Source organism: Perca flavescens, chromosome 3 (assembly GCF_004354835.1).
Source record: "Perca flavescens isolate YP-PL-M2 chromosome 3, PFLA_1.0, whole genome shotgun sequence".
NCBI lineage: Eukaryota > Metazoa > Chordata > Actinopteri > Perciformes > Percidae > Perca > Perca flavescens.
The window spans coordinates 28129377-28193738 of record NC_041333.1 but is presented as its reverse complement, the minus strand read 5'-3'; the positions used below and the strand labels follow the sequence as shown (position 1 = coordinate 28193738).

Here is a 64362-nt window from a genome sequence, read left to right as displayed (position 1 = left end):
CACGCCTCTTCAACATTGCGTGGAAGTCTGGGGACGGTGCCAAAGGAGTGGCAGACTGGGGTGGTGGTTCCCCTTTTAAAAAGGGGGACCAGAGGGTGTGTGCCAATTATAGAGGTATCACACTTCTCAGCCTCCCTGGTAAAGTCTACTCCAAGGTGCTGGAAAGGAGGGTTCGGCCGATAGTCGAACCTCGGGTTGAGGAGGAACAATGCGGATTCCGTCCTGGTCGTGGAACAACGGACCAGCTCTTTACTCTCGCAAGGATCCTGGAGGGAGCCTGGGAGTATGCCCAACCGGTCTACATGTGTTTTGTGGATTTGGAGAAGGCGTATGACCGGGTCCCCCGGGAGATACTGTGGGAGGTGCTGCGGGAGTATGGGGTGAGGGGGTCTCTACTCAGGGCCATCCAATCTCTGTATGACCAAAGTGAGAGCTGTGTCCGGGTTCTCGGTAATAAGTCGGACTCGTTTCAGGTGAGGGTTGGCCTCCGCCAGGGCTGCGCTTTGTCACCAATCCTGTTTGTAATATTTATGGACAGGATATTGAGGCGTAGTCGGGGTGGGGAGGGGTTGCAGTTTGGTGGGCTGGGGATCTCATCGCTGCTCTTTGCAGATGATGTGGTCCTGATGGCATCATCGGCCTGCGACCTTCAGCACTCACTGGATCGGTTCGCAACCGAGTGTGAAGCGGTTGGGATGAGGATCAGCCCCTCTAAATCGGAGGCCATGGTTCTCAGCAGGAAACCGATGGAATGCCTTCTCCAGGTAGGGAATGAGTCCTTACCCCAAGTGAAGGAGTTCAAGTACCTTGTTCGCGAGTGAGGGGACAATGGAGCGGGAGATTGGTCGGAGAATCGGCGCAGCGGGTGCGGTATTGCATTAAATCTATTGCACCGTTGTGACGAAAAGAGAGCTGAGCCAGAAGGCAAAGCTCTTGATCTACCGGTCAGTTTTCGTTCCTACCCTCACCTATGGTCATGAAGGCTGGGTCATGACCGAAAGAACGAGATCCAGGGTACAAGCGGCTGAAATGGGTTTCCTCAGGAGGGTGGCTGGCGTCTCCCTTAGAGATAGGGTGAGAAGCTCAGTCATCCGTGAGGAGCTCGGAGTAGAGCCGCTGCTCCTTTGCGTCGAAAGGAGCCAGTTGAGGTGGTTCGGGCATCTGGTAAGGATGCCCCCTGGGCGCCTCCCTAGGGAGGTGTTCCAGGCACGTCCAGCTGGGAGGAGGCCTCGGGGAAGACCCAGGACTAGATGGAGGGATTATATCTCCAACCTGGCCTGGGAACGCCTCGGGATCCCCCAGTCGGAGCTGGTTAATGTTGCTCGGGAAAGGGAAGTTTGGGGTCCCCTGCTGGAGCTGCTCCCCCCACGACCCGACACCGGATAAGCGGACGAAGATGGATGGATGGATGGATGGTACAGTCTTTTTCAAAACACTACACACAATTAGCACAACCACACACCCAATTAGCAGAACACCTTTGCACCTTTGCAAAATGAAACCCAAAAACTATACACTAATTTATAAAAAACATATTTTGTTACCATATGAAACACACACTTTTCATTTGAAGTTTTCATCAAGTTTTAACCAGATACACACTGCTGTTGCTAACCTAAAACACTTTTAGCAATTCTACTTCTCAATGATTAGAGTACTGTAAATGAATTACACAGAGAAATTTACAATAAGTTCACCAAACACTACACAAGACCAATGCTGCAGACTGAGGAAAATATAATTTATTTCTCTCCATATACCCAAATCAGTCAACATGTCGACATGGAGAATGACAAGTTTTCATGCTACTACAGTAGTGTGCATAACATTGTTAGCTCAGTAAACAACAGACAAACATAAAATACGGTATCCAGTACAGGTTACAATCACAAAAAACAACAACAAACTAAAAAATGATATGACAAAGTACAGAAAATACTAGACATCTCTCTTCGCCTAGCTGGATCTGGCCAGAGAATTTCATCATCATCACAGGCAATATCCTCATTGGCAAGACAACTGTCTTGAATGTTGAATCCATCCTTGCAAAGCTGTGGTGTCGACTTGGTCACATGGCCTCAATGAGGCGTACCTGAGCCTGGGGCCGGAGATTGTAAACCCTCGCGTGAATAAGGGCCCCCTTCCTCCTTGTCGTTCTCGACCCTCAATCCTCAAATGTCACAGGGAGGGGTATCAAAGGTGCTGATATGGTGCATACAATGAGCAGCTGATTACTGTAACGGTAGACAGATTTTCTTTGACCTGTTTCCTTGTCGAAATGTCCTTATGACAGATACCACTGTATATCTGCTAAGATTTGGCTGAACTCTTAGTCCAGCCTCCCTCAGCATCAATCCGTGGTTCACAACATGGTCCACTAGTGTTGCGCAACTTTCATTTGATAAATTTGGTCCTCTTCTTCTTTGAGAATATTCTCCGGCTTCAGGTCTTCCTCTCCCTCTCTCTCTCCCTCTCCCTCTTCCTCTACCTCCACCTCAGCCTCTACCTCTGGCTGGGCCTCTTCCTCTTCCTCTACCTCCTTTTCCTCCTCTGTGGATTCCCCCTCTCACTCACAGTCTTCTTCTTCTGACTCCTTCCATTTTGGTTGAAGGCAGGTGAATTTACCTGCTGCATTTTATATAGTGCTTAAACCTGATTGGTGTGTCTACAATTAAGCAATCATGTGTTTGCATACCTGGTGGCTGTGTTTAACCAATTGGTTCATGTGTGTGTTGATTTGAAAGCCTTTGCTTTGAAATTGCAAGGAAATGACATCTTGATAAATGTCTGTGTCAAATGCATACAAGTGTGTTTAGTGTTTTGAAATCACTGTGTGTAATGTTTTGCAAAAAGTGGGAAGCTGACAATGTGCTTAAAGTTGTGCAAATCTAGGCCAGTGTTTTGCTCCTTGAGTGTAAGGTTTTGCTAATTGTGGGAAAGTTTTAATTTTAGTGTGTAAGGAATTGTAAAAAACTGTAATTCCAACAACTCACTTAAATAGCCAGCTACACATACTATAATTCAGCATTTTCTTAAATGTCTTTTTACCCAAATTATAAAATGTTAATGTACATCTAATAGTTTCGAACCATGCAGTTGGTTTTGGTGAAATTCTTCAAAATTTTGAGAAAGACAAAGAAACGTTTCCACTGTGTCCATTTTTTGGCCATTACAACAGATTATCTAACCACGAATGAAGCGTTTAGCTGAATTTTCACAGCTTGTTCTCATATCCATACAAGCGTCTCTCTCTCTCTCTCTCTCTCTCTCTCTGATTACTCCATTTGTTTGCTCGTTCTGATGTTGATTATAGCTTTTATTGTCGTGCTGTGAAATGGTTTTCTGTAGTCTACAGGATTGCATCACGTAGCTAATTTGTACTTGTTTTCTAATGTCATCATCCTTATCTAGCTCTTGCATCACACCCATCCGTCTGTTGCACAATGGAAGTGAGATTGATATCTGCGTGGTTGGATTTAAACCAGAAATGCAGTTAATGTTCCATCAGTGGCCTCATTTATAGTGTGTAAAATTAGGTGAATTAATATAAACCAAGTCATAGATGATACCCATTATTGACTACTTTGCCAATCCTCAATGGCTAATTGCATTTGCAAGGGTTACTTTTGGAACATTTCAAATCTGCCCATGTGGTAATCACGATCCTTACAGTCTGCTGTCGGTTTATAACAATGCCCTTCCATCTGGCGAGGTTCAGGATTCGAGAACTGCTGGCTCTGTGACTGAGACGCTCTCAAACAAGACAAAAGCCTGAGTCACATCAAATGATTTAAACATACAGAACACATCTTACATAAAAGAATTAAAAGATACAATAAGAAAAAAATGATGCTAAAATGAGATTATATGTTGTGATGGAAATTTCTTGCAGCAGCAGAGTTTAGTAAATATCAATGATAAAAATGAATACGAATAAAGACTGTTTGTGAATCAAACCAAAATCTGGTCTTTGAGCATTTATTATATTTTGCAAAATATGAGAATACAGATTCACAGGTACACGCAGTACAACTGAATGAGCATTTCTAAACTAAAATCTAAACATCACATCATCATATAGTCAAAACCTCTCTTTAGCCCAAAACCTTATACAGTACGCTTTCTTTCTCACCAGCTTTGCTGTTAAACATGCAAGTCTTCAGGCTTTTGAGTTTAGTTCTGATGACTGATGGAGAAGGTATAACACAAGATGATTTCAGTCAGCTGCAAAATAATAGAACATTTGCTTGCCAAGAAATAGTTACATCTTTTAGAAAAATACACTTATTCGCTTTCTGCCCAAAGTTAGATGAGATCAAAATCACTCTCATGGTAAAACTATAGTGCCTGGAAGCACTTGGCTTAGCATAGCATAGCATAGCATAGCATAGCATAGCATAGCATAGCATAGCATAAAAACTAGAAGCAGGGGGGACACAGTTGGTATGGCTCTGTTCAGCCAGACTAGCTGTTTCCCTGTTTTCAGTCTTGGTGCTAAACTAACTAACCATCCCCTGGCTGTATAGCTTCAAATGTATAAAAATGGCATCCATCTTCCCATTTAATTTTTGGCAAGAAAGCATAATTTCCTCTAAAACGACTTGGAATCTTTCAATGCATGTGATGTTACAACTGATAAGCATGAATTAATAATAGCAACTTACATTTACAAGCCTAGTTTTTCCACTTCTTTTACAAGATTTGCACAAACATTTTAATAAAGAGACAATCAAAGTTGTTTTTGTTGTTGTTTTTTTGTTTAAAAAAAAAGAAAATCTATCACACTGTCGAACTTGAAGCCAAACGAGTATCCCTCCCACACCCAAATAAAAAAAAGAAATCAGAATCCGAAAATCTGACGCCATCTCATGAAAATTAAAGATTAAAATTGAGAATGAGGACATACGTCATGGTTGCTTGCTCCACAACATTCCACTTCCAGGATTGCTCCGGTGCAGGCAATAATTCCAAAGGTTGTCCCTTTTGGCCGGATGTCCGTTACCTTCCGCTTTCTTTGTGTTGAAATGTTAAACCTCGGTGGATTTATGAGGACTATGGTTAACTGCTCCTCAGATCTCTGCAGGGTAAATCCAGACAGCTAGCTAGACTATCTGTCAAATCTGAGTTTTCTGTTGCACGACTAAAACAACTTTTGAACGTACACGTGTTCCACCAAAACAAGTTTCTTCCTGAGGCTATTTTGCTAAGCGCCAGACAGTGCCACGGTTTGTGATTCACAATTGGTTTAAAGAAATGTCTATGAACCAGAGCACGTTTTTCTCCCATCCCGGAATGCTGTGTGGACTAGCTAGACCCTCGCCCGCAGCGCTGTATAGGAAGGTCTGGCAAAGCGAGACTACATGGAAATAGTATGTCGGTGGTCTGGTTCTCTTGCAAGTTCTATATCCTCTTTGTTCTTCCAGAAGGCATCCAGAGAAAAGTAATACAAAAGTGGATCCAGACAACAGTTAAAACTAGCAAGACATACTAAAGGTGTACTCACAGGTAGCCCAAGAAATAATAAATGAACCATCATAGGCAAGAAACATATGATGAACATAACCAAGTTCATGACAAAAATTAGCATGACATTCACCTTGTTGTTGACCCTTGCTGAGTCACTGCGTAGAGTCCGAGACACCGACGTGGTGCACACAACGTTGACTGCCAGTAGGATGAATGCTAACACAGACGGTAAATAAGTACTAAATGTTGATTTATGATAGATGCGTTGGGAACCGTTATCATTGGTGACATTAGGCCCACGTTGAAATTCAAAACAGGTATTGTCATTCTTACGCTTTATGAATTTTGAAAATTCCAATGTCTCTGGGGTGTTCAACGCCAACACAAACAGCCAAGCGAGCACAACAGCTTTCAAGGCGTTGGAAGTGGTTCGGAGATGGCGTGACCTCAGAGGGTAGACGACAGCCAGCAGTCGGTCCACACTAATGAAGGTGATGAAGATGGAGCTGGAGCGGATGTTGCTGCGAAAGAGCATTGTGGTCCAGATACATGCCTCAGGGCTCAGTGGCCAGGTACCTGTGGCGTAAAAGTAGACCCTCATGGGCAAGGAGATGGCGAGCAGCAGGTCAGAGATGGCCAGGTTGACCATGAAGACGACACTGGGAGATTTGAGGCTGTGGCGTCTAAGTAGAATCCACAGCGACACAGCATTAAGAGGCAGACCCAGTGCTAAGATGCAGCCATAGACCAGAGCATAAACCAGATTTGACTCACGTATGAGTCCATCTTCCATGGTGTTGTTCATGTCTAGCCTGCCTGATGAGAAAAGCAATGTTTCGGTGTATCTTATTAAATATTGCAGTCAAGCACAGGACACGTCAGTTCCTCCCTCTGCTCTGTATTTGTATGAAGTGAGGTTAGATGTACAAAATGGAAGATTGCGAGAGAGGATTAAAAAATGAATAGGAAGTTTACGTGACACTGTGACACTGTGGTCACTGTGACGTTATTGAAATAACCAACTTGTTGCAATCTAAATTAGATATTTTAACCGAATGGAAAATGCACTTAGCATTCATGACTTGAATGCTGATAAGATCTACGTTCTGAAGAGACAGAAGGTACACATGCTACCCTTTATCAAGTGTCAGGATGGGGGTTAGTTCTTCACAGCTCATTTTGGAGAAACTGCATGATGATATTTAATGTGATAATACATCCTTAAATTGGAGGATTTACATTGATGTTTATTATTTAAAAAACTCAACAGTGACCTTTAAGACAAGTGTCTGTGATTCCAGGCTTGAGTGAACTCAAGATAGGCCTTCATTACATTTTCAAGCATTTAGTAGATTTAGAGCAACAAACTCTGAGAAGAGAGACATTTTGCAAAAATACATGACCCCAAAGAGATACAGTGTGTTACTGGAATTAAGCCTCTGTGTGTGTGTGTGTGTGTGTGTGTGTGTGTGTGTGTGTGTGTGTGTGTGTGTGTGAGTGTGTGCGCGCTTTGACATCCTGGTGCAGCACATTAAGGGGAAAAGAGGAAGTCAAGAAAATGCTGCTCTAACTCAACCACTCAAAAAAAAAAAAGCCATTACAAGGCAGAGAGATCTTGTTACTATACCAAGCCAAGCCCAAGCCAACGCTCTATTTTGCTGAGCAGTTTATATGGCAGATAGACACACACACACACACACACACACACACACACACACACACACACACACACACACACACACACACACACACACACACACAGTCTCACTCTGGTCTCATAATAATGCATAGGTCATATGACAGTTTCCGCAGCCATTTATCAAGGGATCACCTCATCACTGCAGTCACTTTCGAGGACTATATAAGGAGCTGGTGAGTGGTGGAGATCCTCCCAAGTCCTGCAGATTGTATACACATTTCTTTTAGCTAGTATTCTGATTTGATGGTAAAGATGTTTTTCTCACCGGCCAACTGTCTCATCCTTCTACTCGTCTTGAACTTCACTGATGCTGGTGAGTTGATGAATGCTCCTCTGAATGTGATAATTTACTCACAGATTTGAAATTGGTAACTTGACAGCTTGATGAATATACAAAATAAATCAAAGCAATTCACACGTATCAGGATTTGCAAAGGTTTTTGAAAAGTTGAAATCATACTTTTATAGCACAAATATGACAATGCTGAGGCAATTGAGTAATATTTCATTCTTTGCTCATTATTTCAGGTAGAGTTTATTTATGTTTGCAGTTGTCAAGTTTGAGCTGGAAGACAAAAGAAAACAGATGCTACTGGTGACAGTGAATCCCTTGGGTATCTGATGTTAGATGTTGACTGTTCCTGAAATAGATCAGAGATTTTTTAGGTAGAGTTTTAAGTATTTTTGCCAACCATCACTTCACTGACATGAACATAACCTGTTTTAATCAATCAAACGGCTGGTGGAGCCACATAGGAGCCTTATTAGAAGAAGTTATCAGCTCTGGTACCACCACCATTGTATTTTTTCCATGACTGTGCACAATTGTCCTCTCTTTTCCTTGATGCTTGGTTCCTCTTTAAATGCCAGGACGGATTCTGAGGAAGATCAAGGAGCGTGTGCGTAATCTCCAGCTGCAGGAAGCCAAGCAGCATCTCCAGAAGCAGACGGTCAGTGGTCGTCAGCCTCTCCAACATGTTAAGGAGGGCAGGATTCACCAACAGCTGGACCACTTCAACCGACAAGACGTTAGCACCTTCCCTCAGGTAGAGAAATATCAATGATCAATGGCCTGTCCATTGTGAGTGCATGGAGCAGATGATTACACGATACAGGCCTGATATTTGAGACATAAAAAGCAATTGTACACTTGACTTAAAGTGATGACAAAAGAACACTGACACAAGGTTCTGTGATTTCATAACTATGGAAGCCCTGAGAGGAAAGTGAAAGAAAACAATTCTTGTGATCCATTTTCTAAGTCTGATCTAAATTGTTTTTTTTTCTCTCCTGTGTTTATGACTTGTAAGAAAAGGTGACTTTCTTTCATCTGTAAAAACAGGTGAAAACAAAAGTTTAGGCAGGTACTTATCTTCCAGGTGAATTTTCATTTGTACCTTGTGTTTAGAGTGCTTGGAGAAATTAAAACTCAACCTGGAAGAAAACATGAACGCTTTCTGTCCCATTTAGAACGAGGGGTAGTGGTGCACTTCAGCCTCTTGTGGCCCATATGAGAATTATAACAACAAACACATTACAGTAGGAAAATGATCCTGACAAAAAAAAAAAATCACCTTTTTTCTCCACCTGTCACAGATGAAACAACGTAACTTTAAAAAAAAAAATCACCTATTTTACCAGATCAGAGTTATAATAATTCTATAGAATAGAATAAATAATCACTTCTTTTTTTTAAATCACTTGCCTCTCAGGGCCTCCGTAGACAACCTAGACAAAGACAATATTTATTTTCAAACATGTTATTTCTGAGCATCATTCATTGTTTTCAGACATGTCTTCAGACATGTCTAAGTTGGCCAATGTTACTTATTGTTCATTGCATGTTTTGCTTATTTAACTTATTAGTATATTTCTTTGATACTTTGGTTTATTTTTGATATGTCTGAAATAAATTTCTTCATTCATTCATTCATTCATTGTTTTTCCAATGCAGAAAATCTATTGAAACAACTGCCTTGTCACCTTAAATCAGTCTCCTGCTGCTTTCATTTTGTTCTACAGACAAGAGCTAAACTGCTACCAACGTTAGCTCAGCAGTGAGTGAGCTCTCTATCTTAACCTTTTTACCTCCCCAACTCCACTAGGCACCGACAAGACGACGTCTCCTAACAGCATGTATTGAGCTTCTTTTGGCTCTCAAATGTGTCCACCGCAGATTTAAATAAAGGATTACTTACACTAAGACATTGAATGTGCTGCTGGTTTGGGTGAACCTGAATAAAGCCTTTCTTTCTCTGCATCTCTCTGCCTGTCTTTTTCCAGAGGTTCTTTGTGAATGAGGCGTACTGGCAACGTCCTCATGGTCCAGTGTTCCTCTTCATCGGAGGAGAAGGGCCCATCTTTGAGTTTGATGTTCTGGCCGGTACAGTAAAATGCAACACGTCCTCGCCGGTCTGTCACACAATTTCAGACAGCAGATTGGTCAAACAGATAAAATACAGAAAATGGCTGACACCCGCTGGCAGATTTAGAAATAAAAATGGAAACAAAGAGTGAAGCATCACATTAGTTAGTTAGTTTTAGTAAAATGAAACTTGTTTGCGAGTGTATTCTTTGCATTATCTGTCCTGCCCTTTGATGCGCTCTGTCAGTACCCATCAAATCCTCACATCTTTTTCCTCCCATGTTTCCATCAGTTAAATTTGGAATTTCAATATTGCTGTCTTCACACTCTTTCTGCTGAACAGTGCTTCATGCTTCTTCATGCTATTGTTGTGCTCTGCAGAACTTCTAGCCTGCAGTACAATGTTTATGTAAAAGGAAATCAAGTCATACATAAACACAGATTAAATATATACTCAGAAATCACCTTATGTAACACATCTACAGTCAGACTTTATATGAAAATATGCACAAAAAAAATTCTTACCATTCTTAATGGGGAAAAATTACTTTAACATACCTATAGGCCCTACAGTGTAGTGGGTTGATAGTGCATCATCACCCCATCACACATTTTAGCATCTTCAAAACATTTAATCAGTGTGTCAGTGTGTTTCTTGCTTAAAAAAGTATTACAGTAAACCTTGCTACACACTGAATCTAATCTGCTTTGACCATGTTTTCCCAGGTCACCATGTTGACATGGCTGAAGAGAACGGGGCTTTGCTATTGGCTCTGGAGCACCGTTTCTATGGTGACAGCATCAACCCTGACGGACTCAAAACGGAGAACCTGGCACACCTGAGCAGCCAGCAGGCGTTAGTGTTGGCTCCCTACCAGAGTGTGTGTGTGTGTGTGTGTGTGTGTGTGTGTGTGTGTGTGTGTGTGTGTGTGTGTGTGTGTGTGTGTGTGCTGTGTTTGAGCCAATCAAATTTTAAGTATCCGTCCGGGCCTTGCCTTGGTACAATTCATAGCAATAGGCATACTGACACTATAAACTACTGAATAGATCAAATAAAAACTGAACATTTCCATCCCAGTGACCCCAAGTACATGTTCCGGGACAGGTGAGGTGTGAATGTCTCTTTCTTTACCTCACTCATTATTCCTTTTTATACATTACAGTCAAGTGAGAGAAACCTAGTGTGTTTCCCCATGTGTGCCTGTTTCTTTCCATTACATTTGTATGTCATGTATCTATAATGGCCTGGGAATGCCTCGGGATCCCTGTCTGAGCTGGTTAATCTGGCTCGGGAAAAAGGAGTTTGGGGTCCCCTGCTGGAGCTGCTGCCCCGCAATTCGACCCTAGATAAGCGGATGGTATCTATAATGTGTGTCAGGTGAAAGACTGAAAGGGTTAAACATTCTTTCTGTGTGTTTTTTTTTGTCCAGGCTTGCTGACTTGGCTGTATTCCAACATTACATCAGCCAAAACTTCAATCTGAGCCACAAGAACACCTGGATTAGCTTCGGAGGCTCGTACTCTGGAGCTCTGTCTGCCTGGTTCAGAAAAAATGTGCATAATACAAGATTTTCTAGCACAAGACAGACAGTTAATTCAGTGGCACACTCAGGTCCTAGATAACTAATAATCTACTGATTGGATTGGACACTACATTAGCAAGCATTTACAGCAGCAGGATGGTATACGTGGGATTGACTCAAAATAAAGTTACGGTGGCTGTGCTCATCATATCAAACATGTCAGCCACTGCAGCATTGTGGCTTATTGATGTGTTTTTAATAGTTTTTGGACAACTCAGAAAAATAACATATATCAGGCTTTGGCTACACAGACATTATTTGTTTGAAGAATAAATTCATTGGTGGTACCTTCTAATGAGATTTGTTGACAATAATAATGTTAAACAATAATAATATATACAGTACATTGAATATCACCAGATTTTTCCAATAATACTATCTCATGTGTGGTCACTTTAAAAATGGCCTTAGAACCCAACCTTATATTGAATTTCCATGTTTGTAAAAGGCACTAAATGCTTTTTCTATTCTGCATATGCCACGCAGGTCAGAAAATAAACAACACATTATGTATTAATTGTATTAACTATTCATTTTGTAGCTCTTGTCACTCCTTTGTCTCTGTTCCTTTTACATCCTACCGCAGTTTCCCCACCTGGTGTACGGAGCTGTGGCCTCCTCTGCTCCTGTCAAGGCGAAGTTGGACTTCTCTGCCTACAGCAATGTAAACTGCCACAAACCATGGTCACAATATTAGCATACTAGCAGGGCCAGGATCTTTAAAATACTGAGGTCATGAGTCAAAATTCCCCCTGTGCAACTAAACCTTGCACATTGACAAGCTTCAGGAGAAATAAATGTGAGCATATTACCAAAACAAATCACAATTTTTACCGTTGAATTTCTCATTAATTAATTTTACCTCCCAACATTATCTAAATGCTACTTGAAAGCATTATCCACATAAGAAATTTTGGTGGAGAATTCTAAATCCACTTTTTGTCGACATACTATACTCTGATTGTTTTCAAAATATTGAGTTTGGTAACACAGTGAGTGGTCTGGTGGTTTGCACTGCTCCAACAGCTACCAGCAGGTAGGTACTGCAGACTATGATATTTTTTTAATGATTTCTTTAGACATACTTACTATAGTATGACTTTTTTCGAAATACTATATAATGACTTTTTTATCACTTTGTCGACATACTATAATATGACTGTTTCAAACATTCTGAAGTTGGTAGCACAGTGGCCCAGTGGTTTGCACTGCACCAACAATAACCAGCAGGTAGACACTGCAGTCTTTGACCTCTGGGCAATTCCCAGTCTTGGCTGGCTGTTTTTTTTTGTAAATGTTGCACGTTTGTTTGACTTACTATACTATGACTTTTTTTGACATACCATGACTATTTGTGACATACTATACAATTACTTTTTTTTGAGATACGATACTATGACTTTTTTCAACTTTCTCAATTCAGTAGCACAGTGGCCCAGAGGTTTGCACTGCTCTATTAACCACTATCAGGTAGGCAGTGTGCTCTCTGACAAAGGTTTGATTACCAGTCTTGGTTGGCTATTTTTTTTTTTTTTTGACATACTATACTATGACTTTTTTTATCACTTCTTTTGACATAACTATACTATGACTTTTTTGGACACTTTTTCGACATACTGTTTTATCACTTTTTTCAACATACTATACTATGACTTTTTTTGACATACTATAAAATGACTTTTTCATAATTTTTTCCACATATTATACTATGACTTTTTTTTCACTTTTTTCGACATACTACACTATGACTTTTTGGTCACTTTATTTCGCCATACTATACCATGACTTTTTCATCACCTTTTTGAAATACTATACTATGTCTTTTTTTTATCATTTCTTTCAACATACTATACTCTGACTTTTTAATCACTTTTTCGACATACTATATTATGATTATTTTCAACACCTTGGCAGTGCAGTGGCCCAGTGGTTTGTAGTGCTCAAAGGAACCCAAGTAAATGGGCACTGCAGACTCTCACCCAGGTTTGATTCACAGTCCAGGTTGGCCTTTTTTTTTGTTACATTTGCATGCTCTTCCAAACTTTCTTTGACTTACTATACTATCACATTTATCGACATACCATGACTATTTTTGACATACTATACAATTACTTACTTTTTTTTTTTTTACATACCATACTATGACTGTTTTCAAACCATTCAATTCTGTAGCACAGTGGCCCAGTGGTTTGCACAGCTTCAATGAATACCAGCAGGTAGGCCCTGTATTCTCTGACCCAGTTTTGATTCCCAGTCTGTGCTACCTCTTTACTTGTCAAATTAGCATGTTTTTTCAGACTTTCTTTGACTTATACTATCACTTTTTTTCAACTTACTGAATTTGGTAGCACAGTGTCCCAGTTGTTTGCACTGCTCCAACAAGCAACAGCAGGTAGTCACTTTAGTCTCTGACCCAAGTTTGATTCATGGTCCAGGCTGGCCCTTTTTTTTGTTAAATTTGCATGTTTTTCCAGACTTTCTTTGACTTACTATATTATCACTTTTTTGACATACCATGACTACTTTTGACATACTATACAATGACATTTTTATCACTTTTTTTTCAAAATTTGGTGGGATGGTGTCTCAGTGGTTAGCACTGCTGCAACTAGCACCAGTAAATAGGCACTGCAGACTCACACCCAGGTTTGAGTCCCAGTTCGGGCTGGCACCTTTTTTTTGTGGAGTTTGCATATTCTTCCAGACTTTCTCTGACAAACTATTTCACTTTTTCATCACTTTTTCGACGTTTTTTTTCACTTTTTTCAATATACTATACTATCACTTTTTACGACTTACCATGATTATTTTTGACGTACTATTCAATGACTTTTTTCATCACTTTTTTCAACATACTTTGCTATGACTTTTTTATCACTTTTTTCAACATACTATACTATGACTTTTTTCGACATACTACACTATGACTTTTTGGTCACATTTTTTTCGCCATACTATACCATGACTTTTTCCTCACCTTTTTGAAATTCTATATATTCTCTTTTTTAATCACTTTTTAGACATACTATACTATGACTTTTTTTTACAATTTTTTTCGACATTCTATACTATGACTGTTTTCAACTTGATAGAGCATTGGACAAGTGGTTTGTACTACTCCAGCAAACCTCAGCATCGGGCACTGCAGTCTCTCACCCAGGTATACTATAAGTGTTTTCAACATGTTACATTTGGTAGCATAGTGGCACAGTGGTTTGCACTGTTTCAACAATCCCTAGTAGATTCTGACCCAGGTTCTATTCCCAGTCTGCACTGGCTCTTTATTTGTGAAATTTGCATGTTTTTTTCCAGAATTTCTTTGACTTACTATGCTCTCACTATTTTTCGACATACTATGCTATGACTGTTTTCAACATGTTTTATTTGGTGGAGGAGTGGCTCAGTGGTTAGCACTGCTGAAGTAAGTAGACACTGTAGACTTTCACCCAGGTTTGATTCCCAGTCTGGGCTGGTCCTGTTTTTGTGGAGTTTGCTTGTTGTTTCAGACTTTCTCTGGCATAATATTTGACTTCTTTATGATTTTTATACTATGACTTTTTTTTTTTTTTTTTTTTTTTCGACATACTATACTGTGACCTTTTTATCAGTTTTTTCGACATACTATATAGACTATGACTTTTTTCGACATACTATGACTTTTTTATCACTTTTTTTCAACATTTCATCACTTTTTCAACATACTATACTATGACCATTTTTATCACTTCTTTTAACATACTGCTTTTTGTTGATGCACTGTACTATCACTAATTTCAACATACTGAATTTGTTAGCACAGTGGCCCAGTGGTTTTCACTGCTCCAACAAAGCAGTGCATCCTTTGACCCAGGTTTGATTCCCTGGCTGGCCCTTTTTTGGTGAAATTTGCATGTTGTTCCTGACTTTTTTCGACATACCATGACTATTTTTGACATACTATTCTATTACTTTTTTAACACTTTTTTTGAAATTGATATACCATGATTTTTTCATCACGCTTCTGACATACTATACAATGACTATTTTTATCACTTCTTTACTATGCCTTTTTAATGGCTTTTTTCAACATACTATACTATGACTAATTTCAACATACTCAATTTTGTAGCACAGTGGCCCAGTGGTTTACACTGCTCCAACAAGCACCAACAGGTAGGCAATGCAGTCTCTGACTGAGGTCTGTGCTGGCCCCCTTTATTTGTGGAGTTTGCATGTTCTTTCAGACTTTCTAACATTCTATATACTATGACATTTTTCGACAAACAAGACTATTTTTTACTTACTACACTTTTTTACTTTATAATTCCCGTCCTTTCTTTGTAATCTAATCTGGGGAAGAACAGTCTCTTTAATATTAATCCTCTCTCTTTGTGTGTTGAAGGTCACATGACACAAAGCGCAGTTACCTGTCATGTTGTTTTGTTAATGTTAAGGGGTTTTACACTTTAGATACCTTAATACTTCAATACGTTTAGCTGAACAGCCTGCAGACAAAAAAAAATGTAAAGTGCTAACATCTCGTAGATGTCTCATAGAGACACAGCATATAAGAGATGAGATGACTGACAAAATCAGGAGTACAACAAAAAAACACTGGTGAATGCGCACCATAACACATGAAAAAACATACAAGGGCAGTCCTTCCAGGATTTTGCAGCCTTTTTTTGAGATTGTTGCGGCCCAAAATGCCTGATTTCACGGGAGCTTTTGTAAAAAATTGCGATAAAAGTTGCAATGTCTTTTGTATGTTTGTTGCAATGAAGTTGAAGACAGTGGAAGTTGCAAAAAAAGTTGCAATTTTTTTGTATAGTTCTTTAAAAATAAAAAGGAAACTTGTTTTGGGGAGAATAATAATTATTACTATTAATTAATTACTCTGGGCTGAGATTTCCTAGGAACTTTACCAAAAAGGCTCAGGATGCTGCAAATGTTGGTATAATATGAAAATGGCTGGAGGATTCAAGACAAAAAAATAATAATTTATTGAATTAATCAAATATGAACATATCTGTCACTGTCAGTGGCTTGTTGATCTTTACATTGTTAGTTAATTTCCTATCCTGCCCCCCCCACACACACACACACACACATTCAAACGGTTTGATAAAGTACTTATTGGACTTCAACTTATCATTGCACTTACAATAACGAGCGTAGCTGTCCTCAATTTAGGTCATCGTGTCTTCTCATCTGCGTTTTTTTCCTGCATCCACCGTGTGTGATTGTGTGTGTGTGTGTGTGTGTGTGTGTGTGTTTGTGTGCGTCAGTCGCGGTGAAAATGGAGCAGCAGCCCCGCCCGCTGCAAACGTTACAGCGTAGCCTACATGTTAAAATGTATGCAGTTTGGCAGGACCGTCTGAAATGTTTTGCACGGTCTTTCGCTGTACGTTTTGTTGGTAAATGTGAGATGTTCGAGTCACACACGTCTCGTCTTCATAACAGAAACAAGGAAATTAATTTGACCCATTCTCACTCCGATAGATATATATCTATGCTTACTCCCGCTTGCAAATTACGAATCCCACTATAGCCACGCCAAGATCCGCCCTACGAAGCAGCTCGTTTGTTCCGCTCGTTTGTTCTCGTTTGTTGTTTATTAGGCATTTCACCGCGATTTCACCTCTGATTCCCACAGGACGTTACGTGAATGGTGACGTTTTCACTCGGAAAAACGTTTTTCCGATGTCCATGAACGCACGGATTGTCTATGCGCTTACCCTGCTTACCGATAGTTACGCGTCGGAACCTTGTCTCTTTCTTTTGTTGCCCCTTAAAAACTCTTAAACATGCAGATAATCCATTTGGACATCTTAAATGTATTGGTAATCCTTGAAAAAACCCTTAACACTTTCCAAGACATAAATGATTAGCAATCAAACCATTTAATATAGTGTAATGCATTTATCTATCCACGAAATAACCTAAAACCTGCTTCATAGAAATGAAGCGACTCTGTGAAGTTGAACCTTAGTTTAAATATTGAGATTACTTTTCAGAGTTCTGAGAGCTCAACTGGAAAAGAAACTGTTCACAGTCTATAGGTTAAGAGTTAAAATCCCACCTTGGCCATTTATGTTTTTCTGTTTCATAAAGGAGTCTCTTATGGATAAACGCCTCAGAGGAAGAAGTCAGTCCCAACATATTTCTGTCTTCTTTAAGGACGAAGAGTAAAAACATTTTAAAAACTCTCCAAACAGGAAGTGACTCATCAGCTGAACCGTCTCAGAGGAGTTTGAACCTGCTGATGGAGGCCACGCTGATGTTTTATACTGTCTATAAAGGTATACGTAGCCTACCTCTGGCCACTTTTTTTGCAGTGGTTAGCAATGCTCCAACAGGCAACCTGCAAGTAGTAACTGCAGACTCTGACACAGGTTCGATTCCCAGTCTGGGCTGGCCCTTTTCTTCAACATCCAATACTATTTATTTTGGCCATTTAAGGCATTTTTTATTTGAAAAAATATTTATGAAAGGGGAGATGACATGCATCAAAGGGCCACAGGTCAGAGTCAAACCCACAGCCAATGAGGCAAGGAGTAAACTTCTATAAATGGGTGTGCGCTCTACCAGGTGAGCTACTCCGGCACCCATAAGCTTAGACTTTTTAATGGCTTTTTGCCCACATACTACACTATGACTTTGTTATCACTTTTTTTCGACATACTATACTATCACTTTATTTGACATTCTACAATATAACCTTTTTCGATATAGTATAGCCTACTATGATTTAATTTTCAACATTCTATAATGGGACTTTTATTGACTACTATTATGACTTTTTTATCACTTTTTGACATACCTATACTGTGACTTTTTGACATGCTATACTATACTAAAAGAAAAGAAATATCATGATATTTCTTTTCTTTTTTTAAACTTAAAATATTCCCCTGTTGTTTAATACATTTTTGGTATTATTCAACATTTCAATTTCAACTACTTCATCTTCTTCTTATGCAATTATGACTTCAATCCAGTTTACCTTAAGCAATTTAGCCTTTCAGCATTCACAAGCATTTTCTACAGGAAATGCATTTTCTAGTTAGCCTAGTGATACATGCCTCCTTTAAATAACAACATTGTTACTCTCACATCTGTGATTTCCTCTGTTACAGATCGTTGGCTTGAGTCTTACAAACAAAGCAGTTGGTGGCTCAGAAAAGGTGTGAGGACAGCTGCTTGTCTGTGCATTGTACGGCAGGTATTACATTTCCGCCTCTCACATGTGTTAAATTCACCCTCATCCCCTTCCTGCAGTGTCTGGCTGGTGTGCGGGAAGCCTTTGCTGCTGTGGAAGCACTGATGAGCGGGAATGCTAGCCAAGTGGCCATGGATTTTGGCTGCTGTACGATCCCTAAGAATCTTGATGATCAGGTGACAATGAGATGCTTTAAGGGAAACACTTAGTGGTTCTTAGGCTTAACAATGAGAACTCTTTGTGACATCTCGCATGTCCTTTTTTTTGAGGATTTAATATATTTTTTTCAGTGCATGCTGGTGTAGTGAACATACTCGATTTTTTAACATGTGCCCACTAAACTAAAATTAATTAATCATTTATTTGTGATATTTTGTGAGTAAAATCTGAATATCTAACATTAACAGTAACATTTCACTGTCATGAAATGTAATCGTAGACCTACAATGTTTTCCTCTGAAGTAGAAGTTGAGTTGCATTCAGGTGTACGGGACTGTAAAAAGTTTGGGAAACTTTTTTTGTTTTGAAACATATTTGTTTGATTCATTATTTTTCCATTCTGATGCAGAACAAATGCTTCTGAGTGGAAAATAACTATTTTATTATACACCTGCTTCAGATTGAGCTAATGCAAAACCTGGCCGACATCGTCATGGGAACAGTGCAGTACAACGAAGAAGGAGTGCTCATGTCTATTAATGAGCTCTGTGGTGTTATGACCAATACGAGCAAGGCATATGAGAAGGAGATGGAGGCTTACAACCGCCTTGTTAAACTTGCTAAGGTATGGAAATCTCAAACAGTACACTGCAGCTTGTAGTTTTTTCTTTTCATGCACAGTATAACCACCAGATGTCCCTGTTGAGCCATTTTCATGAATTCCTTATTAGAGATAGGCTTGCCCCCTAGAGTTAAAATGAAAAGGTGCAACCATTTAGGATATCTGTTGCCAGTAGAATTATGCAGCTAGGGACCCAAAGGCAGGTGTTTTCTCTATTATTGTATGTGTGTTTTTTCCTGTGTGTGTTTGCTTGTGCAGATCTACCATTCCACCAGTGATGAACCGTGTCTGGACATCTCCCATGAGAAAACAGTGAAGGATATGATGGACACGTCCCTCCCCTTAGGCAGGAGAGCGGAGAGACAGTGGACTTACCAGACCTGCACCGAGTTTGGCTTCTGTACTACACACACACACACACACACACACACACACACACACACACACACACACACACTAGAATCTGGATCAACACATAGTCAACCATTTTCTTGCTATGTCCTGACACTCCTTCGTTGTGTGTATGTGTGTGTGTGTGTGTGTGTGTGTGTGTAGACCAGACTTGTGAGGATGCCACTTGTCCGTTCTCTGGGATGATGACCCTTCAAGCCCACACTCAATTCTGTCCCATGCTGTTTGGCATTTCCCAGCATTCCCTGCCTGGACGCATTGCCTTCACAAACACTTACTATGGAGAAAATGTCAAACCACACACACACAGGGTCCTCTATGTCAATGGTAAGACTGGGTTTACTATAGACAAAATCACAACAAATGACTGGTGAGGGTATAGCAAAATGGTGGTTCAGGATTTTATTGACTCATTTAAAAAATATATCATTATTACCACAGGTGGAGTTGACCCATGGAAGGAGCTGTCGGTGGTCCAGGACAGGACAGAGGACGGAGAGGAAGCCCAGACCATTTTCATTAGGGACACTGCTCACTGTGCTGATATGATGAGTAGAAAAGTCACAGACCGCTGCTCGCTCAAGAAAGCCAGAGAGGTATATATGCCAAAGTGATATGTTACTGTGTAATATGCATAACAAACATATAAATGATAAAGTCCTCATAAACCTTCCCTCCACCTCTTAGGAGATTGAGAAACATGTGGTCAGTTGGCTGAAGATGGCTGCTGCAGGAGAAGATTGAGAAAAAGACGGTGTGATCAGATCACATTCTGTAAAATCTGATCAACTCTTATCACTGACCCCTGCAACAGACAAGGAGCAACTAGTGTGCTTGGCTGCTCTGCTTCATCATCATCTTCCTCTTTTTCTCTCTAAGCCTGTTCTCCACCTCCTAACCATCCATCCACAACTATCTCTGTGCTGTGCTTGATCTGTGTGATTTGGTTTTATTCCCAAAGGATTTTTTTTTCATGTCTTTACAGATGTTTTTAAAGTTGAAATCAATTTTGGGATTGCAGAACGAGTTTCATTTATGCTCCTCTCCCCTATGTATCTTGGTTGTCTTAGATTTTATATTTATGGATAACATTAAGGTTTACACCTGCTGTGTTTATGAGACTTTATGCTTATAATAACACATATTTAATGGTTGTTTTCTACATATTAGCTTATGCTTTGTTTTTTCACAATATTCATCAGTTGCCATAACCCTGTATTATCACTAGGGTGCGATATTGCTACATGTGTGTAAAACCCATTTCTTGATCCTCATTCTCTGTAAAACACCAGGAAACAGAACTCAGAATAGTTTGCCACGCTGGTATTTATCTGTTGTTCTTAATTAAAGGCAGTAATATTGTTATAAGTCGCTGTGTAGGCTATCCGTGGAAGTGATACAGTTGTGTTGTTGTGTTTGTAACAGTTTTGGAGAGTGTTTGTGTGAGAAAGATGAGGAAGCAGCAGTTGTCCCCAAGGCCATCTGTTTGCTCTGAGCTGCTGTGTGTGTGTGTGTGTGTGTGTGTATGTGTGTGTGTGTGTGTGTGTGTGTGTGTGTGTGTGTGTGTGTGTGTGTGTGTGTGTGTGTGTGAGACCCTCTCAGTAGGGGGTCAAAAGTGGGAGGTCATGACCCCGCTGACCCCATGGGAGTTGAGATCATCAATCAACTAGGGGCTGGCCAGAGCAGCAGGAGGGGACACACACATATGTAGATACTGTAACACATACACTCTGCAGACGTACCTGGGACACTTAGTATAAATACTTGTTTATACTATACTCGTCTATACTCGTATACTCGTACACTTAGTAAAAAATAGACCAAAAGCACATTTGACCTAAACAAGTATGATGAATACAACAGCATTCATTAGAAAGGCCTCTTTTGGATAGCTAATGGCGTCCTCATGTTAAACACGTATTTTATGTTTCAGCCTGCAATCACACACACACACACACACACACACACACACACACACACACCAAATACACACCACACACACTCTGTCAGACATTAGCTGCCAGCCAAATAGCTAGTGTGTGAGTGTTGTTTGATAACCTGCGTGCTTTCTTTTTAATGGAAAACTCACAGATGCTATCAGACACCTCAGAGACAAAGCTTTAAACATGCGAAGAAAGTGAATAAACCTGAAGCACTTTTCACTACAGTGCTTCCATTTCATCCTGTTTCTAACATCCGCTCATCTCTTTGCTCTTATAAACAAACAAGCACACACACACACACACACACACACACACACACACACACACACACACACACACACACACACCCACACACACACACACACACACACAAACTCCAAGAGCCACTATCAGGGTTATCAGCAAGCACTTCGACAGCAGATCGACAGGGCATGCTTTTTCTCTCTCCTCCTCCTCTTTCAGCCTGTCCTGTTGATCAATGAGGAAGTTCTTGGGCCTCAACTATTAATCAGAGCCTATCGGCTATCTGTCTGCAGAGCCAACCAATCACAGCCCTCCGACAGCTAGGCCATGAAAAATGTGGCCCGGGTGGATGGGGGGGGGAGGTTGGGGAGTTTGGGGTGGAGGGTGGTGGTGGGGTCGAGGAGGAGAGGAGGGAGGTGAAGGAGCACTCTATCTGATCCGAGTCAGGTCACTGCTGCAAAACTGCAACTTAACTTACTTTACTACAGTTGATTCGTCACATAATGACGACACACAGGAATGAGCGCACAGGTTTCATAAACAATACAAACAGGATGATTACCTTCAATAGACACATTTTGTTCCTGATTCACATTTACATCAAAATGAGGCATTTTGCAGACATTGTGTGCTTTCACTTTGGGAGCGGTTGGAGTGACAGAATCGGGCTAACTTATAATGAACACAGTGTTTTTATAGGTTTGCAGCAGAAAGCTCCCCAGTGAAGACTATAACCGACCTGATCTGTTGTCCAATAACGCAGCCTGTCCTCGCGCCCCAAAGCTTCATCAACACACTACCATCCTTCTTCTGCATAATCACCATACACACTCATCCATTCACATCTTATTGTCATGATTAGATTAGGCCTACATCTAATGTTATTACACTGCTTCCATCTCTCTCTGCACCTCTGTCTCCCTCCTTCCCTCCCTCTCTCTCTCTCCCCCCTCATCATGAATTTCTTGCAGATCTTATTAGTGTGTGATGCGGACCAGGTCTCCCACTTTGGATTTATGAACCCTCAAGACTTCTCTCCTTTAATCTCCCTCTCCTCCCTTCCTGCATCTGTCCATCTATCATTCCCAGGGTTGGCTTGGGCGGAAGAGTATTAATCCCTCCATCCCATCTCTCACTCCTCTGGACAGATGAGGAGGTGGAGGAGGGAGATGGGGATGGGAGGAGGCGAAAGGGGTAGAGGGTAGGAGACCTTAGATTACTTTTCATAATATTTCTGTAGCATTGTGGGAAAAATGGAGAGGCATTACAGGTAATGTATGCAGACTTACTAGATGATAGGCCACTGCTTTGATACCTTCAACAGGTATGAGGATGAGCTGAGATGCTGCAGAGGCGAGTGTGATAAACAACTTAGTGTGGGAGTATGTGTGTGTGCTATCAAGATGTTTGCATGTTTATGCTGTGCTTGGTTGTGTGTATATGTATATATGCCATAATGGGGTATATGCAAAGAATGTGTCTTCATGCAAAGTGAGCATCTTTGCAAAAGAGCAAAATATACTGCAGCATATTACCTGTTGATGCCCATGGGCAAGAGAATGTATTTTCAGTATGTATTTTAGTTTTAGCTGAGGTAAAGGCAAGCAGTCACTAAACTTAGGTAGAAAACTATATACCGGTATATGTTTATCCTTCACATTTAACACATTGTTCATACTTGAACTACAAAAGAAAAATGCATCCACAAGCACTTGAAAGGAAACACTATTACTAGAAAAATTATTTCTCTCACAGCACAGCACTTCCTGCGCTAATGTTGATGCCTGTCAAACACACACACACACACACACACACACACACACACACACACACACACACATATGTGCGCACACAGTATTTTCAACAGAATCCAATAAACTCCGGGAAATCAATTGGAGTGATCAGGACATTTAATGAGTCCAGTCATTGCAGGCCTAATTCTACATAAAGCAAAGAAACTAATTCAGAGTAAAGAAAAGAATTGAACCTTTGACCAGCAGTCAGGGTAAAGCTGACTCTCCTCCTCCCCTCACACACTCTCTCCCCTCCACCCAAGCCCTAGCAGTGACAGGTAGATTAAGGGGCGTGATAGATGCCCCTCTCTGTATCTCCCTCTCTCAACCCCCTCCCCCCCACCCTTTCCCTCCCCTCCATCCATCATGGCGGCTGGTGTAATTGCGGCTGCGTTGGGCTGGCAGAGGGAGCCTCCATCCATCTCCTTAACAACAAACAGTCAGGAGGACGGATGGCGCTGCGCTCCCCAGTTAATCTCCATCTATAAGAGTGGGGAGGGGGTGGAGAAGGAGAGGAAGAAAATAACAGAAGGGAGAAAGGCAGTGTTGGCTTACTATAAACAAAAAGCGATAGAAGGAGGAAGGCAGAAATGTGGAGGGAAGGATGGAGCGATGGTCAAAGTCCTTGCCCAAACAGGTAAGTAGAGAAAAAGGAATGACCTGGGAGGGTCAAGAAGAAAATAAACCGGAGGAAAGTTTGCAAACAGGCTGCAAGAGCAGATAAGGCTGGATTTGCTTGGCAAGTTTACCAGAAGAAAGCAGGCGAGGTGGAGGGAGGAAGGGATGGAGGGGGCGAGAATTTATGTCTATGCAGCCAGACGACCCAGAAACTGGAGAGGCACAGGCTCATAAAAATGCACTCTGCACCCCTAGACTGCCCCCCACTTTTACCCCTCTGTGTTTCCTTCCCTCATCCTCTTTTTCTCCCTTTACTTCCCTCCATCACTTGGCTCCCTCTCTCATGCAGGCAGTGGAGGGTCACAGCTCAGCTCTCTGATGTTTTGAGCGGTTGTGCAAAAGGTCACGGCAGCCATATTTTTTTAATGGTGGAGTCACTGAAGTCAACAAGGCTGGGTGGCCTTCTACCTCCCTCCATGTCATTCTGGTAGAGGCAAGTAAACTAGACTTTTTGGCAAGGTGAGGGTAGCAGCAGTTTGTAGAGGTTGTTGTTTTTCACCTTGCAGATGAAGCATTTCCATTTGAACGAGGTCAACAGCTGGCAATGTCATATTTCTGTTTGCACCAACAGCATCATGTTGGAGGAAAACTACAGGGGACAAGTTTGCAAAAGAGTAGTCTGCCATATTTTGTTTGCAATCTAGTTAGAACTTTATGAGATTACAGTGGTCAATTACATTTCTAATCTCAAAGACACATGCAGTCTTGCAGGTAAACATCCATAATTATGCAGTTTTCCTCTCTGCTTGTTGTTCCCTGTTTTCTAGCCCAGGGCATTGCCTGCAGTGAGGCCCGACTTAGAATAGGAGCACCTTGACACTGGCCCTCCAGCACGCAAGCAAACAAGTAAGCAAGCACACAAAGCCACGGACACACAAACACATACCGCTGTCATGAACACACTTGCATGCTAGTCCGAGCACACAAACTCAGAAGGCCTTGGTGGATGCAGAGAAGCAAGCACTTGAGCATTGACAGGGAGTGACAAATAACTGCAGCAGCCTTGACATGCAGAATGGTCCCACAGTGAACCTGCCTGACTGATATTTAACTGTGTGGTGCAGGAGAGGAGCCTGTTTCTTACAGGAGGGCGAAAAAAGAGAGAGAGAAGTGGAAATCTTGTAAACCTGAATGAACCCATCACACAACAAAACACACAAAAGTGTACAGTAAAAAAAGCATGCAAGTGATATGCTGCTGAAAACATGCAACATGATGATCAAACTTGCAGATTTCAGATAATTAGGTTGGAAATCATTCAGTGTTTGGAAAACGATAAGAACATTTTCTGAAGACATCGAAATCTATTTCATGCTTGTGCAGATTATGAAACTTTACTGGCTATACTTGTTCATTACTTCCTTTAAAGGTTTCTTTTCCTTTCTTCTGACTTTATTGAAAGTCAATGTACAGAAAAGTATTGAATGGAAATGAGCATAATGTATTGTTGAATAAGGAAATAGTTGATGCTTTGTTATAATGGCTATGCGTGAACAAATACATATGTTCCTTATGTTCATGCATGTATGTGTCACTCACACACAAACAAATGTACAGTATGTTATCCTACATATGATGTTACTTGTCTGGCCTCTTCTGAACAAATTGTTATACAACTCCAGTAAGAAAAATCCAAATAGACTTATTTGGGATTTGGGAGGGCAGTGCTGTGTAAAAAGTACTGTCAACGTCAATAACAGATAGAGCAGATGAAAATCCATTGTATGTTATCATGTTTTACATCTAGGGTCTTTGGAGACCCCAAACAGAAGCAATGCATCATTTTATGTAGAGAGGACTTCAGAAACATGTTATCAGTACAAAACCAAGCTTATGAGCTATATTCATATGCAAAGTATCTAACTGATGAAACAATGCTAAGTTTGAGTTGTTAAAGAGGACTCCAAACGGAACATTAAAGTTTAAAACAATACAGTAAAATTATTTGGGAGAGAGAGAGTAAGAGAGAGAGAGAGACAGACAGAGAGAGAGAGAGAGAGAGAGAGAGAGAGAGAGAGAGACACAACATACTGCAGTTGTTTTACCTTTCAGCACAGGTTTAACAACATATGTTGTGTTAAAATGGGCTGTCATTAACATATGCAGGGCAGAAAAGTAGGTGTTGTCCCAGGGACACAAGGAGAAGTGATAAAAATGACAGATCCTTTAGTGTTTGTGATGTAAATGAGTGTAATCTACATGTTGAGATAATAATCTCTTAGATAAATGTTACAGAGATTTAAGATTTATGGTCCAAGTTGAAAAGTGTCCCGAAGAAAAACAGTGAAACCAGCTCACACTCTCTATAGGCTACCTAACATTTCATCAAGTAGCCTGTTACGCCTTTTCATTTGTGAATTGCAAAGCTTTTGCATGATGAGAAATTAAGAGAAATGAGGAAATCTAAAAACCCTGTAAACATGAACTCTTCAGATGATGCACACTTCAGTGATAATCCTTATTATTCAACCTGTTAACAAAGTGAAAACAAGCCTTGGAGGATCGTCTTTTCCAGCCCATTGACACTGCTTCATGGCTGTATTACCGGCTCAGTGTAGGAGGGGGTTGAGCGCTGTGATCACCCCTGCAGGAAACCAGCACCCTGCAGAGTTAAAAGACCCCTGGCTGTACGGACAGTGCTGGGCCCTCACAGGCCGCCCCACGGTCAAACTCTATCCCGCCCACGGAGACGCCTACCCCGGCCGCTGTTCCCCACCAAGCCGCTGCTGATTGAAGTGCAGCCGCCTGTTGGCCCCTCACAGCGGGACCGGGGAAAGAGGAGCGTTTTGAATAATTATTATGTTACTTAGGAGACATTTACAACACAAGACTGGGAGTTTAGCTATTCCGCAACATGTGAAAGGGTTTCTTTTCTCTCTCTGGTTAAAATTAAACTTTCTCACGAGCTTTGTTTTCTCACTTCCAATCAACAAAAGTGGGCCAAAGGGTGACATTTGGGCTGTGTCAAAAGGCTGACTACGATTGATTGACAAAACAATAAAACACTTTGAAAGCTATTAGGCTATCAGCCAGTAAACTGCTGTCATCGAGCACGCTTCAACCTTATTTAGGCTATTACCGGTATGAGGAGCAACTTCATTAGGCTACAACTCTCGTTTTTGTTTTTTTTGTTTTTACTGCAGTTAGCCTTAAAATGAACTCTCCTGCAGGTAAAACAACATGTAGAATGATTTTGATTGCGCCATTTCCTCTTGGTTTAAAAGTGCACATTTCTATTTATTATTTCCATATCCATGTTCATTTGTAATCAGACCAAGATTTCAATTTTTTTTTAAAGAAATATCTCTTTCGCATGATGTGTGTAAGGGATAACTTAGGCTAACCTAAAATTGCTTATTGTTATCACACACATTATTGGGATAATAGCCTCTGTTGAACGTTCCACCCCGCTAGAGTTAGCGCGATTCTTCTCCCGAGTTATCCTGAGATGATAGCCTACTAGCGCAGCTGCAGCAGGGAGGGAGAAAGTGGCAAAGGATGGAGGAATGATTGAGGAGCGAAATCAGCTCGGAGAGCCGAGATAAAACGATCGAGGGGGTCTTCTTCTTCTTCTCTTGCGTGTGATAAGGAGGAGGAGGAGTAGGCTAAAGGAGGAAGAGGAGGAGGAGGGATGGAGGGAGGGGGGCAAAGAGACCCCGTCGCGTTTTGACCCTCCGAAACCTCCCCGCACACCGCTACCATCACCACTCGTCCTCCTCTCCTCTCCTCCTCCTCCTTCTTCTTTTTCTTCTCTCCTCTTGAGACGGAAAACACCATCGCTCACTCCCAGCCGTGACATTTTCCAGCCTGTCGCCGTATGCTGCGTGGACAGCGAGCACAAGGAGCCAAACAGGAAGGGACGCTTTCTGTCTGCCCTCCACAGCACCGAGCATCCCCGACCGCAGCGAGCCGGAGCGAGAGGCGCACCAGGCGGAGGCGAGGCGCTGCAGGAAACCGCTGCTCCCTTTCACCGGGCTTCTGGACTACACCGGACACGGCCCGAACAGGACTGGATATTTACGTCTCGGTGGGACATTTTACACCATTTACTGGAGCCGTGTATAGGCTATTAGGCTACCCAACACCATCAGCCAATAGTAGGCTATTTAATGGGATGCGAGCTTTATTAGGCTATAGCGTTTATTGCCACTAAGTGTATCATAAACCATTAACATCACACCTCTAATAGCGTATACAAGGATATCAACCTCCATAAAATCTCCAGTCCAGTAACATGTAATATAAAACGCGATGGGCTCGGAGTAAACACACACACACACACACACACACACACACACACACACACACACACACACACACACACACAAACAGGGAGCAGGTCTTTACTGTTGTCTACCCCACAGCCTCATGTTTTTGTTGAATCATTGCTTTTCGTGGTGTTAATCATGTTCACAACCTCAGTGTTAATTCGTATACAAACATTTTTACTTTTTGTTTGCAGGACCACAGGGACAGAGGAAGGGAGCAAAGCTCGCTGGACTAACCGAGCAGCGCATCATCATCTCCGGTGTAGGACTGGCTGTCGGGTCGCATGGATAAGAGGGTGGGTCTGTTGATTTTTTAAATTTTTTTTTATGAGAATGGTTTAGACCAGAGCCTGATGGGATAACAGATTCTATATCATCAGGGAGAATATGTCCTTAAAAAAGCATCATAATGGGAGCATACGGTTGGTGAATCCTCTTTGCACTGCTTGGTCTGGGTGTAGCAGCCATACAAAACACAAGGCCCACTGGAAACACACTATGGACTGTACTCGCATGCACTTCATGTTTAGGTGAAAACAACAGAAACGCGTGCGTTTTTTTACTATAAAGACTATTTCGAAATGTTCTTCATATGCAACTAAATGCCGTTTTGTAAGCGCTTTTATGGTGCCGCAAAGGAACAATAAGAAACAACTTTAACCAGGTATTATCCCTAAATAATACTGTGAAATGCAGTTCAATGGAGTTACATATATATAACTTATATGTATAACTTGTAGATGTAGAAAGCAGCAATGTCTCAAAATGCTTCAGGCTACGAGGAAATGTTGATTTTGATCTAATATCTCATCCTCTCCTGAGAATAATATGGATTTACTCAGTGTCAGTCAGGCGTTATAATGGCACATAAGGGTTAGAGTGGTTTAGGTCATTCAGAGGAGAAGAGATGCAGCTCTTCAGCTTGGTAAGTAGGTGAGTTTTTTTGCCACAGTGATTCAGAGGCATGGTGGTGGTGGAGAAACAGACAGTGGCTGACAGAGCAATTACTGTACAACACACACACACACACACACACACACACACACACACACACACACACACACACACACACACACACACACACACACACACACACACACAGAGAGAGAGAGAGAGAACCAACTCTACCAAAACAAAGCAAAGCAAAATAAAGAATTAACTAGATTTCTGCTGTTTGTAATGATAAAATACTTTCTGGATATTAGCCACAGGTTAAGTAATATGATTACTGGATGTTAAAAAGAAAAACATTAATGTTATAATTCACTGAGTCAATTTAACTTTATATTTTGTACAGTCATAACGCTGATAAACAAAAGTCTTTCTTGTGAAATTTGAAGAAATCAAATGGAGATTGGGCTAATGCGTGTTTGCTGGAAACATGTTGGGAGAGAGTTAAAAAGTTTTATTTTTGATGGCACTGTGGAGGCAGGTCCAGTTTGATTTGTGCTGTCTGCTTTAAATGCAGCAGGCATTCCTTTTCCAAGCGTCTGTAGTCACACTATTTTGTATAAAACTATAGGCAGCTTCAACAAATGTTTGATTAGCTTTTAAATGCCTTGTATTTATATCAGCTTTCGCTCGTGTCGTTACAGTTTGTTTCAGCTTCATGTTGTTCTCAGGCTTGTTTATTAACGTGCCGAAAAAACTATGAAACTTTAACAAATTCACATTTAATAGACGCAGAAATTGAATGAGTTCGAGTTTGTTTGCTTGTTTTCTTCAGAATTATTTAAAAAATGTAGAAAAGAGGCATTGGTAATATCCATTATAATCAAATTAAATGTAGATGTTTACAAAGTAGACACGTCTTTCTTTATTAACGGAAAAGGTGTATTAATTAATTGAGACTTGTAAGCGCTTCTGAAATGTCATCCAATTTCGTCTATATTTTATTTTTAACCTTTTTATTTTACAGAATTTAGTCAATATGAATTTAGTTCTACAAAGCTAAAGGACGTTGTTTCTGCTATATGTCTTTCCAGCTAAAGCAGCCTAACCAAGGCTTGCAATAACTTTTCTACGTCGGTTGAAATACCACAATTAAAACTTGTTGTCCTGCTGAAGCCTGTTTACCAGCTCCGTGACTTTAAAAAAGAGGGAAAATTTGCGGAATTTGTCATCTCGACTTGAGCGCTTTGATCTGCTTGACGCACAGAAACCTGATAGGAGCCGTGCGTAAAGAGAGACGCGCAATCCGATAGCGGTGATTGTGTTAATAGCCAGCCTCCATAAAAACTAGAAGGTGTCTCGGGCCAGGGCCTCAGAGCAGGTGCTTTCTGTGATCCCGGTGGCCATATGGGACTCTGGAATACAACAATTTGATAAGCCATTTAGGACAGTGGTTCCCAAACTGGGGTCTGGAGACCTCAAGGGGTCCTGCAGAGGGGTTTACAGGAGGGTAGTGCATGCACATGAAGAGGACTAATTCAATTTCTCTTTTATTTAATCCCCAGAGGTCAACATAGAGAGACTAAGAATAATTGCTATTAAGTTAGTTTCACTGCTGCTGCCTCACCACTTACAATTTAGATATGCCTGCACTCCACACATAACAACAATACAAACATCTGAAATTGGACACTTTTGCACAAAAATCCTGTCTGTCAGTCACTTGCAGTTCTGACAGTAGTAAAAACGAAATAGAAAATTATTTTTAAATTTTAATTACTGCAAATCTGAAAGAACAAATATAAAACATTCACTGTCCCTGCTGTTATTTGCAGCCACACACCTCTTTAGTAAATCACAACCTTTTGTGACAGCCTGCTTGGGCAATAGTGTCCACAGAAAAAGTAGGCTATAAGCAGATAATAACTTTTATAACTTGGTTAAAATAACACAGAAGTGAAAGATGTCCGGGCCAGGCCACCTAGCAGGTGATGTCTTTTATCCCAGTGGCCCTGTGGGACTGTGGCGGGAGTCCCTTTAATCCAGCAGAAAGAGAACAGAAGCAGATCTGCTGACCTGAGCAAAGTCGCCTCAGAGACAGAAGCTGCAGTGAAGCACAAATTAGCTCCGTAACCAGGGAGCCAGACATGTATATTCATGATGCTATGTGTACAAGATGTCTCTGTGCTGTCGCTGTGCGTGTTTGTGATTGTTTCTGTGAGTGTGCCCTATGTGTGTCTGACTCACTGTGTTAGAGTGTGTGTGAGCGGGGCCCCAGTGAGGCTGTCACAGCGCGTTGTGAGGGACGTCTCAGCACGGCTCCTGCCTAGTCTAAGTCGAGGAGGGAGGAGACGGTATTAGCAGTTACAGACTAATCATCTTTCTCCAAAGATCTCTTCTCCCATCCCCCGCTCTTCTTCTAAGCACCAAACATTAGACTTTCCAAGAATTAAGACAATCAGCATTTTTTCCAATTTTTTTTAAACTTGACTTGCTTTGCATTTTAAGGTTATCAAAGTGCATTTAAAAGTTTTTTTTTTTTTTTTATAATTTTGAGAGTGGCAGGATTTTTGGAAACCTGAAACATGAAAAGAAAGAGTTTTCCTTCTGAGGTAATGGGGACAAGCACACACACAACTGGATTTAACAGTACACAAAACTGCAGTGACCTTGTTCTATCGGTTGGCACAAACACACACACACACACACACACACACACACACACACACACACACACACACACACACACACACACACACACACACACATACTGTCACTACAATACAACAACAAAACAAACAATTAGTCGATTAACTAATAAGTCCATCGACAGAAAATTTATCTTCAACAATGTTGATAATCGTTTCAGTCATTCTTTAAAGCAAAAATGCCAAAAATGTACTGGTTCCACCTTCTCAAATGTGAATATTTGCTTGTTTTTTTATTTTTCGAACTTATTTTAGTAAATTGAGTATCTTTGGGTTTTGGAATGTTGGTCGGACAAAAGAAGCAAATTGAATGTGTCAACATGGGTTTTGGAGCTAGACCAAAGTTGCAGGCCTTATATATATACACACACACACACACACACACACACACACACACACACACACACACACACACACACACACACACACACACACACACACACACACACACACACACACACACACACACACACACACTGAGTTCTAATATTAAACAGCGGCACAAAATATGTTCAGCAGTTGGGACACAAACCCTATACTATAAAAGCACAGCAGCTAAGTGTTAGTCCAGTAAACTGTGTCACTGAAGCCCCCTGAAAGCTCAGCTACATAATATAATCACAATAGATTTGATGTCAGACAGGCACAGATGTTGAATGTGTCTCATGTTTTCTGTCTTTCCATCTAATTGTGTTTCAGTATGAAGAGCTGGTGCACTACTCAGGGTCGGAGGGCATGTCGTTGGGGGGGTACGGGGACGATGTCCGACCGCTTCCTCCCCCAAACTACGGACCCACCATCCACGACTCCCTCAAACACCACAAAGACCAGATCTACGGGTAAGTGTGTGTGTTTGCACTCTTCGCAGATTAACATACATGTACAGTATATATTTGTATACTGAATATAAAAATACATGTGAATACATGTTTACAACTGTCTGCTTCATAAATAATGTGCTATAAAGTTTCTTGTAACACCTTCTGTGAATGTATTGTGTGTACACTATGTCAACTGTTACTGTGTTTATGTATAGTATGTTAACTGTGTGTGTGTGTGTGTGTGTGTGTGTGTGTGTGTGTGTGTGTGTGCAGTCACCCACTGTTTCCACTGCTGGCCTTAGTGTTTGAAAAGTGCGAGCTCGCCACCTGCTCCCCTCGAGACTCCACCTCCCTCTCAACCACTTCCCACCTCCCTGGCATGACCAATCACAGCGATGTCTGCTCCTCTGAATCCTTCAATGACGACATTGCCGCATTTGCTAAGCAGGTGAGTGACAGCCGTGAGAAAAGAACACATGTAAATGAAAGGATTTTTGTCAGATTAGTAATTATTTGTTTATTTTGTGTCGCAGATCCGATCAGAGAAGCCCATATTTTCTTCAAATCCTGAGCTCGACAACTTGGTATGATCCGCACTGAAATTACACATATTATATATAAAATATATATTTTTCACACATGCATTGTGGGATATGTGTTGATACAGTAACTATTTCACATTCTCCTCTCCACAGATGATCCAGGCCATACAGGTTCTTCGCTTTCATTTACTGGAGTTAGAGAAGGTGGGTGGCAGAGAAGCATGCTCTTATTTTAACACTTTAATTTTACCTCTGTTTTTTGTATGGACACCAGGTGTTCATGTGCTTGTGGGGAAGGTCTGACATTCAAAACTTGTATGTTAATTGCTAAACAGCACTATAGTCATGTGCCGTTTATCATAAAATTATTGAACAACGGTCTTTTTGAATCTTAACAAAGTTAATTTAATCAGATGTGAATTAATATAACTGTTTGTTTAAAACTTTTAATGGGCAGCTTCAACAGAAGGAATGATTACAGCAAGCAAAAACTGCTTTAATGTACATATGGGCATGTGTATGTTGTTTTAAGAGAGACTTGAAAAAATGTGAACCTATCCTTTAATGTTCACAGCACTCCTATGACCTTTTTAGGCACTGATTAGGAAATGGTGATCACAGTATGCAATGATGAATTTAAATCTGTTTCCGAAGGTGCATGACCTGTGCGATAACTTCTGCCATCGCTACATCACCTGTCTGAAGGGCAAAATGCCTACAGACCTCATCCTGGATGACCGGGAGGGCGGCTCCAAGTCTGACATGGAGGACTTCACTGGGTCGTGCACCAGTCTGTCGGAGCAGGTGAGACAAACTTCCGGAGTACAGAATGTCAAACAGCATGCAGTAACACTGCAGTAATCATTCACCTGTCCAGCAGCATCCACTGAATGTCTGAATAATGACCATGTGTGGCATGATGAATCTGTGTTCTTTCCCCTATACTGTTAATTCTCCATTTTCCCATTACTCCACCTCCAACCTGTCTTCTCTCCGTGCAGAATGCATCATGGTTACGGGAGCCAGATGAATGTGCCACTACTCCTCTGGGAACACCAGGCACCTGTGGCTTACCTTCACACAGCACAGCAGACAACTGTAGCGACACAGGTACACACACGCACGCACCCACGCATGCACACACACACACACACACACACACACACACACACACACACACACGCAATGCAAAACAAAGGCCAAAATTAGATGTAGAGTAAGACCTCTTCCTGCAGCTCTCTCCTCTCTGTCGCATGGGCATATGCATGCACAGAACAACCAATAGGAATGCTCTCTCTCTCTCTCTCTGAAAGACCTGTGATTGACCAAAGTCTCCCGTTAAGGCTGGATTATCTAAAGCCTGAAAACAGAGCCAAGAGGAGGCGCAGAAGTCTATTTTTCTCTCGGACCACTCAAAATACAATATGATGAAAGATTATTATGGAAAATTACGCCAAAAACAAAGTGCCTAGCACAGCTTTAAGTGTAACAGTGTATCTCATTAGCTAATCAATATTGTTAATGTTGGATACTGTGGGTATAACACAGTTTGGTTAATAACATATTTGTAGCATGATTGATCATTATTGCGGTAAATGTTGTAAAAAAAAAAATAGTAATACAACATATCACAAAACTGTGAACTTGCATCAGTTGTATCATGACAGACACTCAAACAGTCCCTGAGCTATGATATGTGCATCCCTGCAGGCGATGGTCTGGATGGAGGAGGGGCCTCCCCCAGTACAGGAGACGACGACGACTCCGACAGAGACAGGAGGAACAACAAGAAAAGGGGGATCTTCCCCAAAGTGGCCACAAATATCATGAGAGCTTGGCTCTTTCAGCACCTGTCGGTGAGAGAGCTTTTTGTCCAGCGCTGCATGAGAGACTAATTACTGAAAGAGAGGATTTAGTGTGAGGAAAAACATCCCTGACAAGAGACAGAGGGGAACAGAGTGTGTAACGGAGGTCAATTAAATGAAATGAAAAATGGGGGGATTAAGTGATTATGTGAATATGCTCGCTATTGAATTACTGTGAAAGTGATAGAAATTGAGTGAGTAATTGTTGGTGAAGTAATTAGCTACTAAATGAGGCAGATCCAATGTTGCATCACTCCAATTATTACAGTATGTGTGTGTGAAAGAGAATTACAGAGAGAGATCAAGGGCTAGCTGCGATATTGAAAATTGGAGTGCAGATGTGAATTCAGAAGGAAGGTCATTCACACTGAGCTTTATCTCACATAATTTCATCGTAGATTTAAGGGAATATATATATATATATATATATATATAAAAAGGCTTCACTTGTAAATCTGGTGTGTTTGGATTTCTTTAACCCTTGCGCTGTGTCTTCTCCCAGCACCCGTACCCATCTGAAGAGCAGAAGAAGCAGCTGTCCCTTGACACAGGACTGACCATCTTACAGGTCAACAACTGGTCAGTGCACTCTCAATCAATACACTAATTCTAGCCCTGTGGCTTATCAATAATCAGTTAAACTGTCATGTTTAAATGTAAAGCATCAACTTTCAATTTAACAGCAAGGCTGTTGCCACATCAATAACATATTGGTGTGATAGTGTGGTGCAGAAATGAACAGTATCTATATTTTACAAGTCATATATTTAGCTTATTGTGCAAATTAATGTAAAATGAAAGTTCACACTTTTACAAGACTTTCAGAGAAGACTATAATCTACTTTATTAGTGAGGGGCTCGTAACAGGAAGAAATGTCCTACTAAGCATTTTTTTCTGAAGCTGCAGCACAGTAAAATCCAAATGCTCTATGTTCATAAAACAGAACAGTAAATCAATACCCAATAATCAGATGGTTTACTGCTCCTAGTCACTCCCCAGGTACACATGTATCTGCAAAATGGTGTCTGCACAGGCAAAACACACACACACACACACACACACACACACACACACACACACACACACACACACACACACACACACACACACACACACACACACACACACACACACACACACACACACAAACAGCACATGTCCATGTTGTTGATCAATTACTTCTTTCAAATTGTTCAATTTCTGGGATTCAGATATTGATACAAAAACACATACAAACCAAATTATGAGGTCTGTGTTACATGTTAAACAATAGATTTTTTTATCTGATAACTTACATGTTTTTATTTGTACCCCTGCTGCAGAACACACACACACACACACACACACACACACACACACACACACACACACGCACACACGCACACACAGTGACCGATTGATGCCGATCAATCAATTATCACAGGGCGATCAATACCTGCTCTGCCCTAATGTTGATTTACTTTGCCCTCTGAAAGGGTTAAGTGGTTGTAAAATGGAAAAGGTTAATAGTCTCCCGGTCAGCCTTTTTCTTCATTAACAAATGACCTCGTCCATCTCTCTCTCTCTCTCTCTCTCTGAACACACTCTTTCTTTATGTCTCTCTCTCCTGTGCAGGTTCATCAACGCCAGGAGGAGAATAGTTCAGCCCATGATTGACCAGTCAAATCGCTCAGGTCGGTGTTCATAAGTCAGTCAGCTGGTCGGTCGCTCAGTAAACATGAGTATATGTGAGTGTGTGTATGTTGTTTATTTGTGTCTGACGGTGTGTGTTGTCTCACAGGTCAGGGTGGTCCTTACAGCCCAGAGGGAGCAGCTCTCGGGGGCTACGGGCTTGACGGACAGGCCCACCTCGGGCTACGAACAGCAGGTACGGCAATCTGTAGGGAATTACTACTCACTTTCACATACTGACAGAGTTTGCAGAGTGCAAAATATACTACTCCAGGATATGGCCGATGATATGTCTTTTTTAAGAAAAATGTGTTACTGTCAATAAATCCCAAGAAAAACCAAAAACAATGAATTGATTCCACTAACAAGTATTGTGTGTGTATCCAAAGCCTGATATATCTTATTCCTCGGAGTTCCATTGTTGTCCAAAAACTATTAAGAACACATCAATGAGCCACACTGTGCTGGGTGACATGTTCCTTCATTAACATGAACATTTTGACTCAATACTACATGCACCATCCTGCTACTGGAAATACTCACTACCTAGCACCAAATGTGGATTAATCCACCGCAGAAAATAGTCTCCAACAAAATCAACTATTTCCTCCAGTTTGAGTGTTGTTTGTTAAAACAACAGTGCCCAACAGTTTCTGGAAATTAAATCTTTTTTAATATTAAGTTATGTATTTGTTAAGATTTAAGTAGGAACAAATTGGCTTGGGGCTGAGTGCCAAAGACAGGCTAGGTACAGACACACTGTTAGTTTTGGTGCCATAGCATTTGCAGGTAATAAGAAAAACATAGAATATCACCAGATGTATCCTTTAAGTCCACTTAAAGGTGCAGTAGGTAAGACTTATAAAACTAACTTTCTGTAATATTTGCTGAAACTGACCCTATGTTCCAGTAGAACTACATGAAGCACTTTACATTGCAATGTAAACGTGTCTTCTGTGTCTCCTCGCCAGGTCTCCAGGGGATGTCTTCTCTTCAGGGTGACTATACTAGCGCTCTACTGTCCCAACCAGGCTATCCTCCCCACCCGGGCCCCTCCCTCCATCCGTACCCGGGCCCACACCCCCACCCCGCCATGCTGCTCCATCCGCCACCACACGCACATCCTGCAGAGCCGCTCCTCGCCCAGGGACTGGACATACACGCACACTAGTTGTTGGGGGGAGTCAGAGTGTGAGTGAGAGCAAATTACTGAATGTGTGTGTGTGTGTGTGTGTGTGTGTGTGTGTGTGTGTGTGTGTGTGTGTGTGTGTGTGTGCTGCTGTGTGTGTGTGATGACGCATACTGAACACTATTTAAAGAAAAAAAGACACATTGCTTCGAAAGTTTACATTCCCCACTAAAAGACACTGACTTCACTGTAGCTGTTCCACTCGCTCACACACACACACACACACACACACACACACACACACACACACACACACATGCAGACATAAACATTACACTTAAACACACACTCACAGTCTGGACCCACAGGTTTAAGCCATACCTCTTTCAGAGTAGAAGTGCTTCCAAATGTCTCTACTGTGTCCTGTGGGTGAGACACATGCTTTAAACTACACTTCCCATCATGCCTGCTGAACCACAGGAAGACGGTGGATCAGATCGGAGAGACTGATTGAAAATTTGTCCCCAGACTTTGCAACAGCACACAGACGTTACTGGATGGGGTTTGATCCTGTGAACACGCCTTCTTCACTACTCCCTGTGTTCCTGCACACGTTAACTGTCAAAGATACACACAGACACACACCTTCACACACACTTTACTTAAAGCTGATTTGAGTTTTTTCTTATTCTATTTTTATATTTATGTGTGCCACTCCAGGCGGATGCAGCTTCACCTGAGCTTGTTGAAATATTAGTGCTCTTCCTCAGCATGAAGCTAAACAATATGAATGACTTCCAGTCTGCCTCGCTCTCGTACCACTGACCTCCTTAAGATGCCAACAGGTGTCTGTTACCTTAGGATCTTCCTACACACATGCAAACACACAACATACACACACAGAGCAACACACGCTACACTGAAAGCCATTTCTACACACACAAACATGCACACACAACCTTCTGTAAGCATTTCTAGTACATTGTGTAGCTGTATGTGAGGGGAGCTGCAGCCAAAGGACTCTTTAAACATTCAGCTCCCTCTCCACTCTGCTCGGACAGCTGAAACATTTCTGAATGATGTTGGGAAATAACAGTTAAAGTATTAAAATGTTTTTTTGTAAGTCTTGTCACTGGTCATCTGTTTGTGTGTGTTGTCTGATTCTGTGGCCAGTGTATTGCTCTGGAGCAGGAGGTGATGGATTTTCATCTGACAGTCATTTGTTTAGAGTGTTTAGAAGAACTGGGTAGTTAGCGTAAAGATACTGAAAATGCGCGTCATTTAATGTGTTACATTTTTATCCAACATAGTTTTAGTAACTACATTAATTATATTCTAAGGAGTTGATATGCACACATACTTAATTTTTGAGTGTGCAGTTATTGAAAACAGCACAAAAATGCAGATTTTGGTGAGACAGCTCCAGGAAGGTCTTGTGGAAAAAAAAAAAAAAACTGGTTAAATAAATGGTAACTCGTTTTGTATCATTCTTGTTCGTACAAAAGGTAAAGTACTAAAGTATGAATTTATTATAAACAAACTGGAAAAACAGCATTGTTAGTTATTTAGTATGTTATTGTGTCTTGCACATACAGGCACTACCAACTAGTATGAACTCCCACATAGGATTAAATTGCTTTGCAATGTAAGATTAGTAGGGTATGTAGTTTATTCTGTATAGTATTTAGTATGGAATTGGGATACAGCCAATGTCTAGGCTCTATGTTTTTTGTTTTTTTAAGATTATTATTTTTGGGCATTTTCAGCCTTTATTTTTGACAGGACAGCTGAAGACATGAAATGGGAGAGAGAGGGGGAATGACATGCAGCAAAGGGCTGCAGGTCGGAGTCAAACCATGGCCCGATGCGTCAAGGAGTAAACCTCTATATATGGGCGCCCACTCTACCAACTGAGCTATCCGGGCGCCCCTAGGCTCTCTGTTTGACAGAAAATGTAAAAACTGAAATTCAACTCAACAAAAACAACTCACAAATGGCCTTTAATGAGCAAAATGTTGCTGCAATTTTCTTCCAAAACACAAATACACTTTTTTCAGAAACAAAGCCCAGTGGGCCTTGCTTCCTCTGAGCTCTGTTTGAGCTCCTCACGTGCTTTCATCAATCGATGTAGATATGTGACTTGTTTTCTTTCACGTTCTCTAGCTTCTACAGTATGGTGTAAAGACCTAACAAATTATACACACCCTCCTCTCCTCACTCAAGCCTTCCCAAGCACCAAAGTCATGAACAGGCAGCAGAAATGATTAAAAACAGCGTGTTCTTCATTTACAATAATCCATACTACTGAGGAATATTTTGACTCCTAGATGTTCAAACCCTTACAGTTAAAAAAGAAAAGACAAAATAACGTAATGTAATCTTCTTCCTACTTTCCAATCAAAAATCAGATCACTCCTATCCCTCCTCTGTCTGTGTGACTCTGACGGAGGCCCCAGGCTGCTGCCGCAGTGATCTGTCACACAGGCAGGATTATCACAGAGAGATTTTCTCTGTAATGCTTCGTAGCACAGACCAGAGCTCCTTTTGGCTCATCTAGATCTTTTCCAGACCTCTTATTCTTCTTCACCATCTAAATTAAGGATAATATCATATGTCAACACGTACAAAATAATTTTTGAATTTGTTTTTATCAAAACATAAACAACGTATTTGCCCTCTTAACTTTTCCCCAAGCGGCTCCTGATGTAAACATCCTATCTTTAACCTTTACCTCTTCTCTGATCGACATACTTTTAGCTGTCAAACATCCATACCTAATTCAACCTTTTGCCACCCTACATCCACTCACAGCACCCCAAACACATAACAAACACTGAATACCCCCTCACCCCTGCCCCCATTCGGCCTGGAGCGAGAGAGGGGGTCAGGGGCCAGAGTTCAAACAGAGGTCAACAGGAAATGGCTGTTTTCCATGGCACACAGGTCCTGACCTCAGCACCCCTCCACTTTTCATTTCTCTTTGTCCCTCCACACTCCCTCTTAGCGCATGTTGGTCAGGATGATCACCTCACTTTTACTCTCCACCTCCCTCTTTTATCACAACATGTAGCACGTCTTGTAAATCAGTGCAACGTTTGTTTTGATGTAAACTGTTTCTGCATCAGTAAACCGTTGACCATTGGAAGGTGAACTCTGGTTTACCACAAAGCTCTTTGTGGGACAACATTGGTAGATTTTATTTTTCATGATGTGGTAAAACGAATAAATACTAATTCTTAGGAATAAAAATGTGGTCACACTGTCCATAATTCATGTTATGTTAAGTATGTTGCTTTAGACCAACATTCTGCCATCTCTTCTAAAACCTGAGTCACTTAAAATCTTTCCTCAGATCATAAAAAAGACAAACAAGCAAAATGTACATAAAATCTAGTGATTTTTTTCTGTGCAACACAATGGCAATGCCAACATGCTGATGTTATTGAAATTCATCCTGCGGGGAACATGAATGTGTGTACCAAATTGCATAGCAATTCACCTAATAGTATTCAAAACATTCCTCTCAATATTACAAATGTCAACCTCATGGTGGTGCTAGATAAAAAGTCAGTAGAGTTTATCCTCTGAAGACTATGAAAAAATGTCATGGCAATACATCTTCATCATCAGTTAGTGAGATATTTCAATCGACCTAGAGACATTGCCATAGACATTATATTTTTAGTCGCACTAGTTTTAGTGACAATCAAAAAAAAAAAAAAAAGTAATGCCACCCAGATTTAAAAAAAAAAAAATCAGCATAATGAGGAAATGTTTTCAATGGATGTATCTGCCAAGTCGCAAAATGTTGATCCTCAATGTATCAGTAAAATGTTTACTGACAATATATCCATTCATACAGGTACAGCATTGTGATTTTATTCTTCTGATGTGATTTTGTTCTGTTTAGGCACTCATAAAACTTGGTTGCGGGATAAATTGGTCTTGGTTCAATATAGAAAAGTTCAACAGTGACTTGAACCACTAGTCAGTAGTTCTCTGTATCGGCCAGGATCAGTCAGGCTCTACTTCATATACACAGATTTTTTTGTTCCTACAACAACGGAACCTGTTGATCTACTGTATAACGGTGCACTCCATTCATAATTTATGAATATCGCGACTCTCAAAAGAATTATTTTCTCTCCAGCTATTTGAAAACAACGATAATGTATGATCCTGCAACATCGCAACACAGACAGAGATCCCCGCAGAAAAATTAACAACACATACTTTATTCATACATCAATGTACAGCTCTCTCTGACACAGTATCATTCACAGTCATAGCCTCAGCTTATGATTGGTTCAGGTAGATTGCCTTCTCTCTCACCAACACTCCATTAGACGGTGGGAATTACACTGCATAAAATCTGCCTTTACGTTGACAAATGAAGAGAAGAGAGGAAAACAGATGGGAGAGCGTCCTTGAATGTGTTCAAATGCACTGTTTCAATGTTTGTGTACTGTGGTTAGAAGAGAATATAGCCTTACAACTTCACAAATCAGAGGTGTAAAGTTTTGGCTGAATTTTGAGAAAAGTACTGTAGTGAATAACAATTCACACATAAGTTGAAACATTTTGTATAAATGACAACAGTGCCATTTCCAATGAGTTCCATTGCAGCCCAGCACTGGCCCTGTGCAGGATCATACATATTGCACTCAGTGTATTGCTTCACTCCTTATAATGTCTCCATCATTTCAAGACTCCCACTGGTTTGAATTTGACCATTTGGGCTATTGAAGCTAAATGAACACACATGTGTAAAAAAATATGTACGCCAGCGTGTGTCAGCGCATGCATATGTGTTTGTGTGTGCATAAATATGTACAATTCCATTTTAACATTAAGTGTGTGTCTGTGGGAGGGGGTTTCTGTGGTGGTCGTTAATCATTCAATTACACACCTGTCAGACTTCAGACAAGGGGGAGAGAGGGAGGGAGTTAAAGAGAAGGAGGGGGAAGGAAAGAGAAAGGAATGGGGGAATGCAGCGAGGAAAGGAGGAAGAGCAGGAGAGGAACTGAATGACAGAGAGCAGGAATGAAAAAGGACCAGGACGGTTAAAAAGAGAAAGAGAATGGGCAAAAGTTGTATTGTGTTGTAGTGTGTGAATGAGCCGTGACAGAGGCAAGCTGTTGGAGGGAGACAGCCTCTGAAAGGCCACAGTAAAGACAAAGACACTTACATGTATCACAGGGGACGAGTGACAGATGAGGACAAGGCTGGGCAGCACAGCGAAGACGCAGTGAAATTCCACTCATTCAACCTGATTTAGGACCATTACGGAGCTGAAAGTAAAGCACTGCAAGGCATCTTTAGGGCATTTTAAGCACAATGTGAGGGTATGATAATTATTGAAACCAGGCAATAGAATATGCCCAAAAAAAAGTACAGATTTAACATGACATACAAGTACATTTAGTGTTGTTATTTTATGTCTAATAATGTGTTTGTAATGGTTACATTTTCTTTAAGTTTTCAGAAAAAAGCTATGCTAAAATACTTTCAATTACTGATATTAATTTTCATAGTCCGATGTTAGTTTATAAGATGTGAATGTACTTTACCTCTAGTACTAAAAGAAAGTAATACAAGATGAGCAGTGGTGGAGAAAGTACTGAAGTATGTAATTTATTTAAATACTGCCATACAGACTATAAAGCCCTTTGAGGCAAATTTCTGATATTGGGCTATAATAAAATCGAAATGATATGAAAATATGATAAAAGTGCTGCATTGAAACTTATGTAAGCTAGTAACAGGCATTATTATCAAACATAAAAATACTCATAATTTAGAGTAATGGCTCCTGTGAGTGTTATTATTTTAAATATCATACTGTATTATTTGATTATTATTACTGATAAGTCAATGCGTAAGCAGCATTTAACTGTACCTGGTTGAGGTCAAGCTTATTTGAACTACTTTATGAACCGGTAGTTTAATCTATAACAATTTTTCATACAGTAGTATGTGTTAATATGTAAAGTAACCAGTAGCTATAGCTGTCAAATAAATGTAGTCAAGTAAAAAGTACAATGTTTAACTCTGAATTGTAGTAGAAGTATAAAGAAGCATGATATGGTAAATAGGGTTCTTGAGTACTTATTTACATTCCAACCTTGAAAATGAGCAACAACAATCGTTAATAAAACACTGTTTTGTTCTAATATTTTTAACTTTTCTTAAAAATCCTTTTCACCAAAATCTGCATATTGTTGTCTTTTACTAGTTTATTGACTCATAATAGTTGTAAGAGGTTTTTTTTCCTAAATATGGACACTAATAGTGCCACTGTATTTCTCGTTTCCTCTGTTGTCATTCAATACAGTATATGTTGAAGTGTTTGTATGTGTGAGTAGCCCCCAACACTTAATCTTCTGTGTGTGTGTGTGTGTGTGTGTGTGTGTGTGTTGCAGTCTCCATGTTTAGCTGCAGTACCTCGAATGCCTCAGGCCACAGCCATCTGCGCCACCCCCCCCTCCTCATTTCACATGCACACAAATACACACACTCCTCTTCTCCTCTTTGCGAACCCCCTCCTCCACTGCCGCCACCGCTGCCATATATCTAATTTATGACTGTGGTGAGTGTGTTACACACACTCATGTATGCATAATATATCACGTGTGAAAGAACTGTGTGTGGGAGAATGAGTGTGTGACACTATGCACTGGCCAGTACAGTCTTGACCACAACTCCTTCCTCAAGGCTTCCTTACATTTTGCTCTATGTTTGTGTGTGTATGTGTGTGTGTTTGTTCAATAAATGTGTGATCCATCATGTATCACTGTTTCCTTCTCAGTCTTCCACCAGACCTGACAGCACTGATAAAGTGAGAGAGGAGAAAGTGTGTGTGTGTGTGTGTGTGTAAAAGCCCAGCTGTTTCTAGGCTTGACATCCACATGCAGGCAGAATGCCAGATGTCTCATTAGGCAAATTTGATTGGCTCGGTCAGTTAGAATGCAGCGATGATACAGTTCCATATGTGTGTGTGTGTACATGAGTGTGTAAGTGCGTGTGTGTGTGCGCGTGCGTGCACATGTGTGTTTGTGCGTACATTTACATAAAGCCCCCCTGCATAACTATTTGCATGTGTACATGCCCAATGTATGTGCATTCATTAACTTTACTGTTAACATTTTTGGAATTACAGGCTGCTAATTACTGACAAAAATGTAAAATCTTTATTATAGGAAATAAAACTAAAAACTAAAATAATGCCAAAAATTAACATATAATCTAGTAAAATAGATGTAATGGCAAGTTGTTGCACTTAAATGTTGCTACTCCACTTCCAACAAACACTCTCCAACTCCGATTTGTTTTAATGTGTGCAGCTCCTTCGACCTTTTAAACAGCTTCATCTTTAACTTCCACTTCAACTGCTTTAAGTATGTCTACCTTAGCTTTTACTTAACCTCCTTCACTTCAAATTCTTTTAAAGCGCTTACCCTACAACAATCACTCAATTTCTACAAGTGCTTCAACTTTATTACTTTTATACTTCATTACTTCAACACACTTTAATGTCAATGGCTAACTCAATTCCTTTATGTGTTTGAACCTCTACTGTTGCTTCAACTGCAACTTCTTAAAGTGCTTATTATTCAGCAGTTAATCAAATTTAAAGGAACACGCTGACTTATTGGGACTTTAGCTTATTCACAGTAACCCCCAGAGTTAGACAAGTCGATACATATCCTTCTTATCTCCGTGCGTGTTGTAACTCTGCCTGATGCCCCCAGCGCTAGCTAAGCCTAGCACAGATCCTGGAGGTAACAGGTTCCAACTAGCCTACTGCTCCGAATAAGTGACAAAATAACACCAACACGTTCCTATTTACATGTTGTGATTTGTATAGTCACAGGGTGTACAAATAACAAGGTCACATGAGACACAGCCATCCTCTAACCGTATACAAACTGGGAACTATATTCTCAGAAAGGCGAAGCACTGCTACTTCTGCTACTTGGGTGGAGTGATTTGCTAGCAGCACCTGAAGCCCTGTGGTGAGGAGCAGAGAGTTTGCTCAGAGTTGGAGTAATAGAGTCAACAATTACTAGATAGTAAAACCATAGTGACCTTGTTACAGTGATACGTTGTTCCATCAATTAAAAACCAAACCTGTGTATATTCTGCAAACTGTAATAAAACAAGAGGATACAAGCTGTACATCTCACAGGAGGTATAATGCTGCCCTCTAGTGGTTCAAAGGGAAGACACATTTATGTTTGGGGATTTCTTGTGAGTCACTAAGTTAAATTGTCTTTAGCTTTGGCAAAGTCCTGATAAACTAAAAGAAGAAACAGTGTGTGTGTGTGTATATATATATATATATATATATATATATATATATATATATATATATATATATATATATATGGCATACACTCAGTTCAACAGCATTATATTCAGACGTAGGGAATAATAAAGAGCTTGTTAGGGAAGAAGAACAGAAACAACACAAAGGACATTCTCTTGTAGAAAAATGCTTTATAGGACTTTAACAAAGGCACCATGATCAGGCAAAAAAGCTTCATTTACTGATTTTTCAGCCATTTTGGAGTCAGAGGAACTCCACATCAAGCCGATAAAACACTATTTTGTACTAAATGATGTTAAATAACCTGCTATAATAACAATTAAACAAGAGGGATAGAGCTGCTGCTGGAAATGGTATTGATGAGAGCGGTAGCAAGCCGTACAACCAAAACTATTTGTTGGTTTCATTAATGTACTCTTTTTGCACATTGTTACTTTTATGTTAATATATTTACAAATCACAAATGACATAAGTTAATCAGCATATAAAACAATTCCAATTCCACCACACAAAATCTAATAGCCTCCAAACATGAATTTTGACTTTTATTTGTTTCCAAATAAATATAATAATAATAACACATTTTGTATACGCTCTTTTCTTATTTACAATAGCTACAATTATAACATTAAATTTGAACTGATTTATGCAAGTGCTTTCTAACCTTATGACGCTTAAAATAGAGCAGTGTTCACAGGTTATGGCCTCAGCATGGGCAGTGTGACAGTGAGTTTTGCTTCCTTGAATTTTTTAAAGGTTGTTTGACCCCTGTAGAGGACATCTGAGAAATATATATTTATATATATATTTTTCCCCTTTTAAACTATTCCTTCAGATTTATTTTAGGACACCTGGGGAAATCCCGACCACAATTTCATAATTAACCGAAAGCAGTGTGTTAATTACACTAATGAAAAGCTTTCTTTGGTCACTACAGAAGTTGAATCGGAGCATGACGGGACATGCTGGTGGTTCTTGTGGCAGCTTTTGGCGGTTGGACCCACTGAGAAAAGGAAGGAACTTGTTTTGGTGGAACGTGTACGTTCAAAAGTTGTTTTAAGGCCCTGACACACCAACCTGATGGCCAGCCGGCGGCAGAAAAGGCAGTCGGACTGAGCAGTTGGCTCCACGAGGTCAAAAAAGTGCCTCGGAACACACCAAAGCGACACCGACTTGAGCATACGTTCTGCGTACATATAGTTGCTGAATCTGTCTGTTTTGTTTTTTTTTAATCGACAAAGGTCAGTTTGAAAGATTTTTGTCAGATTTTGAGATCCGTTCGTCACGCTAACATAAGTGCACTGATTGGCTAGTCAAGGGTTAGAACTCCACCAATCAGATTGGTCATTGAGTCCGACTGCCCGCCCTCCGATTCAACATGTCAAATCGGCCAAAATGAAGGCCGATGGCCCCTCCAACGGACAATGGCACGGAGCACACACTTTAGTCATGCAACAGAAAACTCAGATTGCACAGATAGTCCTGTCTGGATTTACCATGCAGAGATCTGAGGAGCAGTTAACCATAGTCCTCATAAATCAAGTTTAAAATGCCAAAACAAAGAAAGCAGAAGGTAAAGGACATCCGGCCGAAAAGAAGGACATCCAATGAAATTTCCGGCCGGAACGGAGCAGTCCCGGAAGTGGAACGTGGTGGATATAGACAAAAAAATGTGTGGCCATTCTTCGTCTTTTCTCTATTACAATCCTCTGTGGTCATCTTCTCCTGCTGCACATAGAGTCTAGCTTCCTGTTACGGCTTGCTGACTACAGTCTGACGCTTGAGAGGGTATCTGTGATTCGTCTTCAGCTTCTCGTCCTCTGCTTGTGTCTTCCTTCAGCGGCTGCAGAGCTTCTGCAGAGCTTTCTCTCTGCTGCTGTGACTCGTCATTATTAACAGAATCACAATCTTTCCCACTTTTCTCTTTCTCCTCAGTTTCTGTCTCAAAGCTCTGCGCGCCCCTCTCCCGACATGCCTGCCTGCGAATGGTCCGTCGGTTCTTGCTGCGCCGTGATTGGTTGCAGTGCAGGGTACGCCTGCGATGCCATTTATTAAGAGACTGTTGGGCTTCGACACTGAGCTGACGAGCAGCCAATCGTGGCCGGAAGCTGCTGATGTAGTAAAGAGAGGCGTATAGAGTTGTAAGGTAGTAGCCACCTGTTGATATGGGGAATGCAAAAAGGAAGAGGGTCTGTGAGTTGTAGTTGTAAACAGTATCTACATCTCTATAATCACAGTTTGGAGTCAAAACCACAACTCAGAATTGAGTTAGCTTAGAATGAGTTTTTCATATTTAGGAAGCAGATTGTCCTCTACCACTTCTACATGTTGCACCACCATGTTTCTACTGTAACCCACAACTGACAAACCAAACATAGGCTTTAGAGTGGGCCTGTCGTTATTTTTACCTGAAAGGTCCCATGGCATGAAAATGTCACTTTATGAGGTTTTTTAACATTATTAGGCATTCCCCCAGCCTGCCTATGGTCCCCCTGTGGCTAGAAATGGCGATAGGATTAAACCGAGCCCTGGGTATCCTGCTCTGCCTTTGAGAAAATGAAAGCTCAGATGGGCCGATCTGGAATCTTGCTCCTTATGAGGTCATAAGGAGCAAGGTTACCTCCCCTTTCTCTGCTTTGCCCGCCCAGAGAATTTGGCCCACCCATGAGAGAGAGACATCATGGCTTTCAAACGAGCAAAGTGGCAGTTGGTCAAGGCCACACCTCCACCTTCCACCTTGCCCCCCCCACACTCTCTCCTCCTCAATAGCTAACAGACACAGAAATGGCACATACTAAGGAAAGCTCATTGTGGGACTGGCTCTGGTGGCTGTAATTCTGCACCAAGGCTGAATTTTGGAAAAGAGACTTCAGAGACAGTATTAGGGGACCACTAAGGTCTATATAAAAGCATCCAAAGAACACCATGTCATGGGACCTTGAAGAATCATGTAAGTAGGGTTCCATTACACACTTGGAAAGAAATGAGTCAAGGAAGGGGTAGTCAGTTGGTTGCAACCTCTCTGCTAGATGCCACTAAATTATACACATTGGTCGATGAAACAATGCAATAGCCAGAAAAATGTGGGTGTGACTTTGTGTTATTTTTACATATAAAGAGTATTCATGCGGTTTAGAATAAGTTGATGATTATCATTTTTATGAGCATGACAGTGTGTTTGCTTGTGTCTGCCTTTACCCTCTCCCTGTAGCTGTGTGGGGTCCAGCAGCTCCATCATGTAGTCTGTGTCCAGGTGTAAGGTGACCACGTCACTACGGAGCAGCACCCATGTCAGGCAGGGCAGGAAATCATCTGCTCCAAACGCTGTACCTGCAGTAAAAGAGAGCAGAATGTAAATTTAAAGAATAATTAACAGACAAAAAAATGCCACTAATAAAGAAAGTAATAATTTCTTAAAAAAAAAAAAAAAAGCTACCTGAGCTAGCATTAGCACTCATGCTGTGATAGATGGTCTTGCAGACTTTGAGCAGGATCTGGACCTTCTTGTTTGGGGAGTAAGCCTCATGCATACTAGTCCACCGCTGCTGGATCCGCTCCAGGGTCAAAGAGTCGGGAACTCCAACTCCCGCCGATCCCCCTAACTGCTCTACCCCGTTTTTTTCCAGCACGCGCAGGTTGCTTTGCAGACGCTTAAAACTGCCGTCATTAGTCCGGGAAACATGAATGCAGGAGTAGAGGTGTGCGGAGACGGGCTTCAGAGCCACCTTGTGGAGGGAAAGCTCTACAAGGGAGTCTATAGGAGGGTCGAAAAGTATGTGAGGAGAAATTAAAGGGTCAGGAACAATTGATCTACTGAGATGCAAAACAATAACACATGTTCTGTCAACACTTTAGTGAAATGTACATTTTTATTGATTTGTTGTCAATCTCCACCGTCAGCTCACTCACCAATCTCTGAGTCATTTATGTCAGTGATGCCGTCCAACGTTGCCTGGATTTCTGGATAGTCCAACAGTGTCTCCCTGAGTGACGAGAGTGATGACCTGACTTGCTGTAAGAACTCTGACCCTGTGACCCCTTCGGGATCAGCCCCTGTCTTCAACGTCATCTCCACAAATCCTTTCACAGCCTCCGCAAACGCTGCGCCTTTCCGCTCGCTCAGCTCCAGCACACGATTGATTAGTCTCTTCCTCGGACTTACCAGCCCACCGAGAGCTTGACCCACCGCTGAGAGACGATGTATGACTTTGTCAGCCAACCGGTGCGCAGAAGGGTGGTGCGGGGTAGGGTTGGGCGTTTGGGGCTCCTGCTCTTCCTCTATGCTGCTGATGGACAGCGAGTCGAGCTCCAGCGATGGGGGGTGGAGCAAAGAGGAAGGCCTGGGCGGGGGCAGCCAGACTCCATCTTCGATCCAGGACACCCTGTAAGGAGACTGAAGCACTGGGCTGCCATGGTGCTGCGGCTCAAACGCTCCACAACTTTTACTTTCAGAGTTGGATGGAGTAAATAAAGAAAGGCTGCCAGTGCTCGCTCTGTAAGGAGGGCTGGAGGCAGAATCTCTGCTGGGTCTCCTGAGAACCACCCCTGCTGGAGTAGCTGGTGTTGACGGGGTTGTGGGGCAACGTGGTAAATCCGCTGACTTGGCTCTCGTTAGACCTGGGCAAGGAAAATATGGATTATGAACACCATTTTGGCAATACATTTAACTGAACCCACTTTAAAAAGCAGCTTAGATAACCCACTTTTACCACAATCACAATTCCCCACATAGTTTCAAATTGAGTGTGTGAAATTGCGTGTGAGTTTGCCTTGCCTTGTGTTTAGAGGGTCACTTCAGAGAAATGACACTTCACTTACCCCTAGTAGATAGACAGTTTTAATCTGCTTAGGTTTTAAGATATCCATCTATGAGATTTATGCATTGAAAAAAAGACTTTAAACTGAAAAAATTGTCCCTTTTAAAGGAATGGTTCAACATTTTGGGAAAGTTAGATAAGAAAAGCTCAAGTCTGTATGCTAAATATGAAGCTACAGCTTACTGAACAGGTGGTGTGCAGAAGACAATTAGCTTAGCTTAAACACTGAAAGCAGGGGGAAATAGATAGTCGGACTCTGTCCAAAGGTATCAAAGGCCATCTACCACCTACAGTACAAGCTTTACTAATTAACAGGTTTTTATGTAGAATTTATACTCAAACAAAAATGTAAAAACATCAAATTAGGGAGCGCCCAGCCAAGAGATAGTCCAGAGCAGCAAATAACAAGTACTCACCAGAACTCTCCATACTGGAGGGTTCCTGGTCCAAAGAGATGGCTCGTTTACTTGTTAATCCTGCCCCTACCCATGTTCTGGTGCTGCTGAGGCGTCGCTCTTGTCTGTAATTTGATGGCTGTGTGGCGCGCTGCACAGCACTCGCCCTGTGGGTCAGCCAGTCATCTCCATGTTCATGAAGGTAGAGAGGATTGATGATACACAACGCCCCGTTGGTGGATGTCAGCTGCGGAAACACACACACATACACAGTGAAGAAATAGGATGCTGTGACACACAGCTCACCAGAAAGTAGGCATAAAATAGGCTTTTAGGCTTTTACTCACTGCAAGCCTCTACTTTAAAGCTTAGTTAATAGATTTTTTGGCCACTTGTGTGCAGCGGAACAAGCTGTAAACGCAGCGTTATCATGGAACCCACGCAACTTCTAGGGAAGACCCGCCGTTCAATAGCATTCACACGCTACTATTGGCCAGGCATCCATGCTTACACAAGGTAACGGAACCCGATTTGTTCAGGTCCTATCCCCTGACCGGCTATCCTAACCTTAACTACTCAAGGTCAATGCCTAATCCCAACCAATCGGGCTGCTTCGTAGGGTGGGACTTACCTAAAAGTTGTGTGGGATCCATATTAACAAGTAAGCACAACATTAATATATAATCACTTTATAAGGTCCTGTTTCTGGCCACCTGGTGAGTGCATGTCCAACATTCTATTCTAGCTCAGCTCTGTTTTTTGGTCTCCATATTACACACATTAATTTGATCCATCATTAATATAAAAATGTTGATCAGTGCAGCTTTAAGGTATTGAGACACATGCTGCTTTAATTGCAAACACAAGTAAATAAGGAAGTTGTTACCATCACCTGTACTTGTACACACACACACACACACACACACACACACACACACACACACACACACACACACACACACACACACACACACACACAAAATACCTGTATGGAGCACACTACGTTGCTTGGCTCCCTCTGGTTCATTTCATCTGTTGTGTGTTGGCCAGGCGGTGTGCAGAGCCAAGTATCTGCATTAGAGAGGTATTATAAATAAGACAGTTCTTTAAAATATCTTTCTGGTTTTGTGTTTCTGACGTAGCTTCTGCGAGACGATATGAGACAGAAAGTCACAGAGATGAAATGACTCACTGGGTTCAAGTTGAGCAAGATTATCTTTGGACCTCTCAGTTACACTGTAGATCCAGCGAGGAATGAAAAGACAGACAGCCAAAACATCCCTGATGCACAGGAAGAGATGACAGGGATAAAATTAATTTGTTAAACAGACTAAACCAAGAGGGCCATAGTTTTGTCAGTGTTTGTTTGTTCAAAGCATTGGCTGATTAGGCTTTTCAACAGAATTTAAAATACAAAAATCTAAAAGTTAGTATGGAGTTAGGATGTTTACATGGTTAGCACTAGAAAACAGAAAAAAAAACAGATAATCATAGCAATTTTGGTGCCATATATACAGCTAATAAACTATTAGAGAAGCCCAAGTTCAAATTGAAGTTCAATCACACACAACAAATAAAAAGGCACCAGTGATGCAACAGTTTCTTACCTGGTAAGAGAGTAGAAGAGCACGAGCTGAGCCAAGTCAGAGAAAGACAGACGAGAGTCAGACAGCTGGAAGACTGACACGAGAAACAGAGAAAGAGTAGGCAGAGTTAGTGTCTTGTTCTGTCAAAAAAGTATATTCCTGGAAAACACACCGAAGCTTGAACCAGTAAGGCTGAGAGGAAACTTCTAAAGAAAAAACATCACTTCCATCTTCACACTAGGTCTGTTACTTTCTGATACTGTGGGGTTTCCAATGCTGAGCAGGTTGTTACAGAGGTGATAATGTCTCTTCAGCTTGGGATTTTAGCTACATGGCATGCAGCTAGTTAAAGAAGCACTAACGGGTATCAGTTAGTAAGTTACCAGAAGGGGGTTCACAGTTAAGGAAACCGTTTGAGAGCCTGTTTGACGACTGCACCTGTTCTTAACTTTGTCAGGTTTGCCAGGTAATTACTGTTAGCAAACTAACAGTAATTTCAACAGCAGAAAGCACAACTACAGATTGGAACCGCTTATTAGTCTAATCTTTTAGTTTCGGTAGATGTAATGATTTATAAAATGATGTTTGTGTTTGCATGCAGTTGGTCCATACCTGTGCCTGTGCTTGTGATATTATAATCAACAACTGCTTCATGTTCTCCTCCAGCAGACACACACAGCAGGCTGGGCTGAGAGGTCGCAGAGTCTCGCACAACCAGGAAACTCTAGAGGGAGACACACAAATGACTCATTTCAGTATCTGAAGTGTTACGCAAGCTTGTCAAGCAGGATGATGTTTTCTTTCAAATGCTCAGACACGGTATGACACCATGGCAACAAAGCAGGAAAGAGAGAAACACTACTGACTAATGACAGACAGCTGAATTTCCAACAGAGTGGTAAAGAGTCCACACTTAGTCAGTGTTTCTATGATAGGACTGGATTGATTTGATCTTGAAAATGACAGGTTGTAAGCACACTAATCGTCGAGTAAACGGCAAATTTCCTGATAAGTGCTTCAGATCTGTTTGCCCACTCATAAAGCTGATATAACTCTATGGAGGCTAGTTAATAAGATCTGTGTGTGGACCCACAGCAGCTCAGGACTCCTCACCTTTACATTTCCACACATTCAAAGCTTTTGTCAATGGCAGTAATGGCAGCTTTAAGTTCCTTTTCACAGCAGGATTTGATCCATCCTCAATTCCATCTGCTGATGAAAACCATGATACAATTGAAAGCTATGAAAAAAAGCTTGCCAGTAAGTAGACATCGAGTAAAGCTCTGAAACTTTGGTCGAAAACTCTTTGGTCGCGTGTCGTGGAAAAGATTTTCTTTATGGCTCAGCTCAGCTCTGTCCAGCGTCACCTAACATTACTGAAATACATAACTGCCATGGTTGACCATAGGGATGGTTTCAGCCAGGGGATCATCGATCATAAAGGCCTGACTAATGCAGTGCTGTAGACATAGTTGTCATTCTGTAGCTTTATTTGGAATACATTTGAGAATATTCCTTACACATTAGGGGCTACCAATTGTACATTGAGAAATAATTTTTGAATCAAGGCCCTATAAAACATTTTTTCCCCTCTTCTTGCTATGAATAATGGGGTGCAAGTTTTTACCAGTTAAAAAACTTTTGGTTATTTCACACAAAAGATTTCTGTATTTTGTGTTTTGTATTTGAAGTTTTCACTGGCTCGAAGAAGGTAGGGCTCCGTTGGAACAAGGTAATGTCACTTATTTCCATGCACTAATCAGTGTTTAGCAACATTTAAATCAAAGTCAGTGAGTTGATTGAGTAGCTGAGGTTTTAAATTCTTAATGTGTGTTTTGTTGCTTAAGATAAAAAAGTGGATTTATTCATAACATACTGTACTTTTCTGTTGAACTTAGTTAAGACATTGAACTTTGCTTTACTGCATATATGTTCTGTTTGTAGAGACTATAGGTCTGATCACATTGCCTTATTTGGAAACAGTGACTAAAAGAGAACACAGTTGGTTGAGACATAATTAACTTGGGTAAAACAAAGCATATGCAACCCCAGGTACATAAAACCAACAGCTCAGTCATGCCATTACATCACCACAACTGAATTCAGCGCGCGCGCGCACACACACACACACACACACACACACACACACACACACACACACACACACACACACACACACACACACACACACACACACACACACACACACACACACACACACACACACACACACACACACACACACACACACACACACACACAGGAAGTGGCTATCATTCTCTGTGCACAGAAATAGACATGTTCACTGCAAGTCACCCCACTTTGAGCACATATACAGCCAGGCAGTAGGGCAGTAGATATGTTATATGAGCAATTACTCTGTTGGTTCATGATTCATAAAGGCAACATTTAGTCATTCATGCATCTGATTTATAGGAAGGCGTACTAATAAACCATTCAAGCATAGATTAACAAATTTTGTTTTACACTGTTATGCAAATTGATAAAACTGTCTTTTGCAGTAAAAAAACTCTTATACTTCCCTATGAACACATACTCACGTGTCAATGACTACGTAGTCTCCTCCATTAAGCCTTTGCATTTCTGGGTAATTATTTAATATGTCACTCTTTCAAACATGCCCTTTACTACAATTTTCGGTCCTGCTCACAATCTCTCGTTGCTGTTGATGTATCCATTTTCTTAATGTTATTTCCTCATTTGCACACCCTTTTATTCGACACTACTTCTGCATTCAGCCACAAAAAAAAACAACGCTCGTTTGTGTTATCAGATGTCAAAGAGAAAAAGGAACTACTTTCGTGTTGTAAAGATGTGCATGTCAGTGTTCACATGGGCTAAGAATACATTTCAGTAAAGCATGCAGACAAACTATGTTTTGCTTTGCTTTCGCTTGAGACCCAGTTTTAAGCTACGCAGTTTCATACTGGATGACTGGATGAGCAGTAAACTAACCAAGAGTTGATAGGATGCTACTGATAAGGTTACATAAAAATGAGTGGAACAGTAGGAGGACATCGAAGAGATGGAGAAAGTAAAAAGATAATCAGAAATGGAGCTAGATGGACACAAACAAATTAAATTCCTCTAAAATTTGCTTAAAAACATGAACAGGAAAGTTGCGCAGAGAAAGAAGACTATAAGTAAATGTTTAACAAATAAATTATTTCACCACTTGTTTGTTGTATGACAAATAGAGCGAGTGGACAAAGTCTGACAGCATATTTAGGATCAGCTTTGCAGGTTTGGGATTTTTGTCACAATAATACTGTATGCTTCAGGCAAAATCTAAAATTTGGGACTTATTGCATTGCATAAAAATATAACCAGTATGGAGGTTTCAGTTTTTTTCCAAATAGTGGAATTACAAATTTTTTGGAGTACATATTATCTCTTGAGGTCAATATTTATATTCCATTAACTAGTTAATTCATCTTATGGATTTTTAAGTGTAAAGGGCATTTCAAAAGTTTTAAAATGCTAAGAATTTTCTTAAATAGTCAGTGATCTGACTCACTCCAATGAATTCTCTCTGCATTAGATTTAATTTACCATCACACTGAAGACGGGTGTTGCATTACATAACAAAAGGTAAGACTCTTAGAATCACAGATTTTTGCAGTGAGGAGGACAGCTCACCCCAGCAGGTGTTCCACAGATAGCAGCGTGGGCCCCCTCTCTATCCCAGGGGGCCCCGGGGCACCAGGCCTCCTGACAGCCCCTCAGCTGCTCCAGCAGCGACAGTCTCTTCCTGCTGCTCCTCCACGGGATGGCTGTCGTCCCATTAACTGGACTGTGAATTGCCCTGGACGCGCACATATGGACACGTCTGTGTGCATGTACAATCGTCTGCATCCATGTAAATGAACAACACATTAGTATGTCAGTCACATGTAGACAACTTTCCCAAAATCAAGATTAAAATTACAATAAAGTGTTGAGTTTCATGAAAGATTTGTCTTTTTGAGCATTCATTTTCAATAGTCAGACACTCTACGAGCTTATTGTGGTATTAAAATGGCTGATACTTACATGCGTTAGGCTGCTTTTCTCCTCTATACTATTGGCAAATTTCTCCGCATGTTGCAATTGTCGCTCTCTTGAACTTTTCTTTTCTGCAAGATGTTGCTTAAGAGCTCAAGACGCCAACAGGGCTAAAATAGGAAGCTCACACTCAGAAACACATCCTTAAGAAGTTTTCTGCTGTAATGTGCAGAATATTTCAAAATGCATGTAACTGTCGAACAGCTGCCACGTTCTTCTGTCTCCTGTACATGCTGGAATTTAATACACTTTCAATTTTCATCACTGCACCTTCTTCGCTGTCACCTCCCCTCAAAGTCTGCATGTGGTTAACCCAGCTCTGTGCGCAGTGAAAAGATGCATGTTCTCTAAAAGAGCTACAAATGCTTATTTTTTTCTCTCTTTTAGCACTGTCTGTGTCTTCTGCTCAGAGATGATGAATGGATGAGAAAAGATAATGCTTCTGGAAATTGATTTATTTGAAATAGGGACAATGCACAAATAAACATTAAACTTGTTAAACAAGAGAATATGTCTTGGGCCAGGTTATAGCAACAGTTGCTAATTTCCACCTGTAGTCCCTGGGTTGAAAATACTTCAACACAACTAGAGATTATCTGTGTTCTTAAAGTGTTACAGATTTTTTTTTTATCTTGCAGCTGTGGGAGAAATGTACACACAGATGAATACATCAGTCATAGAGGTTAATATACTCAAAATATAGTTGAGAGAGACAGAATGGGGGTTTCGTGTAGTTTTTATCTCACATACACGCAGGTTGGTTTGCTGGCTGTCCAACACTCCAGCATTTCACAGAAACCACATACAGAGGTGTTGTTTATTGGTCCACATTTCCGTGGCAAGAATACTTTTACAGCACGGCCACGCTTTCTGTTCCAACCCTTTCCTGCCAACACAATCTCAACACAATCTGTATGAAGGTGATGACCAATGTTTTAATAGATCTCTGCTTTTTAAAGATATCTTAATATTGGAAGACAATTCTTAGCAACTAGGAGCTGAAGGCAAGCACACTTTTATCACTGTAGTTTTGAGCAACTCTAGCGGCAAATGTTGGCATAGTTTATTAAAATCCAGTGTGCAATGACTTTCTATATTCTACAAACATGAATAACTAGGATTCGCTACTAACGGCCTAACATAAATGACCATAGAGTTCAATCAGCTCCTCTGACACAGACAAAAGAATTGAACATTATCAACTTAACAAAGGTCAAATTTATTGCAAAATTTTTGTATGGGTTTCCATTATTTGGTATAGATAATAATGTAACCGTGTCCACCCCCTGTATTTCATGATGCAACAATTCATGCTATTTTAGATAACCCAAAAGTATCCTATTAAAAACTACTTCTTGAACCGAATTACACCTTATTTTAGAATTCTTGTCAGTTTAACCTTCTTGTGTTTCTTCAGCACTTTGACTATCCAAAAAAAATTAAACAGCAAAATCAACTAAGGTCCTGCCTGTGGAGTGAGCAAAGTTACTGTTATGTTGTGCACCATGTACAGTTTGTTGTTCCATAAGATTAAAAAAACACAACTTGCCTCATTAACACAGTTAAAATAATAATAATAATATTAATAATAATAAATCAAAGCCAACCAGAGCAGAAGGTTAATGTGAAAAACTGTGTTAATTTTAAATGTTTTAAAAGTTCCAATTAACAAACTATCCTACTGTTACATTTAAAAACTACCTTAGCTCTCCTATCAGGAAATTCAATTTGTGCTAAATGTGATACCTTGAAGAGGTCAATGACCAATCAGACCAACAGATTTCGGCTTGGGGGGAAATATACAATAGCCTCGTTATCATTTGAGGGAGCTTAAACTGAAATCAACAACTCAAAGAAGTGAAGAGAGTTGAAGTGGCTTGGCCCAAATCACACAATCAGATGTGTTCATCATTCGGTTTGGAGACAATATAGTAGGTTGTTCTATAATTCAGCAAACTCATAATCACACTGCCGGGGTTTAAGAGATATTTACCACCTCCCAAGCTCTGTGAGATCTGTAAACATCCTTGAAGAACTCTGCCCAGTTAATTTCCTCAGAAATAAATACACAGCTGAGACAGATGTGAGCTAATGAAAAAACAAATTAGCAAAGTAGATTAATATCCGTAAAGAGCAAATGAGCAGAAGCATAACCTGTGAGATTGTTTAGGAGAATGAAAGGCCCGCAGCCGTCGAAGCTTCACTTCCAAGCAAAAACCCTGGTATCATCATCTCCCTTTAAGGGCCAACTCCAAACAGGAACATCACTACATTAGCGTTTCTTTAGAAAAGGAGCTTTTTAATAAGTTACTCTTCCTTTTCTGGCTCTGGTGCTACCGATGCAGAGCTGGCCTTGGCTGCTGCTCCTTTGCTCCCACTGGCCTTCTCTTTCTTGTCCTGACTGTCAATCCTGGCATGCTCCTGCTTCACCAACTCTTCAAGCTCCTCCTGGAGAGAAGTGGAAGCACACAGACAAGGGATTTAACACGACTAATGCACTGAGACACAGAGGAGTCTGGTGAACAAACGGTGACTGAAAGAAAATTAGAGAAAAACAGCATGCTCTTTGTGTTCAATAAGAGAAGTCGGTCCACGGTGTTGACTTGCGACCACAACATCACACAGGAGAATCATAAATAGGTTACACAGACGCTCCCCTTTTTCTTTTGCTTCTGCTGCAGTTCAATACGGACAAAATTACCGCAGGTTCACTATTTAGGCATATCAGTGAGGATCCATACAGATATTTATAGATGAGAGCTACTGATATGGCCAATAAGTAGATATTCTGCCCAAGCTCATTAATGTTCAATGAACCTTAAAAGGTGTTTGTACGTGTAATATAAAACTAAAGCAAGCCGGTGTTTAGCTAAGCTTAGCAGAAAGACTGGAAAGACAACTAGCCGGGCTCTCTCTAGAGTTAAAACTACCACCTATCAATATCGCTTAAGCTCACCGATTAACACACTGTATCTTGTTTGTGTAATTCACCCACAAACAGTAATGTAAAAACAACATTTTGTGGTTACGTGGTGCAGCATTGTAGCTGGTTATTTGGCAACAACACAACAAGAGCACAACTCCGGGAAAGTCGTTAAGCCCAGCTGTTTTCACCCAGAAACAGAACACGTAACTCCCCCTAAAACTATAAATTGTGGTTTTAATGATTCTCTGCAGATTAAACAAACCTTTTATTTCTTACAATGTCTAACTTTTCCTTTAATCCTACATGGAGAGTACAATACTGTGTAACTGACATATGAGCAAACTACTTGTTAAATGAAATGGAATGAGAGAGAGAGGTAGAACACCTAATACAATAGAAACATACCATCACAAATGAGTTAATTTGAAACTGTAATGACCCCTATGAGGGAAACAGTGATAGTATATTGTGTTTGAATTACAGCAGTGGTTACATTGGCCTAATTTCCTCCTGACTGAAGTGATTATAGTATTAATATTGCGCTATGGTCCAAGGCCATTTATCCTCAGTACTGTGTTTGATTGTTCTGTGGTTAACTGAATGTGCTCAAAGAAGAAATACAACCTTAAATGAGCCCAGGATCTATGGAAGATGATAGTGTAACTTACCTTCCATCCCAACAGCTCAGCTAGAGCCAAACAGCCCTCATCACATGTACTGATGTGAGCTACATCTCTGGAGAGAGGGAAAAAAAACGACACTGGTGTTAGAACATGGACATGGCTCCATTATACCTCTTCAGTTCCAGTACTGATCCACATACAAATATTACAACAACTGTCGTAGTGGGTTTAACTCGTAGTGGTGCAACTTTATAATGGACGTTTTAACCGAACAGAGTACAGTGCATGCACGTGTCCAAAAACCTTTTCTCCCCCATTTTCTGATCCAATTTATTTGACTAACATACTACACTGGATATTGGACTGGCACACCTCTATTGGATTAATTCAGATATTAATTCCACATAAGATACAATGTGGGTGTAATGGGAGGATAAAGGTAATATAGTAAAACATCTGGAGAGAAGAAGAAGCAGCATCTCTGTATCACCTGTACGCCTTGTCTGAGTCAAAGTCCATTCCTCCTCCAAAACCCAACAACCCAAACAGAGGATCAGCCTGCACAGACAAACACACACGTGCTGCACAGAGAATCCAAGAAAAACATGTATGACAGAAAAAGAGTGTGGATAAAGGCAGTAAACGGTTAATGGAGGGGTGAAGGCTCACCTGCCCTGCCTTCTCCATATTAATAAGCAGTCTGGGGCAACTTTTTGAAACCCTAAATGACAAAGAAACACAGGAGAGAACAAAAAGAAAGGGCGGACAAACCATTATTTAAACAATATCTTAATAACGAGAACAATCTACAATAAACTCCAACATGTGGGTGAGTGTGCCCGTAGCATCTTCCTCAGAAACAGACTATTGCTGGAATCTTTCATAATGCATGACAGTCTCCCTGGCTGGCTGCTAGACTGCAGTATACTGCCAGATTCTTACTGCAGCAGTGTCTGTGCTCAGCAATAGTTTTCAGGAATATGAAACTTGATCTGCAATACCTGCCGACTAGACCTGCAAACGGTTGGACCTGCAGGGACGTCCCCATGACGATGAGAAGATCGCAGCAGGGAAAGTCCTGTCAGGTTGATAAAGACAGTGAAAAGAGTTTATTTATATTCATATTCTCTTCAAACGCTTGCAAACCACCACCAGGTGCTCACCATCTTCATTGAAGTGAAGAACCGGACAGGTAGATTCTCTCCAAAGAAAACGATATCTGGAAGAAGAGAAGCAAGGGACACAGAGGTACAAAGAGATTCTGAGACACAGCTTTGAAGAGGAATGAGTACAAAAATTACATTGGACTAAAAATAAACAATGAGAGACAAAGATCCACTAACCTGGCTTCACCAAACTTTTGCACTTGTCACATCGGGGAATGTCATCAGAAAATATTTTATCTACAAAGCAGAGGGAGGAGTTTTAGGTCCTAAATGGCTGAAATTATCAACAATCCAAGGCTCTCAAAAGGCACCTTTCATCCAGTCCAGGTTATACTCCTTGCGGCAACAGAAGCTGACACAGTGAGACGTGTAGAACGTTCCATGAGCTTCAATTAGATCCTCTCCCTCGAGCCCGGCCACACGCTCCAGGGTGTCAATGTTCTAAAAGAACACACGTCAATGTTAATACAAAAATAGAAAGACTCAGTGTACAGTATGTGAAGTGGAGAGTCTAGCTGGGGTTTTCCTACCTGTGTGTAGCAGCGTCTCAGGTGCCCCTTGTCCTTCAGCAGCTTCATGAAGTAGTGACAGATTGTCGGCTAAACGCCGATTAAAAAATAAACCACAAGAGAACAAGCACCTGTAAGGCAGTTGATTGTAGGGCTGTCCTGGACTAAAGAAGTTCTTAGTCGACTAACACTTATAGGATTTTGTCGACTAATTGATTAGTTGATTTAATTGACAGAGCTGTGCGCTTTGAGGTGGTTTTGAGAGGTGGTTAAGACTAGAAAAGCACAATATAAATGTAGTTAATTAACCATCTGTAAAACTGAGTTTCTCCACAATTAATCCTGCAAAAGCACCACTTTAAATCTTGTGCTTACCATACATGTGCTCAGAAGTTTCTTGGAAATAAGTAATTAAGCATGAATAAGCATAACAAATGACTAATCGACTAAAGAAATCTTAGTCGACTAAGACCAAAACGACCGATTAGTTGAATAATCGACTAAGAGGTGGCAGCCCTAGTTGATTGTTTTCTGAAGTTACATTTTATGCTTGAATGTTATGATGATGTATTTTTCATTTCATACCGTTTCCAACGATTAATATGAGGCAGCAACAAGTGTTATGTACCTTAAACTGTCCTGGGTAAAGCTCCTTGGCCAAGGCGAAGAAAGGTTCTGGATGTTTCTGAGATAGAAGGAGAGAAATGTTGCATTTTATTAAAGCAACAGTAAAAAGTGGAGTAAGCACTCCCTAAAATCATAAAACAGGAGTCATAGTCATAGTATAGTGGTCCATCTGATTGAAAATGGCGTGAGGTTTAGTGTGCTTTGTTTTCGTTTTTGAGTTTAGGTAAAGGTCCCAACACTCTAACTTGACCGTGTCAATGACTTTCAGAGCCTTTCCTTAAAAGTGACAACCTAAAATTGGCATAGTCTGGGCATTACACTACAGCAAAACAGAAATCCAAGATACTTGCCTTCTCAGCTTCTTAACTGAATTGAAATTGAATTGAATTAGCAAAATCTTTTATTAGTCAGGATATAAGTAAGGTTCAAAAATAATATATTGATAATGTGTCAAAACTGTTGATCCTGAGAAAACGGCTATATACTCTAGTATGTTATTCTTCAAACTTTCAAACAAAGCAATCTTTCACAGACCTTAAAGTAATCTATCTGGAAGATGGCCTCTGGGTAAGGCAGGTCATATTTTTGCAGGTTTGCATACAGGCCAGTTCCTGGTGAACGGAAATCAGGGATCCCAGCAGCTGTGGGTGGAGATGGTGTTGAGGTTAGATTAAAAATCAAACAAACAAAAATATAAAACTACAATTATTGAAAGTCGTTTGATACTTTAAATATTTATTCAGTGATATTAAAACTGAGACACTCACATGTGGATATTCCTGCTCCAACCATGCAGATTATGTTTTTACCTGAGTGGTTGAAGAAATGTCTGACTTAAATAAATAATAAGTGCTTTATGATAACAGGCTTGTAAGCAGTAAATCAATCCACTATCAGCCATGATGGATGAACTGACTTTGCAAATAAAGACTCACATTTTCCGCTGTTTATATATCGTGCCACTGCGTCCAGAGTCAGCTCATCCAGAACTTTGTCTGCCGAGCCAAGACCAAGGGTGCTGGAGAAGAGGTTCCGCAGGAAGTCCACTGACAGGAACACAGAGGAGAACCAGACGATGACAATACGTTTAAGAATTAACACAACACTACGCATTGCAGATAAAATCATTATTTGATAATTCAATTTAAAAAAAATAGACATTAAATAAATGAGCGCATGCGCAGTACATTATGCGGTATGGTAGGTATATGAGACACATTACATACAACAAAAGTTTAATAATGTACCACCAAATGCATC

The 64362-nt window shown here is 40.8% G+C and overlaps 5 protein-coding genes across 6 annotated transcripts in view; 2 read left to right on the top strand and 3 right to left on the bottom strand.

The window, feature by feature from the left end:
- Positions 1-5356: 5356 nt before the first annotated feature.
- LOC114552915 (lysophosphatidic acid receptor 6-like) lies at positions 5357-6271 on the bottom strand. Its single transcript, XM_028574009.1, has one exon. The coding sequence runs from the start codon at positions 6269-6271 to the stop codon at positions 5357-5359; it is 915 nt and encodes a 304-aa protein (XP_028429810.1).
- A 1146-nt stretch (positions 6272-7417) lies between these two features.
- Positions 7418-20250, top strand: prss16 (serine protease 16). Its single transcript, XM_028574007.1, has 12 exons — positions 7418-7478; positions 8036-8211; positions 9449-9548; positions 10257-10386; positions 10961-11084; positions 11700-11777; positions 18232-18279; positions 18374-18490; positions 18934-19098; positions 19354-19495; positions 19948-20102; positions 20194-20250. The coding sequence occupies exons 1-12, from the start codon at positions 7418-7420 to the stop codon at positions 20248-20250; spliced, it is 1353 nt and encodes a 450-aa protein (XP_028429808.1).
- A 7559-nt stretch (positions 20251-27809) lies between these two features.
- meis3 (myeloid ecotropic viral integration site 3) lies at positions 27810-38192 on the top strand. The gene is made up of 13 exons (XM_028573649.1): positions 27810-28190; positions 28626-28727; positions 32730-32869; positions 33125-33299; positions 33385-33435; positions 33547-33597; positions 34048-34197; positions 34395-34503; positions 35104-35249; positions 35761-35837; positions 36874-36932; positions 37040-37126; positions 37902-38192. The coding sequence occupies exons 2-13, from the start codon at positions 28716-28718 to the stop codon at positions 38099-38101; spliced, it is 1257 nt and encodes a 418-aa protein (XP_028429450.1). The 5' UTR covers positions 27810-28190; positions 28626-28715; the 3' UTR covers positions 38102-38192.
- A 9734-nt stretch (positions 38193-47926) lies between these two features.
- On the bottom strand, positions 47927-57503 carry rinl (Ras and Rab interactor-like). 2 transcript variants are annotated; one of them, XM_028573752.1, is made up of 11 exons: positions 57240-57503; positions 56847-57056; positions 53799-53910; positions 53208-53280; positions 52793-52881; positions 52586-52671; positions 51622-51847; positions 50298-51005; positions 49825-50142; positions 49587-49718; positions 47927-48545 (listed from the first exon to the last, which is right to left on the bottom strand). In XM_028573752.1, the coding sequence occupies exons 2-11, from the start codon at positions 57024-57026 to the stop codon at positions 48130-48132; spliced, it is 2340 nt and encodes a 779-aa protein (XP_028429553.1). In that variant the 5' UTR covers positions 57027-57056; positions 57240-57503; the 3' UTR covers positions 47927-48129. The 2 variants fall into 2 exon arrangements, with proteins under 2 accessions (XP_028429553.1, XP_028429554.1); XM_028573753.1 differs by lacking the exons at positions 56847-57056; positions 57240-57503 and adding an exon at positions 54300-54488.
- Positions 57504-58449: 946 nt separating this feature from the next.
- Positions 58450-64362, bottom strand: part of sirt2 (sirtuin 2 (silent mating type information regulation 2, homolog) 2 (S. cerevisiae)) — a 6623-nt gene continuing 710 nt past the window's right edge. Inside the window, exons 4-16 of the mRNA XM_028573074.1 lie at positions 64038-64148; positions 63870-63911; positions 63637-63743; positions 63104-63160; positions 62497-62565; positions 62278-62407; positions 62144-62203; positions 61964-62019; positions 61802-61878; positions 61470-61521; positions 61291-61358; positions 60846-60912; positions 58450-59699 (exon numbers count right to left, since the gene is read on the bottom strand). Coding sequence (XP_028428875.1) covers positions 59559-59699; positions 60846-60912; positions 61291-61358; positions 61470-61521; positions 61802-61878; positions 61964-62019; positions 62144-62203; positions 62278-62407; positions 62497-62565; positions 63104-63160; positions 63637-63743; positions 63870-63911; positions 64038-64148 — 1037 coding nt within the window. The 3' untranslated portion in view covers positions 58450-59558. The remainder of the gene's footprint in view (positions 59700-60845; positions 60913-61290; positions 61359-61469; positions 61522-61801; positions 61879-61963; positions 62020-62143; positions 62204-62277; positions 62408-62496; positions 62566-63103; positions 63161-63636; positions 63744-63869; positions 63912-64037; positions 64149-64362) is intronic.

Bases quoted from the DNA above. Each gene is read 5' to 3' on its own strand.
- LOC114552915 (XM_028574009.1), bottom strand. From the start codon at position 6,271: ATGAACAACACCATGGAAGATGGACTCATACGTGAGTCAAATCTGGTT.
- prss16 (XM_028574007.1), top strand. From the start codon at position 7,418: ATGTTTTTCTCACCGGCCAACTGTCTCATCCTTCTACTCGTCTTGAAC. The intron at 9,549-10,256 runs GTACAGTAAAAT...ATGTTTTCCCAG, and splicing joins TGAGTTTGATGTTCTGGCCG to GTCACCATGTTGACATGGCT. The intron at 19,496-19,947 runs GTACTACACACA...TTATTACCACAG, and splicing joins CTGCACCGAGTTTGGCTTCT to GTGGAGTTGACCCATGGAAG.
- meis3 (XM_028573649.1), top strand. The intron at 33,300-33,384 runs GTGAGTGACAGC...TTTGTGTCGCAG, and splicing joins TTGCCGCATTTGCTAAGCAG to ATCCGATCAGAGAAGCCCAT. The intron at 35,838-36,873 runs GTCAGTGCACTC...TCTCCTGTGCAG, and splicing joins ATCTTACAGGTCAACAACTG to GTTCATCAACGCCAGGAGGA.
- rinl (XM_028573752.1), bottom strand. From the start codon at position 57,026: ATGTGCGCGTCCAGGGCAATTCACAGTCCAGTTAATGGGACGACAGCC. The intron at 53,281-53,798 runs GTATGGACCAAC...TTCTCGTGTCAG, and splicing joins TATCACAAGCACAGGCACAG to TCTTCCAGCTGTCTGACTCT. The intron at 52,672-52,792 runs GTGAGTCATTTC...TCTCTAATGCAG, and splicing joins TCTTGCTCAACTTGAACCCA to ATACTTGGCTCTGCACACCG.